Genomic DNA, 72089 nt, shown 5'->3' on the forward strand with positions numbered 1-72089 from the left:
CTGCTGAGCTGCCAACCCTCAGATCGGCAGCCCCTATGGTGGTCTCATGATTAATTATTGCTGGAAAATGCTGCCGGTAGGTCCTAGCATCTAATAAAGCCAGGACAGTGCTAGCTTTTGGTTCTGGTGTGAGAATGCGGTCAAGAGTGGTCTTTGTTGCTGGATTTCGATGAGGAAGGATGGGATGATATTGAAATGGAGCCTGAAGCTGGAATGGACTTTGTTGTAAAATGTAATGGGATCTGAAAGAATTAGTGTTGGAGGCTTCATCCAATTTGTTGAATCTAGCTTGATATCTTGATGGAGACAGGTGTGTCATCATTGCCTCCTAAGTTATTATTCCTAGCTAAGTAATATAATTTGTACCTATTTCAATTATACAATAAACTACATCTTATTATAACTAGCTCTTCTCATTATAACTCATTAGTTGTTAATCGACTATCATTAGTAAGCAAATAGACTTTTATACCCAATGTAGAAAGGGGTTTGGACTGTTGTGGTGCAGGGTAGTGCCCCTACCTCAGGGCTAGATGGTCTGAGTTGAAGTCCCACCTGCCACATGGGAGTGCCATAACACATTCGCACGGGTGATTAAAAATAATGCGAAAGATAATTGGTGGCAATATTCTAACCCAATCACAAGTTGGTGGTTAGTTTCTCAACTTATACAACTGATCCACTGGACAAGTTGCCTGTTTCTGTATATGATGTGAAGGTGCCGGTGTTGGACTGGGGTGGACAAGTTAAAAGTCACACATTACCAGGTTATAGTCCGACAGGTTATTTGGAAGTAATAGCCTTCAGAGCGCTGCTCCTTCACCAGGTTCTGTATATTCTTTATAATGTCACAAGGAAAGCTTCCATTTTATTTCAAATTATATTTTTCAGAAGAGTGAAAATCTATAATATCGTCCACATGGAAATCCACTTGATCAAAGTTGTATTTGATAGTTTGACTCTAACATGTCACAAGAACATAAGAACTAGGAGCAGGAGTAGGCCGTCTGGCCCTTCAAACCTGGTCCACCATTCAATAAGATCTTGGCTGATCTTTTTGTGGCTTCAGCTGCACTTACCCATCCTCCCACCGTAACTTTTAATTCCTTTGCTGTTCAAAAAATTATCTATCTTAGCTTTAAAAACATTTACTGAGGAAGGTTCAACCACTTCACTGGGCAGGGAATTCCATAGATTCACAACCCTCTGGGTGAAGAAGATACTTCTCAATTCTAATTTAGAATTAGATTCGAAATCTGCTCCCTCTAATCTTGAGTCTATGCCCTCTTGTCCTAGTTTCACCTGCCAGTGAAAACATCCTCTCTACTTCTATGTTGTCTATTACCTTCATAATTTTATCTGGTTCAATAAGATCCCCCATCATTCTGCTAAATTCTAATGAATATAATCCCAGTCTACTCAGTCTCTCCTTCTAAGTCAAACCCCTCAACTCCGAAATTAACCTAGTGAACTTCCTCTGCACCCCCTTCAATGCCAGTATATCCTTTCTCAAATAAGGATGCCAAAACTGCACACAGTACTCCAGATGTGGCCTCACCAGCACCCTATACAGCTGCAACATTACCTCACTGCTTTTAAACTCAATCCCTTTAATAATGAAGGACAAAATTCCATTTGTCTTTCTAGTTACCTGCTGGACCTGCAGACCAACCTTCTGTGATTCATGCACAAGGACACCCAGGTCCCTCTGCATAGCAGTGTGCTGCAAATTCTTAACATTCAAATAATGGTCTTTTTTATTGTTATTCCTACCAAAATGGATGATTTCACATTTATTAACATTGTATTACATCTGCCAGACCTTTGCCCATTTACTTAAACTATCTATGTCCATTTGCAAAGTTTCACAGCCCCCTGCATACTTTGCTCTATCTTAGTATCATCCACAAATTTTGACACACTACACGTGGTCCCCAACTTTAAACCATCTATATAAATTGTGAATAATTGCAGTCACAGCACTGATCCCTGAGGCACACCATTTGTCACTGATTGCCAACCAGAATAGCACTCATTTATCCCCACTCTTTGCTTCCAGTCCTCTATCCACGCTACACATTGCCCATTATGCCTTGCATCCTTATCTTATGCAGCAGCCTTTGGTGTGGTTGTGCAAGTCCTTTATGTCCTAGGTTTAGCAGAATAGCTCTAAATGTCATGTCTTGCTTGTCAAAGGTTTAAGTCTGTGTTATTATACTTATATTACCACGGTGAATTTGTACGAGTCTCAAATCAACCCAAAGGATGGAAGTATTCCACAAAGGGCTTCTTCTTCAGTGGAGGGAACTTTGACACACTTTCTCAGTTCTACTTAATGCTCTTTCCTTCAGCTAACAGTAGGACACTATTGATGTAGCTCAGGAGGAGAAGCTAAGCAGGTTCCCAGTCCTATCCAGAGGAGGACGATTTGTGGTCAGTTGACTATGAAGAAGGCCAGCTCATGGCCTATATTATTGTTCGGTGCCCATTAACATCATGATACTAGATCATTGTTATGAATGGAATCATCTTTTGAAGCAGAGGAGCAGTGAGATTTAATAAGAACTGGTAACAAGATGAATTTCTGCATGTGCTGTTAAAATATAAATATGACATGTTTTCTCTCACACGCAGAATGTCATCTGAAATGAAGTTTGGTCTCATTTAACTCCTGCTTTTCACATGAGATGTTGGTCAGAATTTAATTCAATGCTTGCAAAAATCATGTTTTCAGTGCTTTGAAGAATATACACAATGATTTGCGAAACTCACTTAGCAGGGAACGTGAATCTTTTTGTGCTGGTCACAGCAAATGTCTGGATGTCATGAGGTTGCTTTCATTCCAATATGTTCATCACCATTCACCATTTATCTCCTAGGTTTAGCAGTATAGCTCTAAGTGTCGTGTTTTGCTGTGCATTTACATTAATTTATTCCTTATGCTCTAAACTGAATTTGAGAGCATATTAATCATTAGCTCCCAGGGTAGCTTTGGAAGACATGTGTACATAGATGGGCAAGGAGGAGGGTAGCTGGAGACTTTCAGTTATCCACGTAAGGAATTGCTCTGCAATTGTGAAGAAAGTGATATACTTGATTCCATGACTTTTCAGCTATAACTGTATGTTTTATCAATTACATTATGTACAAATCGCTCAACTTTTCATTAGGTCTTGACCAAAGATGTGTAATGTTTTGATGAGTGAAGACCAGGCAGTTCACAAATTTACTGAATTAATCACTGTCACTGCTCAGCATTTGAAGGGTGTCAAAGCAACAATCTGGGCAAGCTTTGTGATGACAGTTTTCATTAAAGTAATGACTTCTCCAACTGACAAGCTGTTGTAGTCCTCGATCAACAATTTGGTGTTCACCAGTGTTTATGTGTGCAAAGTTAACCCTAATGTCAATCTATTGACTAGGAGGTAGTTCAGAAATCTAGTGCTAATCATGATGATTTGATATTATGATTGCTGTCATAAGAGTGCAGCTAGACTGAATCCACAGACGCTAGCACCAAGTCACATGGGCATACAATGCTGACTACTTCCAATGTGTGATTGGGTAAATTGCTACCCCCCATCCATTTTGCTGACTGTATCTATAAGATCTACTTGGTCTAATGTGGTAAGGGACAACCTCTAGGTATTTAGTTAGCAGAGGCCCTTAAATTCAATCAAATGGTTTACTGCATGATAGCCATCAGCTACGAGTTACATTGGTAAGATAGACATTTTACAAAGACTGTGAGGAGACCAAGGGTGATCGGTCCATTCTCTTCGAGATTTTATGATGTTGTGCATTTTCCCCACCCATCTTTATGACAACATCAGATTGAGTGGAACTTACTGCAATCCTCAGAATTAACTCTTTCAGTCTCTTACCTTATATACAGTTGCAGTACATGAAATACATGGCTAAGTTTGTGTTCTATCATGCAGTCAATTCCTGGGACCATCCCTTTTCCTGAAATAGTTTTGGTTTTGACAACTGCAAGGTGACCTTCATGTGTTACATGCCCTCAATAAGTGTAGACTGCAAATATTGTTACTGCAATCCATGAAATTAGATTAGATTAGATTAGATTAGATTACAGTGTGGAAACAGGCCCTTCGGCCCAACAAGTCCACACCGACCCGCCGAAGCGAAACCCACCCATACCCCTACATTTACCCCTTACCTAACACTACAGGCAATTTAGCATGGCCAATTCACCTGACCCTGCACATCTTTGTGATGGTGGGAGGAAACCGGAGCACCCGGAGGAAACCCACGCAGACACGGGGAGAACGTGCAAACTCCACACAGTCAGTCGCCTGAGGCGGGAAATCATATAGAGTGCACTAATTTCAAACATTGTTAGGATCTTCCAGGCTTGAAATCCAGCATCCACACCACCTTTGTTTTGATACTTCCGCAAGTATATGGGTATGATAGCCTAAAGTGGACAAAGTACACAATGCAATTGTCATTAAACTACACATTCCGCGGATTGTTTTTTGAATGTTGCACAAAGAACATACCTCACCAAATCAGCACATTTTTCTCTTTTGTTTCTTCCTCCAGCACATGGCAAAATACAAAGGGTATCCATACAATATTAGTTTCCATGCTGGCAGTTATATAAATATAGGATTAACCTGTATAAGCAATGGACAGAAATAAATGGGAAAAATATGCATGCTTCAACAGCATGATCTTGAACAATAAATATTTTCTCACAGGAGCGTGGGATTTTATAACTGTCATAAACTAGTAAAAACAGTATGGCATTAATGTTTAAGATATTCTTGTAGTTCTTTATGTTTTTTGCCTAAAACAAGTCTATACAAGAGGGTCATGTGGTGCAGTGGTAGTGCACCTACCTTGAGGCCAGAAGTCCGGGTTTAAATCTCAGCTGCTCCAAAGGTGTGTCATAAACAGATTGATTAATAAAAATAACTAAACAAAGGAAAGGAGTGGTCATTTGGACTTGGCCCACATCCCTTTTCACCACTGGTTAACAAAAATCTGCATACCACAGTTTTGAAATGTACAATTGACCTAGACGTTAATCAATTCAATGAATGGTTTTCTAATGCTACAGACATGTCAGCTATGTAAGGAGTGCAATTTCAAATGAACCATACTAAATCACTTCAATTTCCAACACTGAAGAAGAAAAGAATTGAGGATTACAGTGTTTGATGAAGAAGGCTGAGTGGTGCTCCAAACCAGCCTGGACTAGTAGGACTGAACGGTCAGTTCCAAACTGTAAATTCTAAACAATTCTCTGCTCCTTAAAGAATGAAAACAATGCAAACATGTGACTGGAGAGTTTAAATCCAATACTAATCTTCTTTCAGTAAGATAATCATCAGTGTTGTTACCTTGGTGAAGCTTGATTGAAGTTCTTGTTAAGCGGAATTAATTCAAAATGATGGATTGCGTAAATCAAATCCAGTCGATTAATAAACTCCGTCATTGATTAAACCAATTAATGTTTTGTAAATGTGCCCATATACTTTCACATGAAATGCATATCAAAATAGGATTGTTTTGAGTCAAAATAGTTATTTTCTCCAAACATATTTTGCCATTTTCTTAAAGGCTGAAGTATTTGCAACCAAATCCAGCCAGAGGTGCCAAGTGAATGAGCAACCTTGTCTTCCTCCAGAAGTTCCCAATCTCACAGATGCCAGTCTTCAGCCAATTCAATTCACTTCATGTGATATCGAGAAACAGCTAAAGTCATTGGATACTGCAAAGCCTCTAGCTCTGATCAAATTCCAGCAACAGTACTGAGGCCTTGCACTCCAGAATTAGCTGAGTCCCCAGCTAAGCTACTCGAGTGCATCTATAACATTGGCATCTACCCAACAATGTGGAAAATTGCCCAGCATGGTATGTCCACAAAAACAGGGCAAATCTAAGCTGGCTAATTACTGTCCCATCAGTCCACTCTTGATCATCAATAATATGATGGAAGATATCATCGACAATGCTATTGAGTGGCACTCAGTGATATCCCATCCACAGTCATTCAGTTTAGGTTCTCACTTTGGTGGAGTGTGGCATCAAGGTGCCTCAGCCAAACTAGAATCAATGGAAATCTGAGGAAATGTCTTCACTGGTTTGACTCACACTAAGCCCAAAGGAAGATAGTTGTGGTTGTTGGAGGTCAATGATCTCAGTCATTAGATGTTAATGTTGCAGTTCCTCAGGTTAGTGTCCTCAACCCAACCCTCATCAACTGCTTGATTGGTGAACATTTTTCCATCATTTTGTCAAAAGTAGAAATTAACGCTGATGATTGCAAAATGTTCAGAAGCATTCATGGTTCCTCAGATACTGAAGCAATCCATATCCTGCTCCTATTTCTTGTGTTATTGTGTTCTAGGAGTATGGTATTGAGGTAGACCATGATCATGTTGAACAATAAGCAGACTCAATGGGCCTGCTTCTGTTTTTTGTGTTTCCAGAGGTGTCATGGAATATCTCCCCAAGTTCCTATGTGTGCTCATTATAAATCATCTCAACTCAGTCTGTTTGTACAGTTTTAAGAAATAAAATTGAATTCTTGCTGAACTCACTCCTCAAACCACAGAAAACCTGTCCCACTATGTCTTCATAATCACCTCTCTTGGAAGATGGGATCCATTCGACAGAACCGGTTTTGCAAAAAGCATTGCTTTTTACAAATATTATTATTAATTTATAAATACAAAGAAGATTGTGATAACCACAGGTCTATCTCATTCATTGGCATCACTAGTATTGGTTTCTTTTGGATCACGTTTAAGGGTGGTGCATGTAGGGAATGAGCTGGCAGGGGAAGTAGCGTTGATGGATACAATTTATGACATTTATAAGGCATCTGGATGAGTGGATGAATAGAGAAATATGGGCCAAACACAGGCAAATGCGACCAGCTTAGTTTAGGATATTTGGTTAGCATGGACAGTGGGACCGAAGGGTCTGTTTCCATGCTGTGTAACTCTATGATTCTATGATTCTATGTCCAAAAGCAGCAAGATTTGAACAATATTCAGGTTTGGGTTGATAAGTGGCAAGTAACTTCAGCGTCACGGCGGCACGGTGGTTAGCACTGCTGCCTCACCAGGGACCCAGGTTCGATTCCTGCCTTGGGCGACTGTGTGGAGTTTGCATGTTCTCCCCGTATCTGTGTGGGTTTCCTCCGAGTGCTCCGGTTTCCTCCCACAGTCCAAAGATATGCAGGTCAGGTGAACTGGCCATGCCAACTTGCCCATAGTGTCAAGTGCGTTAGTCAGAAGGAAATGAGTCTGGGTGGGTTATTCTTCAGAGGGTCGGTGTGGACTTGTTGGGCCAAATGGCCTGTTTCCATACGGTGGGGAGTCTAATCTAATCTAAAATTCATACCAAACAAATGCCAGACAATGATCCTCTCCAATAGGAGAGAATTTTCTCTTAACATTCATTACCATCATTGAATTCCCTAACATCAAAATCCTGGGGTTACCATTCACCTATATAATTTCTAAAGGTACATCAGGAGGACAGCAACTAGGATTCCTGCAGCGAGCAACTCACCTTCTGTCTTCCTAAAGCCCGTACAACATCTACACACTATTGGCGTAGTGTGAGTGAATCTGCTCCATTTGCGTGGATGAGTGCAGCTGCAACAACACTGAAGAAGATCAACTTTAGTCAAGATAAATCAGCCCGCTTGATTGGCATTCACTCCTTCCACCACTGAATACATTGTCAATAGATGATGCTGGTGACTCTTCATGTTTGTTACGATAAGTCTGAGGAGTTGGACTCAATATTCCCAGGATATTGTTCTAACTGTAGATGGGATTGGGTTATTTGCAGCCATTGCTGCACATTTTAAAGGCAATCTCTCACAAAAGTAGATGGCTGTCATGGCTGACTTCTGCCATGGGAATAACTAAAGCAAGTAAACAACTCCAATTTTCTTTTACATAGTATTTTTCACATTGTGACCCAGAATGCTTCACAGTCATTGCTATGAAACAAAATTTGACACTAAGTTAAATAAGGAAATAGTAAGGCACTATCTTCATGAGGCATTAATTATGAATCGTGCAATCATGCTGAAATCTATTCCTAAATGCCAGGAAAAGTGAAAACAATGAAGAATCACTGCATTTGAAATCCTGGTAGCATTAGTAGTTGATGGTATAAATAGAAGGGGAAGTTTCTTTGAACATAAAGTGCAAAATCGCCTCTGCAGAAAAGGGAGAATGCTTCTGGAAATAAATCAGTTAATTACAACTGATGAATGTGATGAATCAACAGCATTAGCCTTGAGGTCTACGACAGCCTTTACCCTGGTGAAACAGTGGATCCAAAGATGATTATTTTAGATCTGTTAAATATATCTCTTTAGTTATTCAGGGCACTCTTTACAATCATGTTGACATTGTATTGATTTATGGTTATGTTACTTCATCATCTGATCATTCTCTAACTCTTCATTGATGCTAGTTTAATTGAAGTAAGTTTAAACTAGTTTGCCTGGTGACATGGAATCCAAAAACCAATCCAGAAGAGAGTAAAAAGAACAAGAAGTGTGGGACAGGGGATCAATGAGTTAGTACAGAAGACAGAGAAAAGAAAGCATCCAAAATAGGTAGCTAAGTGTTTTTCAGGGATTAGTACCATGTGATTTAATAAAGTCACCATAATACTACTCTCTCATTAGAGGAAGACAACTGGCAGTGGTTTAACCTGAGGATCACCACAACTCATGTGAGGGGAGAGATTGCAAAGGAGAGTCTTTTGTGGTAACATCAACTGGTGCAAGAATTGAACCCACACTGATGCCATCACGCTGAATCATCTGATGCCATCACGCTGGTCCAGCCAACAGAGTTAAACATCTTGTCATAGAGCCATAGAGATGTACAGCATGAAAACAGACCCTTTGGTCCAACCCATCCATGCCAACCAGATATCCCAACCTAATGTAGTCCCATTTGCCAGTACTTGCTCATATCCCTTTAAACCCTTCCTATTCATATATCCATTCAGATGCCTTTTAAATACTGTAATTGTACCAGCCTCAACCACTTCCTCTGGAAGCTCATTCCCTACACACACCACCCTCTGTTTGAAACAGTTGCCCCTTATGTTCCTTTTATATCTTTCCCTTCTCACCCTAAACCTATGTGCTGTAGTTCTGCACTCCTCCCATTCACCCTATTCATGCTCCTCATGATTTTATAAACCTCTATAAGGTCACCTCTCATCCTCTGACACTCCAGGGAAAACAGCCCCAGCCTATTCCTTACTTCAGTTATTGGTAAAGTGTTGGAAAAGGTTATAAGAGATAGGATTTATAATCATCTAGAAAAGAATAATTTGATTAGAGATAGTCAGCACGGTTTTGTGAAGGGTAGGTCATGCCTTACAAACTTAATTGAGTTCTTTGAGAAGGTGACCAAACAGGTAGATGAGAGTAAACCAGTTGATGTGATGTATATGGATTTCAGGAAGGTGTTTGATAAAGTTCCACACAGTAGGCTATTGTACAAAATTCGGAGGAATGGGATTGTGGAAGATATAGCAGTTTGGATCAGTAATTGGCTTACTGAAAGAAGACAGAGGGTGGTAGTTGATGGGAAATGTTCATCCTGGAGTCCAGTTACAAATGGTGTACCACAAGGGTCAGTGTTGGGTCCACTGCTGCTCGTCATTTTTATAAACGACCTGGATGAGGGCTTGGAAGGGTGGGTTAGTAAATTTGCAGATGACACTAAGGTCGGTGGAGTTGTGGATAGTGACGAGGGATGTTGTAGGTTACAAAGAGACATAGATAAGCTGCAGAGCTGGGCTGAGAGGTGGCAAATGGAGTTTAATGCGGACAAGTGTGAGGTGATTCACTTTGGTCGGAGTAACCGGAATGCAAAGTACTGGGCTAATTCGAGTTCCGGAACCATGAGATTATGCTACAGCTGTACAAAACTCTGGTGCGGTCGCACTTGGGGTATTGTGTACAGTTCTGGTCACTGCATTATAAGAAGGATGTGGAAGCTTTGGAAAGGGTGCAAAGGAGATTTACTAGGATGTTGCCTGATATGGAGGGAAGGTCTTACAAGGAAAGGCTGAGGGACTTGAGGCTGGTTTCGTTGGAGAGAAGAAGGTTGAGACGTGATGTAATAGAGACATATAAGATAATCAGAGGGTTAGATAGGGTGGACAGGGAGAGCCTTTTTCCAAGTATGGTGACGGCGAGCATGAGGGGGCATAGCTTTAAATTGAGGGGTGATAGATATAGGACAGATGTCAGAGGTAGTTTCTTTACTCAGAGAGTAGTAAGGGTATGGAATGCTTTGCCTGCAACGGTAGTAGATTCGCCAACTTTAAGTACATTTAAGTCGTCATTGGACAAGCATATGGACGTACATGGAATAGTGTAGGGTAGATGGACTTCAGATTGGTATGATAGGTCGGCGCAACATTGAGGGCTGAAGGGCCTGTACTGCGCTGTAATGTTCTATGTTCTATGTTCTATGTCTCTCTATAGCTTAAATCCTCTAGCCCTGGCCACATCTTTAAAATCTTTTCTGAACCCTTTCAAGTTTCACACCATTCTTCTGATAGGAAGGAGACCAGAATTGCATGCAATATTCCAAAGTGGCCCAACCAATGTCCTGTGCAGCCAAAACATAACTTCCCAACTCCTATACGCAATAAAGGAAAGCATACAAAACACCTTCTTCACTTTCCTATCACCTGCAACTGTACTTTCAAGGAGTTATGAACCTACACTCTAAGGTCTGTTTGTCCATCAACACTCCCCAGGACCTTACCATTAAGTGTATAGGTCCTGCTCTGATTTGTTTTTCCAAAATGCAGCACCTCACATTTATCTAAATTAAACTCCATCTGCCACTCCTCAGCCATTAGCCCATCTGATCAAGATCTTGTTGCACTCCAAGGTAACCTCATCACTTTCCATTACACCTCTAATTTTAGTGTCCTCTTGTGAATAATGTCAATGAGTTATCATTTGAAAGTGTGACAGTGTTGCTGAAACATGGTTTAAAGAGGGAAATGAATGGCAGCTTTACAGATGTTACCAGACCTGCTGAGTTTTTCCAGCAATCTCCTGATTGCCAATAATGGTCTTGGAGAATGTAGTTTCAGTTCCAGGATCAACATTGGATGCCAGGATGCTGATAACTGAGGGTGGGAGAGAGGTTATGTAGAGGAGAGCTGTGGAGTTGTGAGGGGCAACACAGAGCCAAGGGCACAGGGTTGGCTTTCACCAACCACACCCCTCCCTGATGGTGGGTCCTTTGATCAGACACAGAGTGTGTTTGTCAATGAGGGATTCCATCCCTGAACGAGGCCATAAGCAAACCTGACTGGGTTTGTTGGTGGCGTTTGGGATACTAGAAAAAGCCAACTGTACATTAGGAGAATCCCTGAGCCACCAATAAGTTCTAGTGAGCTCGGGAATAATTGACTGTAAGTGTTTCACTAATGTATCTAATTACCTTTCTGCTTCCTGCTGGTAGGATTCTTTCATTTGCACTTTCCCATTGTAACCGGGGATAGTTTTCAGAATCAAAAACAAAAACTGCTGGCAAACCTTAACAGATCAGGCAGTATTTGTGAGGAGAAAGCAGAGTTAAAGTTTCATGTCCAGTGACCCTTCTTCAAAACCAAGGAAATTCTGGTGAAGGATGATGTATGTAGAACCTTGCATCGAATTTTAAACAACACTTGCACATACACTTGAAGTGGTGCAAATTACAGCCCTATGGTCAAAGAAGGAATAAGTTGAGTAGCTCATTTTCAACTGTGATAGATATAATGGGCTGAATGGCCTCCTTTTGCATTGTAAACATTCTCTTCCTCTCCTCTCAGGCAATTCTTCAGGCTAAGGATGGCTTGTTTCTACTCCAAGTTGATTGGTCTGAAGATCACTGATGTCCAATGCATGATCTGCAGATTCTACTACCTCAGACAGGTGGTGCTTGAAGGTTTGGGCAAATGGATTGTTTGGAAATATACGTACTCATTCTTATGCCTTGACTTTGCTTCTATACATTCCCCCTTGAAGTGTTTGCTGTCTTCCCAAATAAACCTTCTCCACTGCTTGATCACAAGCCAATTGATTTCTTCAAGAATGCTTCGAGGACATCCTGAAAACATTTCCAATGTGCTGCTGGGACTTTCCTGAACGCCACCTACAGTAGTCTCTTTGTGTGTGGTGCGAGATGTATGAAATCTAGACTTTCTTATCTTGCTTCAAGAGATAGGGAAGTTTAGCACAGGAAACATGGTGATCCTCGACTATCTGTGAAAAGAACTCTGCACCACTAAGATTTCAGACCAACTGTCAGGCTGCTCTTGAAAAGCAGGGATTCTGAAAGTCCACTCGTGATTGTGATCCTTCTGCTGGAGACATCACAATTGATGGTCAATGGGGTCAATGGCAGAAGGTTGCAAGTGCCACTTAGACCGTTTCCTTCTTGTTTAAAATAGGGTTGCTTTTCAGACTGGAGACCTGTGACCAATGGTGTTCTACAGCAATTGGTCTTGGGATCTCTGTTGTTTTCCATATATATAAATGATTTGGATGAGAATATAAAAGGTATGTTTAATAAGTTTATCAAATGGGTCAATGGGTTGAAATATGGCAAATGGAATTTAATTTGGTTAAATACAAGGTGTTGCATATTGGTGTGATAAACAGCAGCAGAACTTATACAATTAATATTAGAGCCTTGGTTAGTGTTGTATTATAGAGGGACCTGGGGTGTAGATACATAATTCTTTGAAGTTTGCTTCACATAGAGACAGAATGGTTAAAAAGGCATTTAGCAAACTTATAGTCATTGCTCAGACCTTTAAGTATAGGAGTTGAGATGTCATGTTGAGGTTGTGCAGCTCGTTGGTGAGCCCTCTTCTTGAGTACTGTGTGCAGTTCTGGTAGCATAGGAAGGATATCATTAAGCTGGAGAAGGTTTAGAAAAAGATTTACCACAATGTTGGCAGGAATGAAGGGTTTGAATTAGAAGGAGAGGCTGGATAGGCAGGGACATTTTTCACTGGAGCATAGGAAGTTGAGGGTTGACATTATAGAAATTTATAAAATCATGAGCTGTATAGATCGGGTTAAAGATACGTGTACTTTCCCTGGGATGGAGGATTTTGAGATGAGGGGGCATATTTTGAAGGTAGAGAGATTTAAAAAAGGCATGATGGACAGATTTTTTATACAGAAGGTGGTTTGCATGTGGAATGAACTTTCTGAGGAAGTGATGGATGCAGGCACAGTTATAACATTTAAAAGACACTTAGGTAAGTAATGAATAGGAAGGGTTTGAAGGAATATGGACCATAGCAGGCAGTGGGACTAGTTTAGTTTGGGATTATTTTTTAAGTGGACTGGTTGGACTGAAGGGTCTGTTTCTGCACTGTATGACTATGAATCTATAAGACCAAGTGAGGCTTTTTGAAATTTGTCAACACTTAGGTAAGTACATGAATAGGAAGGGTTTGAAGGAATATGGACAGTGGGACTAGTTTAGTTTGGGATTATTTTTGAAGTGGACTGGTTGGACTGAAGGGTCTGTTTCTGCACTGTATGACTATGAATCTATAAGACCAAGTGAGGCTTTTTGAAATTTGTCATTTTTAAGGTCCATAAAGTAGCCTATATGAGGTCACACAAGGCAGTTATCATCATCTTTCTTTTGGCAGGTCAGCTGCCACTGAATTGCTATGTTTCTATGCTGGGTCAGAACCACAAAGCCCCAGAACAAGAAATCTCCAGCTCTAATCTCACCACTGCTCCTCAATTCTACTATTTGTAAATCCATACTGGCAGAGATCACAGAGATCCAACGGTATCCATTCCTTTCAACGTTTTTTGATAAATCCCTACAGAATATCATGGTTATAGCATAAGAATAGGACATTGACTCCAACTGTGTGGGGTTAATATGATTATTTTAACTCCTTAATGCAGTGGAATAACCTTTCTCTTTAATTCACCCAATTCTATAATGTATAATTTTGTTCACTAGTGCTCTAATAGCCTTAGATTTAGTAGGAAATGAAGATGTTGCAGCAAACAAATGGTGTGAAAGAGCACTTTCAGTGCAAATAAACTGACCAGTTCCTGACCTTCTTGAACTGATTGAGATATGTCAGACAGTTTTTGTTTCTCACGTGTCAAGATCCAATTAAATGGTTCATGCACAATAAAGGTCAGACCATCAACAGTCTTACTTGTCTCTATTACGCTAGAAGGTGCTTAATGCTACTTTAATCAGCTCTTGTTAACGTAATATATAGTCCTGCAACTTTGTTAAACACAGATAGGATTACAATTTTAGTGCGGAGGACAAATTACTAACAGAGATGGGAAAAATATTACAGCAGTTAGTTGCTGCATGAATCAGTTTTAGACTGCAAATTATTGATAGAGAATAAATTGTTATCTGACAACTAGCATTCTGGTTTAACAGAAGTATTTGAATTTTTTTTCACCAGTAATGGCTTGGGGCATACGTCACCAGTTGATGTGGTACTCAGCCAAAAATATGATAAAATAGCAGTCCTGTGTTCTGAAATGCTGTTCTGTTTTCTGAAATCTAGTTCAAGGAAAGAAATTTGCTCCTTGCTCTAATCTCAAGTGTATCTTATTTGCCCTTGAAAAAACATGCCTGCTAGCAAAGTTCATAGATAATACTGAAGGCTGAGGACTTCATCACCAGCCATGAGAGAGAATCGGTGCAGTTGGCCTGTAACTTGAACCCAGAGGTCAAAGGAAGTTGCTGATTCAACGCATCTACCACATGCAGAAAAGGATATAATGCAGGAAATAACGCACTGATTTTAATTGAATGGGAAATCATGGGTTTGATGATATACAAATTTCCCAAATGTTGTTTTTCTAGGATGCACTTTAGGAAACTAATGCAGAAATTGTCCTCATGTACCTTACCATTTTTTCCTTCCAAAGCTTTTTCATTGAAACTTAATTTTCTTTCCATGTAATATTACTATTGTCAGACTTTTTTTTCGCTGAAGTCACCCATGAGACTGTTTCTTCCCTGTAGAAACCCCTTCCACTTCTCCGAGTTCAGAGACCTTAAAATCTACCACTTTCATTTGTGCTTTGGATTACGATTACTAACCTCCCAATCTTTGGCTTAGTTTCCTGCTTTCCCCACATCACTCTGAAACACCAGGGGCAATTTTCTGTGTAAGGGCATTATATAAATCTATATTAATTTTTTTTGTTGTCAACTTATTAGGACAGTCTTCTGTTTTGAATTCTGCTTTCAGTAGAGGTCAGAAATCTGGACAGGAGCATAGTTGCAATCTCCTGATATGTGCTGTTAATGAGCTTGGGTTGTGAAATTATTTGATAATTTTCACAAATTCAGTTCAGAAATGCTTCTTGCTGTGTATGGGCCTGAAAAGGTTAAGACTGATGAGTGCTGTAAGCCATGCCGAACATGAGTATGTCAGAGGGACATGGAACATAGAACAATACAGAACAGTACAGGCCCTTCGACCCTCGATGTTGCACCAACCTAGGAAACCAATCTGAAGCCCATCTAACCTACACAATTCCATTATCATCCATATATTAAGACTTTGCCTCCATACCAGGCAACATCCTGGTAAATCTCCTCGGCACCTTTTCCAATACTTCCACGACCTTCCTATAATGCGGCAACCAGAACTGCACACAATACTCCAAGTGTGGCCACACCAGAGTTTTTTGTACAGCTGCAATGTGATCTCATGGCTCCAAAACTCAATCCCTCTACCAATAAAAGTTAATACAATGAATGCCTTCTTAACAACCCTATCAAGCTGGGTGGCAACTTTCAGGGATCTATGCATGCAGACACTGAGATCTCTCTGGTCATTCACACTACCAAGAATCTTACCATTAGTTCAGTACTCAGTATTCCTGTTAAAGTGAATCACCTCACACTTTTCTGCATTAAATTCCATTTGCCACCTCTCAGCCCAGCTCTATGTCCCTCTGAAACCTGCAACATCCTTCCTCACTGTCCACAACTCCACCAATCTTAGAGTCATCCACAAATTTACTAACCCATCCTTCTATGCCCTCATCCAGGTCATTTATAAAAATGACAAACAGCAGTGGACTCTCTGTTATAGGATCTTGTAAGACTGAGGTCCAATATCTGACCTTCCTCGATATCTATCATAGCAAAATAACCTGTAACTAGTTGCTATCATGCAATGAACTATATCTTGTTAACTAAAAGAAACTCTTCTAGTTCGACCAGAAATTTGTTTTCCTCATTAAAGGTAGATTGTCATTTTCTCACATTACCTTCAATCTATTGATCTTTGTCTTAAACATGCTCAATGATTGAATTTCCACCACCCTCTGGGGTAGAGGATTCCAAAGATTCAACACTTTGAATGAAGAAATTCTTTCCATCGCCATCTCAAATGGCTTATCCTTTATTACATCCCCTGGTTCTAGAGTCACCAGTTCAGGGAAACATCCGATCCATATCCACTTTGCCATGTCCTTTAAATATCATATTATTTTCAAAGAGATTACCTCTCACCCTTCAAACTTCTCAGAAATACAGAGCCAATTTCCTCAATCTCTCTTCATAAGACAATTTCATCATCTCAGGGATTAATCTAGTCACCCTCCATTGTGCTCCTTCTACGATAATTAGATTCCTTAGAATCCTTTCTGAGATAAGGAAACCAAGCTTGTTCATAATACTCTAGACATTCAACTACAGCAAGACCTCTTTACTTCTGTACTGAAACTTCCTTGAAATAAATGCCAACATACCATTCGCCTTTCTAATTGTTTGCTGCACCAGTAGGCTACCATTTAGTGACTCATGGATAAAGACACCCAGATTCATTTGGACAGCTACATTTCCCAAATTCTTACCATTTTCTGCCTCTCTAGTTATTTCAACCAAAGTTAATAGTTTATTCACATTATACTCCATCTGCCATGTTCTAGCTCAATCACTGAATTTGTCCAAGTGCTCGGGAAGCCTCCTTAAATCCTTTCAACTTATAGTCTTACCCAGTCACATGTCATAAGCAAATCAGGAAATATTACATTTCGTCCCCACACATCGACATCATTTATATAGAATGTGAACAGGTGTGAACCTACCACCAACCCTAATGATACCCTCACTGCTAGCAGCCTGTCATCTTGAGAATAATTGGTTTATTCCTATTCTCTGCTTTCTGTCTGTTAACAAATTCCCAAACTTACTAGCACATTGCTCCTAATCCATTACATTTTAATTTTGTTTTTGAGCCTCCTGAATGGGACTTTGTCAAAAGCCTTCTGAAAATCTAAATACCCCCATAGATTTTCCTTTGTTTATGCTACAAGTAACATTCTCAAAAAAACTCCAACCTGTTTGTTAAACATTATTTTGCTTTCATAAATCCATGTTGATTCTGACCAATTTAACATTCATTTCTAAATGCCTGGCTTTTGCACTATTTTTAATAGATTCTAACTATTTCCCTGTTCCTCATGTCAAGTTTTCACAACTATGGGTCAGAACCTTCAAGTTCTATGGACTTTTCTAATTTATAATTCCAAAACATATTTTTAAAAGAGGATGGATACAGCCAACAGTGGCTGCAGATGTAAATCAAGTGTCGGTCTGGAGAGACAGCGAGGGAGAGAGAGAACAGAATGTCACATCCACAGTTGTGAATGGTATTGCAAACAAGGGCTCTTTAAAGGTGGTGTGTGGGGAAGAACAAGTCAGAATTTATCGGACTATGAAATATAATGAGAGTTGAGAGTGTGGTGCTGGAAAAGGGTCATTCCTGATGAAGGGCTTATGAATCAAGTGTCGGTCTGGAGAGAGAGCGAGGGAGAGAGAGAACAGAATGTCACATCCACAGTTGTGAATGGTATTGCAAGGTGGTGTGTGGGGAAGGTGGTGTGTGGGGAAGAACAAGTCAGAATTTATCGGACTATGAAATATAATGAGAGTTGAGAGTGTGGTGCTGGAAAAGGGTCATTCCTGATGAAGGGCTTATGCCAGAAATGTCAATTCTCCTGCTCCTCAGATGCTGCCTGACCTGCTGTGCTTTTCCAGCACCACATTCTCAACTCTGACTCTCCAGCATCTGCAATCCTCACTTTCTCCTATGAAATATAACCATCAAAGCATCCCTTATCTCAACAGCTATTCCCATCAATCAGACTCTGTAGTTTCCTATACTCTAAGTGGATGGTGGCAACAAACTTTATCTTGAGCCGAAACACATAGGGCATAGTGACCTGGCACACACATAACAACACATGCCAGTGAAATGAAGTCATAATAGAACGTTATCACTGTTGCAAAGCAGGGAAACGCAGCAAAGTTCAGACAAACAAGAGATGGAACCTCTTGGTGGTTCAGGAAGAAATCTTGACCATGATAACGGGAACACCCCTGCTTTTCTTTGAAACTTGTCTGTCCAGGGAACTTACTTTATAAATGTGATCAGTGACAACACGGTTTATGAGTGAAAAGCTGGCTGTGCCTTCTTGCAATATCTTCAAATCCTTAACGACATTTGCACACAAGCCTGAGCCTTGGGTACCTAGATATCCAATCAAAAATTAGCACCTTCAAGGCACAGTCTTGTGGCACAATTTTTCTCTAAATTATTTGTGTTTTCCACAACAAGCTCATACATCCACCATAGGCACATGACTTGAAAATCTTTTTAATTCACTGATCAAGATTTTACAAAGTCTACTGGTTTTAATAACTGTAGCAGGACATCTAAGTAACATTTGTTCATCTGAATAATAGTCGCGACACTGGAACATGTGCTAAGGATATTAATTCCTTCAGTTTAAATCAATTGTCTTATGTAAAATCAGGATTGGCATTTATTAATGATGTTCAACATTATGCTTTATTGTCAAGATCTAATTTCACGCAGTGAGTCTGAATAATTCTGGCGGATATGATGCAAAGATATAATTACAATTTTCCATTCATACATATTCATCCCTGAAAATGAGTGAAGAGTATAAAAACATTAAATAATACCATTTCTTTAATGTATTATTTTCTGCATTATAACAAAGATATATATATATATATATATCTCACAGTGGTTTTACGTAATTTGTGAAAAAATCAAACATTATCACAACACTTTGGAACATGATTGGTAGTAAGAACTATATAATCTTTTAATAAAGGACATCATTATCCAAGAACTAGAAATTAATTTATAAAATAGAAAAAAGGGAATGTTGTAGTCTAAATTAAAATTTGTATTTACATTTTTATTTTTTATTGGAGGATTTAATTACAACACATTTACAAAATTCATTTTGTTGGCAGTTTTACCCATTAAATTATGAATGTTCAACCTACATTCCTTGAAAGATTAAATGAGCCAATAGATCATGTGTGACTGGTAATATTTTAGAACAATTCTTTATAAACTTTTAACTGATCTTGGACATCCTTCACCCGAACATGGAAAATGAAAACAATTCACTCTGAGGGAGAACTCCTAAACAAATTATATTGGAAACAAGAAAATGAGAAGGTCATGATTAACAGCTGAGTACAAAGGAAATATGCTGAATCAAATATTGTTTCATTTCCTTCGTGATTTTTCTCAGTTCTTCATTTTGCTATCCTTTATTTTCGACACTTTGCTCTGAGCACATCCCACAGTGAAAGAAAAATGCCCTGTGTATAGTATAAAGCCACTTCTGTGGTCAAAGTCCATCCTTTATCATATGGGACCACCTGTATGCCTTTACACTTACAATCGAGCAATCCAACCCCCTGGTGTAAAAATATAGAGATGGACAGCAGAAAGTCTTTGAAGTGGTGCATCACTGCTGTCCTCTGCTGCCCATAAATGCACATTACAGGAAGCCCCACATACTAAAATCGTTTTTAATCAATCTGTACAACATAGAGTCAGAGATGTACAGCATAGAAACAGACTCTTCGGTCCAACCTATCCATGCCGACCAGATATCCCAACCCAATCTAGTCCCACCTGCCAGCACCCGGCCCATATCCCTCCAAATCTTTCCTATTCACATACCCATCCAAATGCCTCTTAAATATTGCAATTGTACCAGCCTCCACCACTTCCTCTGGCAACTCATTCCAAACACGTACCACCCACTGTGTGAAAAAGTTGCCCCTTAGGTGTCTTTTATATCTCTCCCCTCTCACCCTAAACCTATGCCCTCTAGTTCTGGACTCCCCAACTCCAGGAAAAAGATTTTGTCTATTTATCCTATCCATGCCCCTCAATTTTATAAACCTCTATAAGGTCACCCCTCAGCTTCTGACGCTCCAGGGAAAACAGCCCTAGCCTGTTCAGCCTCTCCCTGTAGCGCAGATCCTCCAACCCTGGCAACATCCTTGTAAATCTTTTCTGAACCCTTTCAAGTTTCACAACATCTTTCTGATAGAAAGGAGACCAGAATTGTACGCAGTATTCCAACAGTGGCCTAACCAATGTCCTGTACAGCCGCAACATGACCTCCGAACTCCTCTATTCAATACTTTGACTAATAAAAGAAAGCATACCAAATGCCTTCTTCACTATCCTATTTACCTGCGACTCCACTTTCAAGGAGCTATGAACTTGAACTCCAAGATCTTTGTTCAGCAACACTCCCTCGGACCTTACCATTAAGTGTATAAGACCTGCTAAGATTTGCTTTCCCAAAATGCAGCACCTCAAATTTATCTGAATTAAACTCCATCTGTCACCTCAGCCAATTGGCCCATTTGATCAAGATCCTGTTGCAATTTGAGGTAACCTTCTTCGCTGTCCACTACACCTCCAATTTTGGTGTCATCTGCAAACTTACTAACTGTACTTCTTATGTTCACATCCAAATCATTTATGTAAATGACAAAAAAAAAGAGAACCCAGCACCGATCCTTGTGGCACTCCACTGGTCACAGGTTATGACATATTGCCTGGGTAGTTAGAAATTGAACCCATATCTCTAGTCCAGAGATGAGGCACTACCAGTATGTCACAAGAGCCCAAAAACAAAAAGGATGATAAGTGTTGTTCTATATGCTGACAGACTGAGAGACAATTGAAAATCATTCCCTTCTCATAAATTTACTATGAATACATGGGCCACACACAAGTATTCACTTTTCCACACCTCATGAGGAAAAACATCATTTTGAAATTGACTGCAGTAGAGAGCTTATGGGAGTAAGGTGGTTCTAGTTTTGAATTAGAATGTTATTAAATGATGCCAACTTTGACCTTTAGATTACAAAACTGCATTGAACAGAACCTTTCAGAGCAAGCGATTATTTCAATTATACCAAATTATGAAAATAATAATAATAATAATAATAATAATAATAATATGTTCTTGGCCAGTAGATTTTCTGTGGTGCTATATTTTACCTTAACACATCTTCCAACAGCATTTGAATGTACCTAATGCCTGTTTCTGTTACTTTCCCTAAGATAGTATTCCATTCATTTACACTGTGTAGAAACAAATATTTTAAACCTATTTTAAGTGGAAATTCCTATCCAATTACCCTACTCACCCAACTTAATTTAAAGTAACATTTCATTATTTGTATCATGCAAAATGTCATGTACATTTCATGGATACTGCTCCCAACATGGTGCCTTTTACTACAGGAGCACAGACTGAACTATTGGGGACATGTAGTATATTTGAGTCTCCATCCTCCCTGTTATTTAATATAACAATGCAAAAAATTGAAAGCATGATAAGTTGCCCAGATTTAACTTCCACCTACGGTTGGAGAGCCTCAGCTTCTCAACATTTCTCATATCTCACCCCCTTTACTTTTGGTATCATTCACTAATCACAAATTCCATCATGTGGCCACTCATCCACAATGGCTGCACTGCCACAGTGCATACAAAAGAATGTTGCAGCCAGCATTCCAGGAACTGGTCTTAAGGCCACCACGTGTGTTAGATATTGGATAGAGGAATGCTACAAAAAAAAACTTGACCTTGCACTATGGTCTTGCATTGTCAGGTGAAATCAACTCAGTGGCATAGGGGTATAAGGGACAATCATTCTTACATCCCACAACACCTCATCCACATGAGTACCTAACAATGGAAACAACTGATCATTTCAAGTTTCCTAAATGCCTTGTTATCTTGCACACAAGAAGTGATCCCTCCTCCCTTTGTATTTTCCTGTGTGCTTGAACAGCGCTTCTTCTCAATTTCCAACTCCCCTTTCTAAACATTTGGAAGCTATTTCCTCTTTTGGGAAGTTCAGAATAAGGAGGCAAAAGTTTAAAATTTGAATCGGGCTATTCGTAGTGACATTAGGATGCGCTTAATGCCCGGAGCAGGGACTCCTGGTGTCAGCCCAGGCAGCAGCAGTAGTGGAGCTGGCGATTCCTGGTGATGGGGTGAGTGTCGGTCTAGTGCAGGACCCAGCATCGGCTGCCTGTTGGCGAGGTGGATCCAACAACAAAGAGATGGTGCCTGAAGAATGGCGACTCCTACTCTAGTCAATCTGGCATGAGTGTCCTTGTTCAGCTGACTCAGACCTTGGGGCTCATGGTGGAGGCTGAGGAGCCAAGATGGACTGTTTTTCAGCTTTGCCTTTTCTTCTTTTGACTTGAATGCCACTGGATCACGGTGACAGTTGAAGCTTTTCATTGTATTTTACCATGTTGTTCATTGTAGAGTACAAGTGACAATAAACCAAATCACCAATCCCAAAAGGGAAATTGAAGACTTGAAAACAACCTTAAAGGCAATGGTGTTAAGGCTTACAGTTGCAAAGCAGATAAAACACACTGTAATACAGATCATCCACAATCAAACATAACGGCAGGACAGACTCAAGGGGCTGAACAGTCTCATCCTGTATCTGTATTCCTTCCTTCCAAATGAACAGTCTCATGGTTTATCTGAACATGCTCAAAGCTTTTGACATTTCCTTTAAAGGAATTATTTGTTCAACTCAGTCAATCTTGTTCTTTTAAGCAGCAGAGATTTAGATTGATAGTGTCAGAATGGAGGCTAAGCTGCCAACAAAATAAATATTAGCTGTCCCAGCTGCAAAGGTTTGAGAGCCACACAATGTTCTAGTATCAAATGGGATCAAGAAGTGGTGTTCTCAGATCAGAGGTGTGCAGAAATTCTCACTTGGAATCACAACAAATTCAGATTATCTTAATGGGTATGCAAGGCAGCAAAAAAAGTGCAGATTAACCAGTAAATTGATTGCAAGCAAAAAAACCTAATATAAGTGCTTAAGCTGGAAAAAGTCATCACCGCAAATAGTAAACTCAAATGTCTTGTTCAAAGAATAATTTAACACTGATGCAAATTTAAGGTGAGACACAAACAGAAGCCAGGTGCTATTTATGCAGCTGGGGCATCTATCTAAGGCAGTAAACAGGTGAATATTGTGGCCACATCACTAAAACAGTTTCTCTGAATCTCAAACTCTGGCTCTGGCATTCAAGTGGGAATAACACTTGAGTTACAGTAGATAAAAGAGTTAATATTGATAAAGTAGCAACTAGATGTAATTTGCCAATTTTAGAAACTACTTTTCATCCAGTAATTGAAAACAAACTGCACACGTCACAGAATGCTTTGAGGTACATTTATTTTACAATAAGAAAGCACAGCTTAAGAATAGATATACATGTAAGAAGTTGAAACCATATCTTATCAAAGGGACAATATTTTACAAATCTTCTACCTTACAAGTGTGAAGTGTCTTTTTGCATAATGACCAATTGCTAATGAGTTTAAAAAATTCACAAATATATGTATTTCAAAAATAGTGACACAGCACGCTTTGGTGGTCTCTCAAGTGAATGATTGTCCCTATAACAGCATCTTAGGCTAATCTTGAATACTGTCCCTTATACTTTCTAATAATAGACACTATGTAGCTTTGTAAATACAGCCCCACACATACAGAGAGCAAATAAGCTGAAATTATTTCTGCAGAATCCAGTATCAAAATATATTTGGTCTAAAAGCAACAAGATAATTCACAATCTTTCTCACACTGCAGAATTCTACCCTACTTTGAAAGTTCTGTGACAATTAGATCTGCTTAAACAATTACAAAAATAAATGCTTTATGCAGTCATGACCACCATCACAGATGAGTAGGTAGGGTACCTCCTTCAGTGGTTGGAGCCATAGCCTCAAAAGTAAAACCTTTTCCAATATAAAAACCATATACAACTTTTGTAACAAAACATTTGATCATAACTTGTTGAATGGATTTAATGGCAGATAACTGATCTTGAGCAATCTAATGTGGATTAGAGCTGCATTCTTACCATTTTGGCATGGGCTGCTTAATGCAGATGAGCAACTTGTGAGTTCCCTGAGGACCATGCATCTATCTGCTTCTGAACCGTCTGCTATGGGTAGGACAAAAAGAGATCTCACTGCAATGAGTGTTTATCCAATTGCAACTACACTACTGCTGAAACTTCAGCTAAACGAGATGAAAATCAACATGGTAACAGTTCGAACCCAAAACAGAAAAAAATCCATGCTAAACAAAGATCAGAACCAATTCCTTTTTGATTTAGGTATAATTAATGTTTAACTCTAAAGGACAATCTAAAATTAAAGCTTAATATAAATCCAAAAGCAGAATAAAGCCCAACATTCATTCTTTAGGATTTACAGGCGCTTTCTCCGTATTACAAAGCCCAGAAGGTTATATATTCTTTGCTTTACTTTTTAAAATCATAATTGAATAAAAATAGATGTTAATTTCTAAGTTATAAAATCATAGAATATTTTCACACAGAACATGTACATTTGACACATGTGCCTATGCCAGATGTAATTTATTCACAAGGTTTTAATAATAAACACGTAAAATTAAATGGTTTACTACACTGGTGTGTTTCTTCAGCATATTTTCCTCATCATGTTCCTTCTTCATTCCTTCTTTCGCCTTTGTGATCCTAACCTGCTTTTCCTGTAGCTCAGTTTGCATTTTATTCAAAAACTTAATAGTTGCTCCAAACATACACAGTTTGAAAATAAAATTGGAGAGTTGGGGGATGAGGACTAATTTATTTTCAAATTTTCTTAACTAATCGTAATTAGTTTTACATAAATATTGGAAAGCAAACTAATCTCAAGATAAGACTTTTAGCTCCTTTGCATATACAACTTTATGGAGGCACAGCAGGAAATGAGTGCAGGTCAGTTTTAAAGCATTTTCTTACACGTGACTGTTGGCAATGTATAACATCTGAAAACTTAAAGTACAACCTTACACCTCTGCACAATGAATACTATTTCTTTAAATAATTTAGCATCATGATGCAGGATTCAAGACCATTATTTTATGAGTTCACATTCCAGTTTTGATTGTCACCTGAGAAGGACTTCAGTAGATTTTCAATAGGACTTCTTGATAAAAGCTTCAAGGAGCTGATTCATCAATCTCTGAGGAAGAAGAGAGTTATCAAGGAGCAGAGACTGTTTCAACAGGACCCTTGCTGTCTGACTCTCAATGAGACATAGACAATGATGGCAATGTTGTTTCTTGAATCAGATTGTCTTGCAATTGAAGAAATTGTGGCCAGAAACATGTCCTTAGGATTTAGTCAATGTTGCATCTGTGGGCTAAAAGAAAAGCTCTTTGAAGAACAGCACTAACAGAGCATCCATAACTAACTATTAGAAATTTACTTACATAGTGAGTATCTCTTTAAAAAAAAGTTAATCTTTACAAGGAAATAATGATTTTTCCCAAATTAGGCTGAATTATATTACATTTCTTTAAATTTAATATTTTGCCAAGAGATATGAACCCTTTAGTTTTCCCATGAAACATATCCATTTTATCATTGAGAAATTTTGAAAAAATTATCAGAATGAAACTTCCTGACAATGGTGTCTGGAATTAAAAAGGAAATGTTGCAAAATCATCCTTGGTTTGAAGCGAAAAAGCCAATGTATTCATCAGAGTGTTGAGGAAATGTAATCAGATAGTGCTTGTGAAATGTGTGTCAAGTTTCACTGAAACTATGTATAATATCAGAGATAGAGAAGCCAGAGCAGGAATGAGAAAGATTTTAAAATAGTGAGCTACAGGACATTCAAAATCACACAGGCAATGCAGGCAGAGGTATTTAACTTCATTTGTTGCTGGCTTCTCCAAAGTAGGGATTTTACTTGTCCACAGCTAAATTTCATTAATATTTTCTTATATAAAGTTGCTTCATGGTGACAGCCACTGCTAATCCCTGAACTAATCATCATAGAACAAATTTAATAGTGGAATTCTAATACAGGTATTAGATTCCTTGTTCATCCACAAAGGGGCCCAACAACTAGTTTAAGATAATTTTAAGTCGGAGGCTAAACCAAATGTAAAATATGGAAATCCGAAATTATACAAAAATGATGCTAGAGAAACTCAGCAAGTCTTGCAGCATTTCTCCTTGTTCATGGGATGTGGGCGGAGACCATGGGATCCGGAATCAATGTTGAGGACTCCCTTCCGAACCTATACCACTGTGCTGCCAGTTCTGGTGTATCTATCCTGCAGTGGGACAAGACATACCCATGGATGTTGATGGTTGTGCTTGAGCCACTGTCTGTAAGATATGATTCTGAGAGAAATACTATTTCATGCTGTTGCTTGACTAGTCTGTGGGACAGCTCTCTCAATTTTGGCACAAGCCAGATGTTAGTGAGGACAACTTTGTAGGGGTTGACAGGGCTGCATTTACAATAGTCTTTCCCAATGCTTAGATCAATGCTGAATGGTCCATCCAGCTTCTTTCTTGTTCTTAGACCTTGTCGCTGTTTGATTAAAAAAGCAATGGTTTGATCTGCCATTTATGAGAACATTTAAAAGTCAACCACACTGCTGTGGGTTTGGTGTCACATGTAGCCCAGACCAGGGGATAGTAGGTTTCCTTCTCTAAATGAACATTAATGAAATTGGTAGGTTTTTACAATAATCCACAATTGTTTCACGGTCAGCATTAGACTAGCTTTTAATTCCAGATTTATGAATTGAGTTCACATTTATGGAGCAAGAAAGAAGAGTTAACATTTAGATCCAGTAGGACTTCTTTAGTTTCAAAAACTTAAAGCCTCTATTTTCATAGATGCTGCCAAAACAGCTGAGTTTCTCTTGCACTTTCATTTCATGCACTTTCAGGAAGAAACGTACTGGCCTCTGAAATTGAACCTTACTGTTTTTATATCTGTATTACACTAGAAGATGAAAGAAATCAGAATGCGGAAATGACAATTATATTCTTAACAAAAGTAGTTTCACCTAGGTGGACCAGCAAATAGATTTGAGGGTGTAGTTTCATAAGACACAGATCACGGGTTTTAAGACCTTATGCCTTTCCAGTTTCTCAACCCATTTAATGTAAACACAATTTAACATAAATAACATGTGGGGAGTAATTACACAGAAACAAGCAGAAGATCAAATGGATATTGTTGCTTTTGCTTTTCAGTGGAAATGCTTGCAATAATGTTTTGGAAATGCTTTTCATACGCAAATTGTTCTGTTTGTACCTAAGTGCATTTTTCTAATACCAATATATAATAAATACAGAAAAAAAGACCAGGATCTTCAGTCGCATGCATTTTCTAGGGTGTGACAAAATGCTTGCCAGAAATTGTCTGTCCTTCCAGTATTCCACCTGAAGAAACCAATGGCAACACACTGTTCTTCAGAAAGTAGGTGGAATTTCCACGACAGGGATCAGTGCATAACAAGACCTAAACATCAGCAGATTCAAGCAGCAGACAGTGCAGCAACCCAAATCCATACCATCTGATTGGGAGAGAGCAGCTGCACAGCTTTTATTTCGTTTACAACAATTCTTCTGCGTGAGATTAAAATATTAGGAGATGAGCATTTTGTTTCTTTAGGTCATATTGAACTGGAACCTGGGTCTTTAGGGTTCCAAATAACATTCCTCCCATTTACCATTATCTCTTTCTAGATATGTCAAAAAAAAGCCTGTTGCTGTTCCCTCACTAATGTGCAGACCTTACATTTCTATATCTTTGATGGGACAAGTAACCATTTTTCAACCTTGGTTGTTCTTAGGTGCAGATTAATCATTAAAAATTGAAAATAAATTTGAGGCCAGAGCTAAAATAATCTATCTTTCTGAGTGGAACTGAAATTAGTTGCAACTCAAACCAGTGAGTATTTTACTCTTACTACGTACCTTTCTGAGAAATGCAATAGCAAATCAATCCGAGAACCAAAATCAGCAGCATTGTGACTGCTACACTGACAGCAACGGTCACTGTTTGGAAACTGGAATCTGGAAAATTAGAATGTCATCAATTACTGTGGTTCCTTTGCAACAAAATTAATAAATTCACTATTCTCTTCCTCTGTCTCAATGACCATGGAAGTTACATTCTGTGACAAACAGCATATGAACTTTAGTGCATTTGTATGCAATACAATATTGCTTGGTACCTGAATGCCTCTGTTAATGAATATCGCAGCAGTGCACCTATGACGGTGGGAAGGACTATGTAATGGTAAGAGTATGGCTTACCATGCTGTTCACTCCACTGCCATATTCCCCAAGGCCCCACCACAGGACAATAAGTGCTCCTGTCGGAGTCAGGATTTTAAGAATCAAATTGGGATTCTCTCACATAAATAGTACTCAGATTGAGTCCAGCACTCATATTATGGCAATGTAGGTCTACATTTACTGTTTTCCCATCATCTTAAGGCTAAGAAACATACTGGAAACTACCAATACTTTCTAAGTTGCTTTTCACAACATCATTATCCCTTGTCATGTGCTATTTTAAAAATGCAGTTGTGAATCTTTTCACTAGAAGATACATTGATTACATAGTTGATGTTAACATTACAAAAAGCACCTTACCTTGACCCAGAACTTGAATCCAGTTGCTAGTTTGTCCATTAATTGAGCAGTAATATCTTCCAGGATGGCTTGCAATGTGAGTGAATTGATTCTGTTTTGTACTTTCAGTTGAATTATTTTCTGAATGCACAAAGTACCAGGTGTAGAATCCTGTGGTTTGGTAAGTTATACTGCAATTCAGCGTGACTTGGTAGCCCTGAATTGGGGGATCTGGATTTGAGGTCAATTTAACAGACAAATCTGAAGAGAAATTCAGAACGGAAATCTCTGAATGACCAATGAAATTTGATTTAAGATGTAGAAAACTAATCTGAACATTGAGCAAATTGTAACAGGCTTTCTTGGGGTTTCAAAGCAAACACAATAGCTGCACACAGTATCATAACAGAACCTCTGTGTCCATGTATACACCAGTAAAGCTCTTATGTGTTTTCTAGTGTAGAGATCATATAAATATTGCAGTGTATAGCTAAGGTGTGTGCCAATAGCCCAGGAAGACTCACCTGCAGTTTTCCACAACCTCCCCCATACTTCCATAGTTGACTTTATTTAGTTTGACTTTTATTGTAAAGAGATTGGAGTTCAAGAATAAGAATGTCTTGTTACATTTACATAGGGATCTGGTAAAATCACACTTGGGAGCTCTGTGCGGAGTTTTGGTCCATAAATTCTCAGATGGATATGCCTGCACTAGAGGTGTACATCATAGGTTCACAATATTGGCTCCTGGATGATGTGAATATTGTGCTTATACTCCCTGGAGTTTGGAAGGATGAGAGGTGGCCTCATTAAAACATACATGATTGTGAGGGGGCTTGACACAGAATTTAATTCATGGACTAGGAAAACTAGACAACGGGGAATGGGCACAGTCTCAGGATAAATGGTCAATCATTTAGGTGCAAGATGAGAAGAAATTCTTCATTCAGCCACTTGTAAATCTTTGAAATTTTCTATCCCACAATCTGTGGATGCTCATTCCTTTAGCATATTTACGGTTGAGGATAATCAAATCTTTGACCTCTTGGGGATTTGGTGTTGTATATGGCAGCTAGTACCTGAAAGGGTTAATTTATATCAAGATAACTCAACTCATCAGGATATAAAGGACTCTTCCTTAGGGGAGGAGCTAATCCATTGCATGTTAAGGGTTCAGTTATGTATTTGTTAAGAATGTTTCAGTAGCAGTAAGGTGTACTTATTTTTAAACAAAGCCTGATAATCTCTCAAGAAACTATTAATTCGTTTGGGATAAATAAAACAAAGAACTGTGAATACTGGAGATCTGAAACAAACAAGTGCTGAAGAAACTCAGCAGCTCTGGCAGACCTGTAACCTTTCTTCCACTTCACACCGTTGATAGTGGTATTCCAGGAAAGAGCACTCATCCAGCCAGGGAAAGCAGGAATAGTGACATTCACTCCTTGGACCACTGAGCATTTGGGTAGGACCTGAGTAACTTTGGAAGGAGGAAGGAAGAAGACAGAAACAAAAGAAGTACATTGGAGAGGAAAAGCAGCTGTCAGCAGCACTTTATAAAGTAAGGAGAGCAGCTGGAAGCAACCTTTTGGATCTGCTTCTTTTTTCTTCCTTCCACTTAAGTAAAGGCATGTTGGATGTTTCCTGTTAACCTCTAATATGGCCTGAAGGAATGCCTGAGACATAATGGAATTAGGGAACTGGTGATGGATGTGTTTAGTGGGGACTTTGACTACCAACAAAATTTCTCATTGATAACTGCGATGAAGTTAGAGATAGGTGTGTGAATATGAACATGATAGTTATATATATGGAGCAGAAAATTCTTTTAACATTGGAATGTGTGAAAGGGAGCATGCAGTAATCAACACGATGGTTTATAAACCTTTGGCAGATCAGCCAAGCTATAAATTATTGGGTTGTACATGCTAAGAATTTGTTGCAGGTCGTTAATGTATATGTCCATATCGGTTAGTTTTTGGTATCAATAACAAAGTTCAATCAGTAATAAGTGATCAGCCTCCAGCTTGGGAAGGGGATACAATTAATTCTATTTTCTCAGTGCATTTGAATGCACTTTCTGCAGACAGAATGGCTTTTGTGAAAGCTAAGGTCTCAGAAGGTATTTGGTGAGACTTAAGATAGAAGGTGAAGCCATTGTGAAAAACATTTTCATTCAGGGATATATGGTTAATAATAAGAGAGAGGGCCTTAAAGAATGGAGAGGTACTGGAGAAGGTTATGAGTAAAGACAAGTAGTAATTTTACAGAATGTGACCTTACTGTGCGGTTGCGTTCTCTAAGTGTTGCTTAGTATGGATTATAAATTAGTAAATTCTGAAAAGATGATGCAAAATAACGAGGATGTCTCATAACCAAATGGTGCACAGCTTTTAGTATCAAGCTGCTACTTCTGACAGATCAATTTGGTAGTCAACAAAAGGCCCAAAGGACAACTGTCAGAAGTGGGTACCAAACTCCATCAACAAACACATCGACCTGGACCCAATATACCAACCACTACAGCGGACAGCTGAAACTGACAACCGGAAGCGGCAGGGACAGACCACTATAAACACCGGAGGAAACATCAAAGAAGCGCTTCGCAGGAGGCTCCCAAGCACTGATGATGTCGCCTAGCCAGGGGACGAAACGTTTGCAACAAAAACTTCCAGCTCGGCGAACAGAACCACAGCAACGAGCTACAAATCTTCGCACAAACTTTGTGGGTACCAAAGTCAAAGATTTACCAGAAGGGGGCTAACTAATGGAGTTCAATAAGTAGAGCGAGGAAGCCACCGGAAAATATCAAAGTTGAATGAATGTACAGGATGAGGGGCGGGGGATCAGGCCCATCGATTGGAAACATGAAGTACAAAGAAACAAGGCAGGAAAGCACGTGTACACTCAAATAGTGGGTCTGGGAGTGAACATGCCATGCAAAAGAAATCACAAACTGTTGAAAGAAATCTTATTAATAATTGGGGAAGATCAAAGAGTAGCAGTCCTGAAAGGGATAGGACGCAAGATAAAATAGTTTAACAAGGTTAAGAAATATAGAACAAACCAGGAGAAGAGACCTGTGTCATAGGGAAGACTTAGTGGCCATGAATAAATGAGAAAGCAAGTCAAAAGAAAATACCAAATAACCGAAGCCTCAAATTTGGAGAGAACTTGGGTGTTCGCTGCGATGCCAGATAGAGAATAAACCAGCACTACGGCAGGGCTGGATATGCATGGAACAATCTGTCCCCTGATGGAACTCACAAGATTAAAGCAAGGAGAGGATCAACTTTTCCACACAGAGGGTAGTGCATAAACAGAATGAACTGTCAGAAGCAATGGTTGATGCAAGTACAATTACAACACCTAAAAGACAGGTGGATAGGTATATGAATAGGAAAATCTTTGAGGAGAAAGTGAGGTCTGTGGATGCTGGAGATCAGAGCTGAAAATGTGTTGCTGGAAAAGCGCAGCAGGTCAGGCAGCATCCAGGGAACAGGAGAATCGACGCTTCGGGCATAAGCCCTTCCTGAAGAAGGGCTTATGCCCGAAACGTCGATTCTCCTGTTCCCTGGATGCTGCCTGACCTGCTGCGCTTTTCCAGCAACACATTTTCAGCATATGAATAGGAAAGGCTTAGAGGGATATGGACTAAATGCAAATTTTGGGAAAATTGGTCAGCGTGGACAAATTGAACCAAGGGTCTATTTCCATGCTGTATGATTCCAGTGACACAAGCTTTTTATGAAAACAGGACCAAGGTATATACAGTAGATTCACTGATGACAGTAAATTAAATTGTTAAAGTTGTCTTGGCTTCATTAAAAATAAATGCTTGGAAGGCTGGATCGACTGGTATTAAAGCTGCTTTCCTGCAGGAAGATTGCCTCAAGAAGGGTTTCTTCACCAAAAGAAAGACCAAATGCAATGTGGACACTCTGGAGGCTAAATAAATACATATGGGGCTTAAATGATGATTAGGAGAATCGACGTTTCGGGTATAAGCCCTTCTTCAGAAGGGTTTATGCCCGAAACGTCGATTCTCCTGCTCCTTGGATGCTACCTGACTTGCTGCGCTTTTCCAGCAACACATTTTTCAGCTCTGATCTCCAGCATCTGCAGTCCTCACTTTCCCCTCTTAAATGATGATTCTAGAGTTTGGTAATTCTTAGTGTGATGATACTATGGCTTTAAGAGGTGTATTTTGTCCTTTATTTTTAAAATGGAGAAAGATTGAGTCAGAGGCAACGAGCAGTTTGCTTGAAGCCAATAAAGTAAACAGCTTGTGAGGCCTTCGGGCTTTTTTTAAACCATTGAAACAATAGAAGCAGCCTGAATGGGTGTGGTCAAGCTCCCACAGCATCAGGATTTTTATGTTTAGCTTTCTGCGTCTTGAAGCTGGATGTGGAAGTTTTTATTCCTACTCTGTTACATCTAAAAGCTGGGGTTTTCTTCCTGCTGCTAGAATTGCATGTGAGGCAATCTACTTTGCTGAATTTGTCTTTGTCAAGGATGTGTTCATTGGATATATATTTTGTTAAGCATTTCAATAGAGTTACAGTTAAACTAATTCTTTTATTTTGTCTGTATTTTTGCACTCCAGTTAAAATAAAGGATATTTTGTTTAAAACGTCATGTAGCTTGACCAATCGAATGGTGTCTGGAATGCAACATCTTATACTTACCTATAAAATAAGGAAAATTTAGGGTCTAGGCTATCTTAATATATTTTGAAGGGGTTTGATCTGGCCAGTGAGGTCTTAATAAAATTGGGATGACTTACTTAAAAGCAGATCCCATGTCTTCTAATGAGGGACACTGAGACGTGTTTAAGATATACAAAGATGATTTTCTGTGGGGTGGGAGAGTGAATTTTAAACCATTGTCATTAATAGACTTAAAACAGAATTCAACACTGAAAGTCAGGCTTCGTGGCTTTTAAGGAAAGAAGAAGGGCTTATGCCCGAAACGTTGATTCTCCTGCTCCTTGGTTGCTGCCTGACCTGCTGCGCTTTTCCAGCAACACATTTTTCAGCTCTGATCTCCAGCATCTGCAGTCCTCACTTTCTCCTAGTTGATTTTAACCTACTGCGAATCCTCTTGCAAGGATGCCTTCCTTGAAGAAACTCTCTTCCTCTCCTGCTCCTTGAATGCTGACTGACCTGCTGCGCTTTTCCAGCAACACATTTTTCAGCATTGGTTCTCAAATACAGAATTGTTTAGAAATGTTCTTGCGAGAAAGGAGGATAAACATCATCCTTTAGCTTTGGAAACTAAAAAGATCAGCAGATAGTTAAGATACCTTAGCCGCAGGAACTCCTGCTCCCAGTGAAATGGTAGATACAGCATTTTTCTTAGTGAAAATTTTGGAAGAAATTTAAAAAATGGAATCAGCAGCAATACCCCTGAGTGAGACAGAAGTCACTGTGGGGTGACACGTGCTCAACAAAATGTGAGAATGTGAAAACACTTTAGGATCAATGTTGTATGCTGGAGACTGGAGAAATCTGATTTTAAATTGATGAATATCAAGTCAGCTGATTGTCCCTTTCTATGTAAAATAATCTCAAAGAAACAGCTGTATACACTGGAAAGGATACTTGAAACTTTAATGTGCTAAGATAAACATATAATATTTGTACTTCTGTATATCTTGTTTGTGTTTGCTTTATTATTACATATATATTGATTTATTTAAAAATAAAAAGGCAAATCTGCTATCATTTGTTATGGTCTGAAGGAATACTGAGATTTAATGGCATGAGAGAACATGAGGGTTAATTGTGGGTTGAGCAGTGTTGTAGAATGGAGGGATCTAGGGGTTCAAGTACATAACGCTTTGAAGTTTGCATCACATATAGATAAGGTGGGTAATGTGGCATGTAGCATGCTTGCCTTCATTGCTCAGACCTTTGAATATAGGAGTGTTGGGACATGTTATTGAATTTGTACAGAATGGTGATGAGGCCTCTTCTTGATTACTGTGTCCAGTTCTGGTTACCTTGTTATAGGAAGGATATTATTAACCTGGAGAAAGTTCAGAAGAGATTTACCAGGATGTTGCTGGGATTGGAGGGTTTGAATTATAAGGAGCGGCTGAGTAACTGGGATATTTTTCACTGGAGCATAGGATGTGCCGTGATTGCATGGAATCTTGTAAATCACCTTCCTTATAGAGGTTTATGAAATCATGAGGGATATCGATAAGGTAATGGCAGGTGTCTTTTCCCTAGGGCGGGGGATTTCAAGACTTGGGGCCATATTTTTAATGAGGAAGGAGAAAGCTTTAAAAAAGACATGAGGCAATTTTTGGAATGAACCTCGAGAGGAAATGGTGGATGTGGCTGCAGTTACAATGTTTAAAAGACGTTGAGTTAAGTACATGAATAGGAAATATTTAGCTGGATATGGGCCAAGCGCAGGCAGGTGGGACTAGTTTAGTTTGGGATTATGATTTGTATGGAATGGTTGGACCAAGGGTATGTTACCATGCTGTACGACTCTACGATACTATGACGCTAAGTTGTTTATATAAACATAGGAGAAAGTGAGGACTACAGATGCTGGAGAATCAGAGTTGAAAAGTGTGGCACTGAAAAAGCACAGCAGGTCAGGCAACATCTGAAGAGCAGGAGAGTCGACATTTTGCGCATAAGCCCATCAGCAATGTCAATGTAGGTAATTAGTAATCAGTGGGTTGTGAGCTTTAAGGTGTGTGGCAACCTGAAATAAAGCTCTAATTAAAAGTGTAGACATGACCCTGTTTAAATACAGTTCTCTTCTTCAAGATTTCCGTTACGATTTGTAGCTCGGGTGCCGGTTGTTGTAGTTATGGGTATGTTCGCTGGGCTGGGAAGTTGAATTGCAGACATTTCTTTCCTTGTCTAGGTGACATTTTCTGTGCTTTGGAGTCTCCTGTGAAGCACTGCTGTACTGTGTCTTCTGGAATTTATTTGGTTCCATTCCTGCTGTTTCTGGTTGCCAGTTCCAGTAAGTCATTGCAATGGCCGGTATATTGGGTCTAGGTCTATGCGCTTGTTGATGGAGTCCATGGATGAATGTCATGCTTCTAGAAATTCTCTGGCTGTCCTCTGTTGAGCTTGTTCTATGATTGTTGTGTTGTCCCAGTTGAATTGGTGGTCCTTGTCATCTGTGTGTGTGGCTACTAGGGACAGTTGGTCATGGCATTTAGTGGCTAGTTGGTGTTCATGGTTGCAGATTAATAGTTATCTGCCGGCTTGCCCTATATAGTGTTTTGTGCAGCCTTTGCATGGCATCCTGCAAATCACATTAGTCTTAGGTCTTTTGTCCCGTTGAGTTGTTGTCTGAGCGTGGCTGTCGTGAATCTGAGTGACCGGAGAAGTGTGGCTGTCAGTTCTGAGACGTTTGTTTATGCAAAGTAGCGTGGCTGGTGCAGAAGGTCGTGGTATGTCATGGTCGCGTTGTTTGTCTGTTAGGCATCTGCAGATGAAGTTGTGGGGCTATCCGTTCTTGGTGAATAAGCTGGAGAGGTGCTCTTCTTCTTCCCTTCGTACGCCGGGAGTGCTGCAGAGTGTCATAACCCTTTTGACCAGGGTCCTACTGCCTTCGTGTGTGTGTGTGTGTGTGTGTGTGTGTGTGTGTCGGGTGGTTGCTGTTGTAGTTCAGGACCTGGTTGGCATGGGTGACTTTCCTGTACACTGTTGTGGTGCAGTTACCATTCGGTGTTCTTTCTACTATCACATCCAGGAATGAGAGTTTGTTGCTGGTTTCCTCCTCTCTTATAAATATGATCCCTATGAGTACAATGTTGATAATCCCCACGACAATGATCATACACCAAGCTAAACGGAGGGCAGCCAGAGAATTTCTAGAAGTATGGCGCTCATCCACAGATTCCATCAACAAGCACATAGACCTAGATCCAATATACTGGCCACTACAGAGAACAACTGGAAGCAACAGGAATGGAACCAAATAAATTCCAGAAGATACAGTACAGCCGTACTTCACAGGAGGCTCCAAATCACTGAAGATGTCACCTAGTCAAGGGACAAAACGTTTGCAAACCAACTTCCCAACTTAGCAAACATATCCCCAACTATGACAACAGTTCTCTTTTCATGCAGAACATTTCCCACTGCACATTTAATGTAAGTAATTGTTTTGGCATGTAATAACATTACATTCAGCATTATTTGAACGGTAAGCTTCTTTGGATGATGTCACTGTTTATAAGCTAGCAAATACATCAGGTAAAGTATGAGGCTCCCCTTTCAAAATAACTGGAAAATAAAACAAGCTATAACACAATAAATTAGATTATAACATTCATTTTTTTCATACCTACATCCAGTCCATTGCTGTATTTTGGTTCAAATCCATTCGTAGCTTTGCATTTGAAGGTTCCCAGTTTGTCAGTGTAACTTTCTAATACAATAAATTGACCTTCTCTATGGCTTTCTGCATAGTAGTCGTTCACAAAGCTTGTATTTTTATACAATGTGTACACTATTGGTAGGGTTCCTTCATGCGATAAACATCTAATAGTTAGGTACATGCCATCCTTATTCACAAAGTTTACATCTGCCAAGATATCAGGATTCGATGCTGGAACTTGAAAAAGAAAATGAGGAGCATGAATAACACACTTAAATGAAAGTTTACCTTCCTTTAAAAAAATACATTTCACATATTTTAAGTGACCAGCCCTGAACAGAGCCAAGAACTTAATGCAGTGAACAGTCCTACTGGTGTCAAAAACCATGCTCAGCTTTTTCAGAACTGAGATGGTTCCAAATGAATGCAGAAAAGGATGCATCGATGTGCCACCATCGCATCTGAATTTGTTATAAATAGCAGGAGTGATAAATAAAATCATCTCTCAAAGCAGTTGTTAAGCTTTTGTGTTATAATTGCATGTGGAGTAGTGACTGAAAATTATGCACAGAATTTTGAGCAAGCCAGACAATTGACTAAAGAGAACAGGACTGATGAAACATCATTAACCTGAAACATTAGCTCTGTTGCTCAGGTACTACCCTGACTGTTGCATATCACTGGCATTCTCTCGATTTTATTTTCAGTTTCCAGTATGTCACAGTACTTTATTTTTGAAATGTGCTAATATTTGTATAATAAATTTTGGTCATATAGTCAAATTATCATAGTGTGGTCATGGTGGTTTATGATTGAAAAGTATGAAGTACCACAGTTGACACTTTGTAAGAATGAGGTTATCCAAAGGCCTGGGGGTAATTGTAACATTCACCTCCTAGCAGTAGTGAGTCAGCTGTGTAATATTGTCAGCATCATTGCTTTTTCTATTGATTTTCACAGAAATATGGCAGCATGTTTAATAGGCAGTCAATCTTCCACTCAGCACGAGTTAAAATCAACTTAAGATACGGTTCTCATATTTTCTTAAATGTAACTTACTATCTTTGAGGCACCTGCTGTCACTCTTGCTTCATTCATTAATTTTTTATCACTATCGCCTTCAAAATCTCATTACAGCATTCTTCCAATGAGCCCCACGAGGGCAAATTAAAGTGGTGCATAGTTCACTTGTATCATCACAAAATAAATGAATAACAAAATATAAAAAACTTACCTTTAACAATTACTTCTGTGGAATTGCTGGCAATACTGAATGTTGTCATATTGAATTGGTTATTTGCTTTACATTGATAGTCACCAGCATCTTTGAGGTCAACATGATCAATAACTAGACTGGATTGGTTTATTTTGACTGAAGAGTTTGATAATAGTTCCTGTTTATTAAAGTACCATTGGTAGGTCACTCCAGAGCCTTGTTTTACTAAACAGTTTAGAGTCAGTTTGTCATGTACTTTTAGGACAGGTGGATCTGGTACTGAAGTTATACTAACTCCCAACACTGGAGCTAAAAAAAAATGAAGATTAAATTTAGTTTTACGTTCTTGTATGTATTAGTCCTTATCCAAAAGTAGTCACAATTAGAAATCAAGTCATGAAGATGATCTGGTGCAGTTCTTCAATGGCTCTTTGCCATAGAAGAACTACACCAACTGCAGATTTTATTTGTAAAGCACCTCTTAACATAAAGAAAACATCCTGGAACCCTTCCCAAAGTGTGAAGAAAGAAACAGACTCTGAGTCAGTGATGAGAACTTAGGAGGGGGTGGTGAAACACTTGGTCAACTGGGGGAGATTTAAGGGAATTCTTGTATAGGACACAATGTTAGAGAGACAGAAATTTGTAGGGAAAGAATTAAGAGGATGCAGGCTAAGTAGGTGAGAGTGCAGTTGTCAGTGCTGCAGTGAGCTTGTGATGGAATGAATGAGAGACTAGAATCAGATAAACAGTGACTCCAAGGAGTCATAAAGAGTTGGAGGAGATCACTGAGATTGAGAAACGTTTAAACACAAGGATCAGAATCTTAATTTAGAAGCTTTTGGGGAATCTTATATAGATAATAAATGGCAACAGGACTTAGCATAGGAAAGGATATGAGCAGCAGAATTTGGACAAGTTGATTTATAAGGGGCAAAGATAAGAGGTCAGCCAGTGCAGATATAGAATGGTTGAGTCCAGTGGTAACAAAGGTATGGATGCAGGCAAAGTTATAGTAGAACAGGCAGGTTGGAAACACATCAAGACCAATCAGATTACAGGAGCTGAGATCAGCTTTGTTCAGCCTATAGTAGGGACCAAGAAGGGGGATGGAATCAATGGCTTCAATCTCCCCAATGTTCAGCTGGAGGCCTTAGGTTACAGCTATGGATGTCAAACAAGCTGTAATTCTTTATGGATAAGTAAAAACTGAGGTGCAGATTTTCACCGAGTTGTAACACCTTGGCAGACTATTAAAAATGGGAGGTGAGACCAGACAGAGAATTCCAAACACAATTTCTAGTAGATTCCATTTTTGCTGACAAAGTAGTGGGTGGAGCATGAAACATACAAGCAAAAAAAATCTCTTGGACCATTTGAAATTGTTGATGAATTCAACCCCTCCCTGTTTCGTCCTATTCAAGCAGCCTTAAATGAAGTGTGGGTGCCTCAGTTTTAAGGATAAAGTGTAAACAATTGAAAAAAGCACACTTAAGGTTTCTTTAGGTGCTATGGTCTGAAGTGACTTAAATTCCCCAGCCTTTTAAAATTTAAACATTTCATTAAACGTATATCAGCAGCCTCTTGTGAATATGCTTAGCTGTGGAAACCAGAAAGTAAAACAAAACTTATGGTCTACCAAACCAGATTTCATTTTGCAATCTGACTTTCCAGTAATACCATCAGCTGGGATTGTAATGCTTTCAATAAAGGTATCAGGTTTAATAACATTTTATCTCCATTTCTCCTTGCATCCCTCATTGTATTCCATTTGGACCCTGGCATTTTGTGGATATAAATTCATTTACCCCTATAACGTACCTAATGTAGAATAAACAACTTAAACACCGAAATGGAATTTCTTTTAAGTTTGATATTTATTTGTTATAAACCAGAGCAATGCAAACACAGTCCTGCATGAGATGTGAAATTACACCATTCCAATGTGAATGCAATCAAAACAAGTGATCAAACTCATTGGAATGTTGAAATTGCTCCTAATAATCAGGCAGCCTTGGGCAAGGTACAAGCATTAGAGTCCAAAACAAATTCAAAGTAAGGGGCAGAAAACAGAAATGGAGAGAAACACATTTTCGCAATTCATGGAGTTATTATTTGAACAAGTTTAATTTAGCCATGTCTGGTCTGAGCAAGGAGCGGTAAAGTGGCAATGCTGATGTGAGCAGTGGACCAGGGAGCTGTGAGAGAGGAAAGGAAACTGGCTGTGGATTTAATGAAAAATCTCCATTCCTGTTCATTAATCTAGTCGGTAATTTATTTTGGGTTTCAGATTACTTTTTGAAGTATGCTTTATTTGGCTATTATTCGAAGAGATTTGCCCAGTGGGATAGTTAATGTTTAAAATTTGCACATGATTCAGGGAAATTAATGTTTGGTTGTATGGACTAAATATTAATCCCACCACCCCCTTCTCTCCTCCACAGGAAAGGTTCCACCCTGTTACATTTCAATGATACCTAGTACAATAATGTTGATGCTGTTACTGTATTTTGTTTGCATGGCATCATCACTTTCAACTTTGCATTTGTAAGTCCCTCCATCAGTCTGACTGTGAAATGATACTGAGAAGTTAGCTGGTTCAGATGTTGATACATTCTGTACTTGAACGAGTGTTTTGCCTCGGTACAAACTATACAGAATTGAAAGCTTTTCACTCGACGCAATGCAGGAAATTGTTTCCGTTTCATTTAATTTAACTTTTTCCGGACCTTGGAGAGTTGGATTTGATAATTGGCCTAAGAAAAGAATACAGATAAAAATTAGTCCTTTTAGCTTAATGTGAAGAAGTTGAATCACGCAATATACCAAATCTATTAATCACATTCTGCTTGGGTCATAACAGTTACAGGAAGGGTAATATGGAAGTGTACACACGAATCTTATTTTTACTAATTTTTAAGTTTCCTTTCCTTTATAGTGCCCTCTTTTACCACTAAGCATTTCCAAGAATATTGTCAGCTCTCTGGTATCATACCTACAAATTACTATTAGTTGGGCCAAGTCTGAAATGTACAATACTGGGAACTTGTCTTTTGGGATGTTTACTATTCAATTGTTCTGTGTTTCGTTATGTGTTTCTGTTTTGTGTGGTGATAGACAAAACTGGGTGTGGTTACAGAAAGATAGGGAAACTAAATTAAAAGCTATAAGCACGAGAGAGCATTGGAAGTAAACCCCTGTTCAGACATAGGAACCATGTATTTCTGCATACAACACAGGCAGTAACATGGGGAGTAGTTTAAATTTACCAGCTCCAGCACCCATCCTATCTTCACTGGGAGATCAGCTCATGTGGAGGGATTACTGGATTTCTAGGCTCATGACCTACTGCCAGGATAGACAGTCCAGCTGTAGCAGTGACACACAAGGTGGCAAGAACTATACATTGCTCAGAGCAGAAGACTGGTGAGCAGCTTCCAGAAGACATAGCCATACCTGATAAGGTGGTAAGTATTCTAGAACAAAATCCTTCAGCTCAAAGAAAATGTAATGATACAATGTATGTTTATCTAGAAATGCCCGAGCCCATCAGTCAATTACTTTCAAAAATGCATATTTTAAAAAGGCATGTATTAGCTCACAACGACTTGCCCATCTGGAATTGATGCCGAAAGCAACACTTTGTAGAAGTGTGGAATTCATTGAAGAACAGGACTTCATTCATTTGACAAGTGGATGAATCTCTTCTAGAGGGTGAGGTACAGTATGTGTGTGCCATTGTGGATTGTTCAGCGCCATGTCAGTTTAGAGACACAGCCATACAGTATAGGCAAGGCCCTTTAGCCTAACGAGTCTATATCAATCCACCTACACTAATCCCACTTTTCCGGTGCTTCACCCTTAGCTTTGAATGTTATGACATTTGAATTACACATTCACATACTTTTTACAATTTGTGAGGTTTCCCTCGACTGCCCTCCCAGGCCGTGTACTCCAGATTTCCGCCACCCTCTGAAATTGTCCCACCTCCTATCCATTTTGCTGGCTTTATCCTGAATGTATAATGGGCTTCCAGCAGAATTCCAACCAACAGCAAAGTCTAGAGCCAATGAGGCACCAGCAGAAGTGTTGAAAGATGTTAAAGAGGCAGAAGAGCTCTAACAGAGATCAAACAAAATCCCAAAGAATATTGAGACCAAGGCTTTTAGCTGGGCAGACATGAGGGAAATCCTTCACTATCTATAACTTTCTAGAAAGGAGTGCTGACAGTAGTCCTGGCAGAGCTGAAGTGGTGGGAATGCTGGAGGAAATCCTGTTATAGGCAATAAGGCGACAGTAGTTCCTGCTGCATGAATTATGACACACTCTGTCTGATTTTAGGCACAATTGCATTGGAAATTTCCCTACATGATGGGTATATGATCTGAATTGGAATCTTAGAGTTACAGAGTTATACAGCATGGAAGCAGAGTCTTTGGACCAACTCATCCATGCCAACAGATATCCTAAACTGACCTAGTCCCATTTGCCAGCATTTGGCCCAAATCCCTTTCAATCCTTCCTTTTCATGTACTCATCCAGATGCCTCTTAAATGCTGTAATTTACCAGACTCCACAAACTCCACTGGCAGCTCATTCCATACACGCACTACCCTCTGAGTGAAAAAGTTGCCTCTCAGGTCCCTTTCAAATTCTTCCCCTCTCACTTTAAAAGTATGTCCTCTAGTTTTAGAATCCCATACCCTGGGAAAAAGATCTTGGCTGTTTACTCTATCCATGCTCCTCATGATTTTATAAACCTCTTTAAAAGGTCACCCCTCAGGCTCCAGCTCCAGGGAAAAGAGCCACAGTCCATTTAGCCTCTCCTCATAGCTCAATTCCTCCAATCCCAGCAACATCCTTATAAATCTTTCCTGAACCCTTTCAAATTTAACAGCACCTTTCCTAAAGCAGGGAAACCTGAAATGAAGTCAGTATTCTAAAGATGGCCTGACCAATTTAAAATTATAGAGTCATATAATAATACAGCACGGAAGCAGGCCCTTCAGCCTAACGTGTCCATGCCAACCAGTTTTCCTAAACCGAACTAGTCCCATTTGCCTGTGTTTCGCCCTGATCTCTCCTTCCTATTCATGTACCCATCCAGGTGCATTTTAAATGTTGTAATTGTATCCATCTCTACCACTTCCTCTGGTAACGTGTTCCATTTATGCACCGCCGTGTGTGAAAATGTTGCCCCTCCGGTCACTAATTTTCCCCCTCACCTTAAACCTATGCCCTAGTTTTGGAATCCTCTACTCTAAGGAAAATATGTTGACAATTCACTTTATCTATGCCCCTCATGATTTTCTCAACCTCTATAAAGGTCACCTCTTAATGTCCTATGCTCCAGGGGAAGAAGTGTCCCAGCCTATCCAGTCTCTCCTTATAACTCAAACCTTCCAGTAGTTCTAGCTAATTTTTAGATTAATTAACCATGCTATTTCATTGACATGAAAAGAGAGGAACACTTTTTGTAATTTTGTGCAGTGGTTATGGTGCATGAATTGTTGCATTATTATCTGGTTCTGATTTTACATGAGTTACAAATGTTGCATGTTTCTTTCACTAATAGTGTTTGGTTTATCGAAGAAGCTTCAATATCAAAGTTAGCTTGAATGCTGTCCATTTGCCTGTGGGACCTGGAGTTATGCAAACAGAGGAAATTAATTTTTTTTTGAAGCTTGGCAAGTGTTTCAATTTTTGATGAGATTGCATTTGCAGAATAAAATTATCTGCTATCTGGTGCGAGAAGCTACTGACAATAGATTTTACAGCTCTGTTTCCTGCAAAACAATCAGAGAGAGGACACCTTCTTCCCATTAGATAACATAGTTTTCACTACACTTCCATCCAAGGATATGGCTGCACACGTAGGGAAGCGGTTCAGGAAATCGGAATTTAGATTACCAGACTTATTTTTAACTACTGCAGGAAACTGCTAACAATGTGGTATTCTCTTTCTGTTAGGTGAGTAGCTTAATGAAAAACATGGTGTAAGAAATTTACATTTAAAGACTCGTAAGGCCACGTTAAACAATTATCAAGCTGTGCTAAACTTGGCTGGGTTGTTCTTGAATACTTGGGAATAAACACATTTGACATTTTCACAGATTAATATTTGCACTTCGTTAATAATGGTTAACCAAATTTACAAATATGTAGAGGAACTATAAATTTCTTATAAAGTTATATACTAAGGTTAAAAACCATCAAGGAGTTCGGCTCTTAGTGGTGCTGGCTTCCATGCTGAACTTTAAACCACATACACCAAACAGAGACAAACCTATTGCAAATTATAAACAATGATTTTCTTCAACAGGAGTGACCAGCCACTGCAGCAGCTAAACACAAAGGAAATAACATAAGGAATTCAACAACAATATCTAACTGAAACTATCCTGGGAGGATCCACTGGGATCAGAACACTGGAAGTGAGTACAAATATCATGGATTCAGAGGGATTTCTGTCAGATTGGAAATTCGAGATCATTGCTTTTATTTACATTGCTTCTAATTGCGTAACATAGTGGGAGACATGCATCTTGATCTTAAAAAGATCTTAGGAAGTGTATTTACAATTATATTTGGGTAATTCATCCAATGTTGTTTGAAATTGTTAATCAGACTCTCCAAGCCATAATGCTTAAATTGTTTCCTCAAACTGGCTGTCTAATATCAAGAACTGGATAACCCAAAACATTTTTCAGTTAAATAATTGGAAGACCGAAACCATCATTTTTATTCCCTTCTCCAAACTTCTTTACCTTGTAGTGATTCCATCTCTCTCCCTGGCAACAGTCTGATGATAAATCAATTGTATTTGTATGTTGGTGTCATACTTAATTTCAAGAGGAGTTCCAAATACACATTTCCAGCTTTAAGACCAACAATTTTCATTTGTGTAACAAAGCCGAAATTAGTCCATCTCAAATCACCTGCTGCTGAAACATTCATTCGTGCCTTTGTTATCACTAGACCTGACTATTCCAGTGCAGTGGTTAATCTCCCATACTTTACTGTCGCTAAACGTGAGATCACCAGAAACTGTGTCACATAAATCTTAATTTGCACTAAGCCCCATTCACATCTTCAGTCCCTGTATCTGACCAACATTTGTTCACAGTCTCGCAATGTCTTGATTTCAAAGTTCTGATCCTTTTCACAGATCCATTCAAACTCTGTGGTTTCCCTAAACTCCACACTCTTCCAAGCTATCTGTGCTCCTTTAACTCTGGCAACCTTCAGCAACCCAATTTTCATCCACCATTCGTGGCTGCAGCAGCAGTTGCTCATTCCTAAACTTCATCATTTCCTCCCTACACTTCTCTACATCATTTTCTTTCCTTAAGGCATCCTTAAAATTCTGCCCCTTTACCAACTTTTAATCACCTCATCTGCTTCAGTGTTATTCAGTTTTCAAATGCACCCATGAAGCACTTTTGAACAATTTATTATGTTAAAGGTCCTGTATAAATATAAACTGTTGTTGTTTTTGAACAGCACAGAATTTCCCAAAATCTATTGTCAATTTAATGTAGTCAGGTGAGGGGCTCAGGAATAATAATAAGCATTTTGAGTTTTAACCTCAAACTCTTCTGTTAATCTGTCAATGAGTTATTACATCTCACAGGAAGCCCATTTATTAAACTTTTTCTTCAATTTCATTTGAAAATCTTTATCAGCCATTTTGAAATTCTTGTTCTTTATTTCTCACAATGTAATCTACCTTTTTTGACCTTAATAGCACTCACATTCACATTCATTATGTTGCTAATATATTATAATTACCTTAATAGTTTGTTATTTACTACTTCACACTTGGATTCACACAATAATTTTAAATTACACTGAGATGTTCTTGTTTAATGTTACTGATGTCACTTTGATGCACATATTGGGAAGTTTCACACCCCTATGATTAAAAATAAATGGTCAGAGAATCATGGATAAGTGTGGAATTTTCCAACATACGCTCCTATTGCAGAAAGTGCTAGAATGGCTGAAACAGAAAGCTGTGATCATTGTATCTTGGTCTCCCACATTTTTGTTTACTTTTTTTAGATTTCATTACTCCTCTCAAACTTCTCTGCCTTTTTCCCTATTATTTTCATTTTCAGAACTGCAGCCATTAATCTAATTAATCATCGTCGGGCTATTTCTTCTTCTAGGGATGACAGTGCTAGACACATTCAATTATCATTGTGTTCTGCAAAGATCTTTACAGCTCCTGACGTCTGTGGACAACACATACTATGGTGCTTTTTAATTCATCACTGGAAGTGAAAAGATAGCCAGTATTTTGCTCTTATCTGCTCTCCACAATGCTGTCTAAGAGCTGAGATGACGTCTATAGTGATTTAATTAAGTTGGCTACCTTCGTCAGCACATTTGTACTAAGCCGAAAAAAAAGCTTCACTTTAATTATGAATAAATAATTTAGTGCTTTACAATTTTTTATGCTGGGACCCCATATGGAGGCAGGAAAATTGTGACAACCACTCAATAAAAACAATGAGTATAGATCACAAGGGCTGGGAAAGCAGGGGGCTTTTAGAACAGGAGCACTTGTTTTTATAATCTGTTATAACTAAGGCCATTGAGAACTCAGGGCTCAGGAACCCAATATTTCAGCATCTAACCCCACTTCGGTTCCCAGTCCCATCTTTGGAAAGCCCCGATCTAAGTGTAAATCCTACAGAGGGTAGAATTTAAATTCAATTTACAAATATGGAATTAAGAATTTAATGTTACCATGAAAACATTGTTTATTATTGTAAAAACCCATCTGGTTCACTAATGCCCTTTAAGGGCAATCTACTGTCCTTACCTGGTCTGGGCCTAAATGTGGCTCCAGACCCACAACAATATGCTGGTTCTTAACTTCTGGGCAATTAGAGATGGGCAATAAATGGGCCCAACTAGTGATGTCAACATCCCAGAAAGGAACAAATATAAAATGAACGGAATTAAGAAATTCTTTTTACTGGAGTCTTAGTTTTAACAAGCTCCTACTTGTGGTGTTCTTGAGCCTCACACTAGCTTTAGGCTCAGTTCAACAAGCATTATGGTTGAAGTCTTTTGAATTCGCCTGACTTTATGGACACAACACCTCCTGTATGTTTATTTATGAGATAAACCACGAGTCACGTGATGGGCGAAAGAGACTCCTTATGCACCACAACCCACTCTGTGAACAATGTCTCTCATCAAATATATATATATATATATATATATATATATATATAATTCGAACAATTATGGCAATAAACTTAAACAGAGAAATTTCAATTGTATAATTACAGGGCGCTTTACAAACAACGCTGAATGTAACAGCAGTACTCACCGGCGACTTTCTGGCATGTAGCATACTGAGTCAAAGCTGTAAAATTAGAATATTGTTTTTTATACATTTGTGGCGTTTGCACTAATATTTGTTTCTCAGTGTGGATTAAACACAACAAACCTGAAGAGGTTACAGTTAGGTGCAGAAAACGATTTATCTGCATCTCACGTAAAAGACAACGGCAATATTCAGCTGTTAAACGACCGAATAACATTGGGAGAAGAGGTTTCTGGCAACCATCAATTCTCCTCAGCAGTACATTTTGTGAGAACCGTTTAAATATTTATCATTCCAAACATTGTATGTATTCCTTTCAAAATGCTCTGGTCGTTTATTTCCTAAATTTCTGCCTTATATCTGGGTCCTGGACTAGAATGAACTTGCTCTGGAGTAAGGACGCAGATGGAACACCCGAATTATCTCAGAGCTAAGCTAGATCCCGTTCAGTGTAACTCGCACTTGCAAAAGATCTTCGCTTAAAGAATCGTGCTTTTTTTCCGTTTGCAATCCTAGGCATCGTCCGTTGACCCTGAACTGTTAGTAAACCATATGAACTTGTCACCTCTGGTGTGACCACAGGTTCTAAGTGCTGCAGATATTTGATAGAACTTTAACACACACTCGTAAATCGTTGCTGACTTGCCGTTGTCATAAAATTGAGGGTAAAGAATTGAAGGGCGAAGCTCCCACAGGAACCTTTTGAGTTTTTGTAACACATGGGAAGTACTTAATGTTAACTAATACGGCCTGAAATGTAACAGCTCTGTTAATGAACTCTTCCAAAGTTCTTCTATTACAGAAAACTTGGAGTGCTAAGATTTTTCAGAGTAAAGCAATTTAATTTGAATATATCCTTTGGAAATCAACATGGTGTTTTCACAAAGTACAACTACAATAAAACTCTGTGATGTTCAAACTTAACTGCTTTCTCGCCCCTTAGAAAACGGAAAACAGTAAACCTGTAACTTACCGAGCAAAAATAACAAATCGGAATAGATTCCCATCATCTGGAGCAAGTTATCCTTTTTTTCCGTGTTGTCATTCGCTGTTGATCAATGAGCATTAAATGTATAGAGTGAAGTCAAACTCCTTCACCTGCTCTTGAGAAACACAACAGTAACAATGGAACAAGTTTCCCCCTTCTCTGTTAGGCTGCTTGATGGCAGAGTGACTCACATCCCTGGCTGGGAGGTTCCAGTACACTCTCTGACCTATGATAATTGCACGAGAGTGATAAAAAAAAGTGGAAGTGAGAATGGACGGGGCTATCCTGCAAAAATGATTGACAAATGATTGTAAACACATTCACCGGTGTAGGAATACATGACTGGGGAGGAGGGAATTCTAGGGAATGCTAGGCCTGATAGAGGAGAACAAAATGTTTAAAGGTTTTAAAAAAGGCATGGTTCCCAGTAATTGAGGTATATTCCTTTAAAAAGCAAAGGGAGGGCAACCCATTCAAGACATCCCTAAAGATAAAGAAATCAAAATTTAAAAAAAGAAAACGTGGTCTTCACAGAATTGCATAAGGAGGCCATTCAGCCCATTGTGCCCTGTATGGATTCTATTATCTTGTGCCAATCTCCTACCTTTCCCCATATCGCTGCTTACAATTTGTAACACATTAATCATTCTTGAATGTTTCAGTTGAATCTGCCCCCACCACATTTCCAGGCAATGCATTCCACTCCCTAATGACTGGCTGAGGGAAAGAAGCTTTTTTTTCTCACAGCAGCCTTGCCTCCTTTAAGATGGATGTCAGGTGGAAATCACAGCCTCAAACCAAGGGGAGTGCAGAAGGTACAGAGGGGAGGTGAAAAAGCAAAGAGGGTTTATACAAAAATATTGACAACCAGCATAAAGAAGAAATATTTCTACAGACATATCAATAGTAAAATGACTAAGGCCAATTAGCAATAGGAAAAGGAATTCACACCTGGTGGTAAGAGGTGGCTAAGGTGCTACGTGAAAACTTTGCATCTGTTTTTACCAAGGAGGGGGATGCAATCCAGGGCATTGTGACAGAGGAAAGATGGCTGAGTAACAGGAAACAGAGAGTAGTGTCAATTTTTAGGCCAGAGTAAGATTTGTCATGGTTCCCAGAGGTTAATATTGGGACCCTTGCTTTACTTGATATATATTAATGATCTTGATCTTAGTGTGCAGGAGATAATTTCAAAGTTTGTGAATGACTTGAAACTTGGAAGCATTGTAAACTGTGAGGAAAACAATGTAGAACTTGAAAAGGACATAGTAGACAGGTGGATGGAATGGGCAAATAGGTGGCAAATTGAAGATCAATATGGAGAAGTGAGAGGTGATGCATTTTGGTGGAAAGAACATGAGCGAACAATATAAAATCTGAATTATAATACTTAAGGGGGTGCAGGAGCAGAGAGACCTGGGTGTATTTGTGCACAGAACACTGAAGATGTCAGGACAGGTTGAGACAGCAGTCAATAAAACATATAGCATCCTGTAATTTATTCTCAGGGACATAGCTTTTAAGAACAAGAAGAAAGTTAAAACCAGGTTATAGTCCAACAGGCTTATTTGGAAGCACTAGCTTTTGAGGCGCTGCTTCTTCATCAGGTGGTTGTGGAGTAGGACCAGAAGACACAGAACTTTGAGCAAAAGGGTTACAGTGTCACGGAGTTGTAATGATATATTAAACAAACTTAGATTAAGTCTTGCATCTTTAAGGATGGGATATGCTAGTTTTGGAGCAGACAATGACACATCCCTCCCAGATCGTCTCAACGCCTTCTGTGCTCACTTTCAGCAGAATGTTGGCAGAGAGGTAACACCTATTCTGACAAGTTCTGATGAATCTATCCCACCAGTCACTGCATCAGAGGTCAGATCAGTCTTCCTTCATGTGAATTTAAGAAAAGCGATGGGACCAGACAGAGTACCAGGCCGTGCACTCAGAGCATGTGCAATCAACTGGCAGAGGCCTTCTCGGACATTTCAATCTCTCCCTGCAGCAGGCCACTGTCCCTGCCTGTTTCAAAAGGGCCAACATCATCCCTGTACCTAAGAAGGCTCATACAGCATGTCTCAATGACTACCGCCCAGTGGCCCTAACTTCAGTGGTCATGAAGTGCTTTGAAAGGCTGGTCATGACATTAATCAACTCCAGCCTCCCCATTACTCTTGACCCACTCCAATTTGCCTATCGGACCAATGGATCCATGTCAGATGTCATATTACTTGCCCTTCACTCCTCCCTGGAACATCTTGACATCCAGAACAGCTATGTAACAATTCTACTCATTGAGTATAGTTCAGCCTTCAACACTATTATTCCTTCAAGACTGATTACTAAACTTAGTGATCTCAGACTAAGCTTCACTCTCTGCAACTAGATCCTCAGTTTCCTAACCACAAACCACAATCAGTGAAGATTGGGGACAATATTTCATCCTCACGAACACTCAACACTGGAGCCCACCCAGAGGTGCGTACTCAGCCCCCTACTGTACTCACTGTATACTCTTGACTATGTTGCCAAATACCAGACTAGTGCCATTTACAAGTTCTCTGATGACACCACCATAGTTGGTCGAATCTCAGAGAGCAACGAAACAGACTACAGATGGGAGATGGAAGAACTGGAAAAATGGTGCACTGAGAACAACCTAGGTCTTAATGGTGGCAAAACCAAGGAACTCATTATTGGCTTTCAGCAGGATGTTACTTATGCCCCCCCCCCCCCTACACATCAACAGCACAGAGGTGGAATGAGTGGAGAGTGTCAAGCTCCTGGGAGTGGTCATCCACAACAAGCTCTCTTAGACTCTTAATGAGGATGTATTGGTTGCAAAAGCCCAACAATGTCTCTTCTTCCTCAGGCAGCTGAGGAAATTTGGCATGATGGTGAATACTCTTGCCAACTTTTATAGGTGTGTCATCGAGAGCATCCTGTCTGGATATATCACTACCTGGTATGGCAACTGTATCATTCAAGGTCGGAGACAGTTACAGAGAGTGGTGAACTCGGCCCGGACAATCACAAAGGCCAACCTCTCATCAATAGAATCCATTTACCAGGCCCGCTGTCAAGGAAAGGCCGCCAGCATTCTCAAAGATCTATCCCACCCTGGCAATGATTTTCTACAACCTCTACCATCAGGGAGAAGGTACAGAAGCCTGAATACACGCACTAGCCAGTTTCAAAACAGTTTCTACCCCACTGTTGTTAGAATACTGAATGGACTCGCAAACTCTTAACATTTGCCTGTACCTGTGTTTTTGTTCTTGCCACTGTTTACTTATCTACTTATCTATGCTACTTAATTATATGATCTGTCTGTATTGCTCACAAGACAAAGCTTTTCATTGTGCCTTGGTACACATGACACTTAACTCAATTCAATTCAATTCAATGTAAGTTTGAGAACTCCTTTTAAGTTACATTCACAAGATGACATCAGTTTATCTAAGAATAGGTGTTATCTTAGCTCAGAGAGAAAGTGAGGGCTGCAGATGCTGGAGATCAGAGCTGAAAAAGCGCAGCAGGTCAGGCAGCATCCAACGAACAGGAGAATCGACGTTTCGGGCATAAGCCCTTCTTCAGGAAGGGTTATCTTAGTTCAGACAATGTATTAAAGCTGTGAACTTAAAGTCTGTCCCAATGTTGAGTCAGCTTTATTTCTAAAGGGGGACTTACAGAATATTACATGGATTTATGCAGTTTTTGAGCAAAATATAATGGAACTCTGTAAATACAGACCCACCCCATAAATTTATATATGTGCGTGTTCAGAGTGGGTGTGTGTATGTGAGTGTGTGCACATGGGTGTGAGTGCATGTGAAAGAGTGTGTGTAAGCTCGGTCAAGTATGTGTGTGAGTGTGATGGGATATAAGCCTGTGGGAGGGTGCATGCATGGGTGTGAGTGCGGGGGGGGGTGCATGTGTGCGCGCTTGGGAGAGAGCATGAGAAAGGGTCAGCGTGAGTGTGAGGGAATGTGAAGGAGCGTGTGTGTGAGAGAGAGAGATTGAATGGGTAAGTGCGAGAATCTGAGTGTGTGTGAGAGTGAGAGAGGGAGTGTATAGTGCAGTGGAGTCACCTGTAGTGTGACATGAACCCAAGGTCCTAGTTGAGGCCATTCCCATGGGAACCAAACTTGGCTATCAGCTTCTGTTCGGCCACTTAGTGTTGTTGCTTGTTCTGAAGTCCGCCTTGGAGGATGGTCACCCGAAGTTCCAAGGCCAAATGTCCCAGACAGCTGAAGTGTTCTCCAACTGGGAAGGAACACTACTGTCTGGTTATCATTGCACAGTGTCCATTCATCTGTTGTTGTAGCGTCTGCTCAGTCTTGACAATGTACCAAGACTCAGGGCATCCTTGCCTGCAGCGTATGAGATGGACAATGTTGGCAGAGTCACATGAGTACCTGCCGCATACATGGCAGAGCAAGGAGGGTATGCTGAACTTAGACAAGGCAATATTTTTTCCTCAGCTGGAGTATTGTGTACCTTCTGGATGCCAAACTCTAGAGAGGACGTAAAGGCATTAGAAACAGTGCAGACATTTACAAAGATGGTTCCAGTGATGAGAGACATCATTTATGAGGATAGATTGGAGAAGTAGGGGATCATTTTTCTTGGAGGGAAGAAAGTAAAAAGGAGACCTAATAGAGGTTTACAAAATCACAGGAGGCATAGCGACGGTAAATAAGGAGAAACATCTCCAGCTCATAAAAGGATCAAGAATGAGAAGGTGTAGATTTAAAGGATTTCCAAATGTAACAAATGTATTGTGAGAAAAAGCTTTTAATGCGTTGCCTGGAAATGGCAGTCACAAAGCCAGTTGAGGCATTCAAGAGGGCATTGGATGGTTATTTGAATAGAAACAATGTACAAGATTATGGGAAAATAAAGGCAGATGAATTGCACTAAGTCATAATGCTCATTGGAGAAATGGTGCAGAGATGATGGGCTGAATGTCCTCAGCACAGCAAGATATCTCGGTGCTTAGCACTGCTGTCTCACAGCACCAGGGACCAGGGTTTGGTTCCAGCTTTGGGTGACTGTGTGGAGTTTGCATATTCTCCTGGTGTCTGCGTGGGTTTTCCCTGAGTGTTTTGGTTTCCTGCCACAGTCAAAAGATGTGACACTTAGGTGGATTGACCATGTTAAATTGTCCATAGTGTCCAGGGATGTGTACGTTAGATGGTTTTGCTATGGTGGATGCAGGGTTACAAGGATGGGGTAGGGGGCCGGTTCTAGGTGGGATGCTCTTCGGAGGGTTGGTGTGGACTCAATGGACCAAGTGGCCTGCTTCCACATTGTGGGGATTCTAATCATTCTTCCGCGTGAAAATAAATCTGTGCTTAGCTTGTTTAGCAAAGTCACTACTTTAAAAATAAATCTGAGTGAAACTGCAAGACATCTTCAAGGGAAATAACACACAGCACTTCTTGGATTTTTGTCTCAGTTTTGCAAACTATAAACTTAAATCAGTCACATGATACAAGAAATCCTTATTACCACTTCAACTCTCTGGAGGCAGGGAGGAAACCAACTTCAGCTGGAAGTGCTGTGGCTGATTATTGTTCGTATCTGCACACATTATGCTCTTGGGAAGGTAAGGGCCTCATGGTTTTGTCGCTAGATGAGTAATCTGGCGACCAAGGTAATATTCTGGGAATTTGAGATTCAAATCTAATCATGGCAGATTATGGAATTAGAATTTAATGAAAAAGATATGGAATTAAAAATCTAATGGTAACCATGAAACCATTGTCAATTGCCACAAAGATCTATCTGGTTCCTTAATTCCTACTTAGGGAAGGAAGCGGTTGTTGTTACCTGTTCTGGCCTACATGTGACTCCAGACACACAGCAATGCCATTAACACCTAACTGGCTCTGACTTAGCCAAACACACCACTTAGCCATACCAATCAATAGAAAATCTCAAAAAAGAGCATCTGGCATGGATTAAGACACCACAAATTGCATTTGGAAATCCAGCCTTGTCTACCCTGCAAAGCTCAACTTGCTAACACCTGAGGTCTTGTGTAAAGATTGGGAGAGCTGTCTCAGAGACGATAGCCATACTCATGGAATTATAACATAGAAACAATGCCCAAGATAAAACCATCACCTTCCCTGGGTCCGTCCAGTTTCTCCAGATGGATCGTCCCAGCACCAGGTCAAAGATGGACAGTTGATTGCCATGTATCACTTGCTCATTCACCCTTCCCCCGCCCCACCCACAATCACGCACAAACCTCTATGTCCCCACACCCTCTTGGCTGATGAATCAGGACACCTACAGAGCTAGTGACTGAAGTGTCAGTGGGGAAGCATTTTGCGGCAAGTGATCATAATTCTTTTAGTTTTAACATAGTTATGGAAAAGGATAGAGCCGATCCAAAAGTTAAAATTCAAAATTGGATTGTAAGACAAGAACTTCCAAAAGTTGATTGAGGGAGGCCAATGGCAGGTAAAGGGAGGATGGGGAAGTGAGAGGCCTTTAAAAATAAGACAACGAGAATTCACAGACTGTCTGTTCCTGTTAGTGTTAAGGGCAAGACTGGTGGGTATGGGATGAAAGGGAAGAATCTCCCATACATACAAACACACACGTAATTTTGTAGAATAGACATGAAATAGTTGACTGAGAATGTTTAAGCAAGGCTTATTCAGATAGAGCAATGTGGTCTACTGACCATGTTGAAATGGCTGATACCTCTGAGATATTTCAGTCAGACTGCAGGACCTTGCACCCTGACCATTAGATAGCTGGTTGACAAGATTAGATAGGAATGATAGGACAGGAATAGCTCACAAAATGGATAGTTGATTAAATGCTCAAACTCTGATTAAATGATTGAACTAAAATGAGAGCAAATGAGAGTACGCCGGCGAGTTACCAAACTAGAAAAAGGGTGGAGACAAGCAGCTGATGATTGTGAGATAAATTGTTTATTTCTGTGTATAAAAATCTGTAACTCGTGCTCATGAATCAGAATGAGTCTGGTATTCCTGCACATCTCCCTGGAACTCCGCTCGCTGCATTTACTAGTAACTGCTTGTAACTTGAATGAACTCCTCTGCCTCTAAGTTGTTACTGCCTTCGTGAAGATTGCTCTCACAAGGGAATGTGGATGACTAGAGAAATTGAGGTCAAAAGAAAGAAGGAGGCTTACATCAGGTACTGAGGGCTGGGATCGATTGAATCCCTAGAGGAGTATTAGGGCAGTAAGAGTACATTTAAGAAGGAAATTGGGAGGGCACAAAGGGAACATAAGGTATCTTTGGCAGATAAGGTTAAGGAGAATCCAAAGAGATTTGATAAGTACATTGACGGCAAAAGAGCAACTAGGGAGAGAATAAGGCTCCTTAAAGTTCAATGTGGCCTTCTATGTATTTAGCCACAGGAGATGGGTGAGAAACTAAACAAATATTTTTCTCCTGTGTTTACTGTGGAGAAGGACTTGGAACTAGGGTACATGAGGAAATTAGAGTCAAGATGAGAATGGGGCTGGAAAGCACAGCAGGTCAGACAGTATCCAAGGAGCAGGAGAATCACCGTTTCAGGCAAAAGCCATTCCTGATGAAGGGCTTTTGCCTGAAACATCAATTTTCCTGCTCCTCAGATGCTGCCTGACCTGCTGTGCTTTTCCAGCCCCATTCTAATCTTGACTCTAATCTCCAGCATCTGCAGTACCCACCTCCGCCTACATGGGGAAATAGCTTGAAAAGAGTCCGTATTAAGCAAAGGAGGAGCTGAAGCTCTTACAACATATAAAGGTGGATAAACCCCAGGATCCGATCAGGTGTATTCCAGAATTCTGCGGAAAGCTAGGGAAGAGATTACAGAGGCCCTTATTGAGATAGTTGTATCATCAACAGCCACAGATGAGGTGCCAGAAGACTGGAGGTTGGCTAACATGGTACCATTATTTAATAACGGCTGTATGGAAGAGCCAGGGAGCTATAGATCAATGGGCCTACATTAGTGGGTAGGTAAGGGACAGAATTTACATGCATCTGAAAAAGCAAGGACTGGGATAGTCAACATGGCTTTGTGCATGGGAAATTATGTCTCACTAACTTGATTGAATTTTTTGAGGAGGTGACAAAGAAGATTGAGGAAGGTAGAGCAGTAGACGTGATCTATATGTACTTCAGCATTGAACAAGGTTCTGCATGGTAGACTGCTTACTAAAGTTAAATCACATGGGATCCAGCAAATTGAATACAAAATTGGCTTGAAAGTAGGAAACAGAGGGAGGTGGTAAAGGGTTGTTCTTTCGGACTGGAGGCCTATGACCAATGGTATCCCATAAGGATTGAAGCTGGGTCCACTGCTTTTTGTCATTTGTATAAATTATTTGAATGTGATTGGAGGAGGTGTGGTGAATAAGTTTGCAGATGACAACAAAAATAGATGGTGTAGTGGACAGTGAAGAAGATTATCTTAGAATACGATGGGACCTTGAACAGTTTGGGTCAATGGGCCAAGAAGTGGCAGATGGAGTTTAATTTAGATAAATGCGAGGTTTTGTATTTTGGAAAGGCAAACCAGGGCAGGACTTATACACTTAATGATAGGATCCTGGGGAGTGTTGCTGAACAAAAAGACCTAGGGGTGCAGGTGCATAGCTCCTTGAAAGTGGAGTCGCAGATATACAAGGTGGTGAAGAAGGCATTGGCACACTTGCCTTCATTGGTCAGAACATTTGAATATAGTAGTTGGGATGTCCTGTTGCGGCTGTGAGGGCACTTTTAGGATACTACATACAACTCTGGTCACCATACTATAGGAAGAGGTTGTTAAACTTGAGAGGGTGTAGAAAAGAGTTACAAGAATGTTGTCGGGACTGGAGGATTTGAGTTATAGGGAGAGGATGAATAGGCTGGGGCTGTTTTTCCCTGGAGCGTTGGAGGCTGGAGGGTGATCTTATAGAGGTTTATAAAATCATAAAGGACGTTTATAGGATGATTAGCCAAAGTCTTTTTCCTAGGTGGGGGAATCCAAAACTAGAGGAAAGAAAGTGAGAAGGAAAGAATTAAAAAGGACATGAGGAATAACTTTTTCTTGCAGAGAGTGATGTGTGTACGGATGAGCTGCCAGAGGAAGTGGTGGAGGCCGGTACAATTACAACATTTAAAAGACACCTGGATGTGTATGTGAATAAGAACAGTTAATAGGGTTATGGGACAAATATTGAAAAATGGGTTAGGTCAGATTGGGATGTCTGCTTGGTGTGGACAAGTTGAATCGAGGGGTCTGTTCCTGCGTGTATAACTCTATGATTCTATGTTGAATAGCATGTGGAGAAAGTACTGAGGGTGACAAGGGAGCAAAAATGTACTTCAATAACCATCACCAGGAATAGCTTGGCAGCACCACTATTGATATTGCTGATTAAGTTCTAAAGGACACTGAATCTGTGGCAGGGGGTGAAGGAGAAAGGAAGGGAGAAAAGCATACTTAGCCTTCTCCTCACCAATCTGCTGGCTGCAGATGCATCTATCCATGACAGTATTAGTAAAATGACCACTGCACAGTCCTCATGGAGATGTCCCTTCTTCACATTGCTTTTACTTGGCATTATGTTGAGTGGCACTATCATGGAATAGACTTCAAACAATACTCAAAGTTTGTGAGAAGATTTGTAGCTCGGGTGCTCGTTGTTGTGGTTCTGTTGGCTGAGCTGGGAATTTGTGTTGCAGACGTTTCGTCCCCTGTCTAGGTGACATCCTCAGTGCTTGGGAGCCTCCTGTGAAGCGCTTCTGTGATATTTCCTCCAGCATTTATAGTGGTTTGTCTTTGCCGCTTCCGGTTGTCAGTCCCAGCTGTCCGTTGCAGTGGTCGGTATATTGGGTTCAGGTCGTTGTACTTATTGATTGAATCTGTGGATGAGTGCCATGCCTCTAAGAATTCCCTGGCTGTTCTCTGTTTGGCTTGTCCTATAATAGTAGTGTTGTCCCAGTCGAACTCATGTTACTTGTCATTAACCTGGACCCAATATACCGACCACTGCAGCGGACAGCTGGAACTGACAACCGGAAGGGGCGGAGACAAACCATTATAAATGCCGGAGGAAATATCACAGAAGCACTTCACAGGAGGCTCCCAAGCACTGAGGATGTCACCTAGACAGGGGACGAAACGTCTGCAACACAAATTCCCAGTTCAAACAATACTTCTAGCAAATCAAGACTGGGCATCTATAATGGATTGTAGGTTGAAGAACCATACTCCAACACAATCTGCAACTTCATGGACCAGCATACCCACTACTCGACCATTACCAGAACCACCTCCATGACAATTAGGATGTGCAATAAATGCTGGGCTAGTCAGCGATGTCCACATCCTATGAATGAATGAAAAAGGCATTCTGTTTGCTCTTGTCTGCCAATGCAGAATATTTGTGCAAAATTTTAAACATTAAATTCACAAACAATTCGAAAATATATTAATATTTTATCATGAAAAAGTGCCTCGTGTTAGTTTCAATTTATGGAGGAACTGCAGAGCCATCACTGGCAGAGGAGTGTAAGTACACTGTGACAAGTTTATTGCTGATAATTTCCATTACAAACATGGACATAGGAATTTGTAATGGAAATCTATTAATAAGGACATAGCGTATGAGCTTAAAATAGAGAAAGCAAGTTTGCAGGCCCTATTTGATTCAGCCCAGCCTGTAACGCTCCTTCATCTGAAGACTGCACTTGGCCTTGACTCTGTGCAAATCCACGGCAAAATGATTAGTCTGTGTAAAATACTATTCCATTGTGTAGCTCTAATCTATCTGTTATATAGGAATGCATGTATATATGTTTAATGCTGCAGAATTATGTTGTAGTACAAGGTCTCATTTAATTCTGTTACAGTGGTAACTAGCCTTCTACAACATAAATATTTATCAGGCACCACATCATCCTACTATCAATGTAGTGTTTATTCTTAGAAGGAATGACAGCTAATCTCAAATGGAAGTGAGCATGGAGACATTGGTCGTTCTGAGGTCATGTGTATCTGCCTGTGGTCACTGGCCAAAAGGGTTTGGCTAAGTAATTGGCACAGAATGCCAGCCTCCAAAATAACATCATTGGGGGAAGTGAGAAGTGAGTATGGGAGACAGAGAGAGAGAGAGGTAGAGAGAGGATTCAGGGGAACAAGCTACCACCTTCTTGGCACACAACTAGGCATTGCCTTACATCAGAGACTGCTTCCACTGAAGACTACACCAAAGACTGTGAAACAACAGGGATGAGTACTTCACCAATCCAAAACTGTAGGAGATTAATGCTTCTGTTTCTCCATTCTACAGAACAGCTTTGGGATCGGTGGGGAGTGGAAAGGTGTCTGTGAAATGGTGATGGGAAGAAGTTAGAAAGGTACTTCTGTGAAAGGAGGATGACAAGATATATACCTGAAATGAATAGTTAGGAAGAGAATACTGTTGAAAAAATTGTTAACATAGCAAGATTCTATGTTTTATAAATAAGATACAAAAACAAAGAGTATTACTAAAATATCTCATTGGTTAGTCCACAGCTCATTTATCACACCTTGTTTTACATATCTAACTTTAGGAAAGGTATTCCTTCTCTAATCAATGGAAACAGTTTCTCCCTAATTATCAAAAATGCTCAACATTTTGAAGACTCTATCAAATTTCCCCTTAGCTGTCTATGCTCTAAAGTGAAGAACCCCAACTTATTTAACCTCTCCACATGGACTGAATTCTGTATAAATCTAGTAAATCTCCTCCATGTCCTCTCTGAAACTTTGACACTTTCCCAAAAATGTTGTCTCCAGAATTAACATAATACTTCAGCTGAGGCCTGACATAATTCATAAAAGTTTAGCACAGCTCCCCTGATTTTACGGAGTATTCCTCTACTTATAAAGCTAACGATCATGTGCTTTCTAATTATAGTCTTCTAAATTTGTTCTGCCACCTTCAAAGATTAGTTAAAGTAAATCGAGATCTCTCTGGTCCTCCACCCCTTATAAAATTGCCTTCCCTACTCCTTCCTTCCAAAACACATTCCTTAATAGGAACTTGAATTAAATTTCATATGCCATGCATGTGCCTATTTCACCACTTTATGTTCATTGATCAATCTAATTACAATTAAACAATAATGCTGTAGAATGCCAATTTCAATTTACATCTATTTATTTGGGTCATTAATATTTTTAGTGAACTGACATCAGTCTAAAATAGGTGTCAATACATTAAACAATAAGTAATTATGGCTGTGCTGCCTTAGGTTTTGTAGAGAATTACAGAAAATGCTATAATTGATCACAGTTTTGGCTTATTAGAAGAGACTTACAGCCTTTGTCAGTGATTTTGATGTGGGGCCCAAATATAATATTTCAAAGTTTTCTGGTGACATAAGACTGACTAAGTGAGAATGAGTTTTGAGGAAAATGCAAAGAGCTTCTCGAGGATTAGGTTGGCTACATAAGTGAACGAGAATACGGCAGATGGAATAAAGAATGGAAAAATGCAACATTATCCATTTTGGTAGAAAAAGCAAAAACGCAGAGTTTTTTTTAAGTAGTGAGGTATCGAAAAGTGTTGATGTTCAAAGTGAGTTGGGGTGTCCAAAATTATTTTAATCAAAGAAAAGAATGAAAAAGGGTGGCAAAGACATGATCTAGTTATTTTAAAATGCTGAGGTGAATACTGTGAATGTAGTTACAGGTTGTTCTGCTTTAACGAGTTGTTTCATTAAAACAAATTCTTTGTGATGCAATTAATGAATGGGAGACATTGCTTCTTCTAAAGGGCCAACTTTTAAAGTCTGTATTGGTTATAACGCGATTCCGCCCCCCATTAGTTTAAATGGTGCAGCTATTACATGATTTTCTTATATTACGAGATTGCACAAGAACAGGACTATTGTGTTATAGAAGAACCAACTGTACTGGACTTGGAAGGTGATCAAAGAATAGGAGGGATCACAAGCTCCAGTTTAAGCTTTGCATGCAAAGAAAGCTTGAAGACTAATGGCTATGGGAACAGATTCCCAGCAAAAGCAACTGATGCTCCATTCCTCATCTATCTTTTCTCCCATCTTCATTTCAGACAGTTGGGCATGGAATTCCATTGGTTGCTGATGGAAAAAAATACTGCAGTGCTTTACCATTGACTTCTGTGGGTTGGCTGAACAGGAGGCCCATTCATTCTTACCAGCTTCCAATAAGTATAATGGAAAGATTTAGACTGATATCCAAACTGTTTGGCCAGGTTAAAAACCCACCTTCCACAGCCAACAAGCCCTGACTTGGGACTTGAACCTGGAACTTCTGGCCTGGAAGTAGGCAATTGCACCACACCAGGAGACTTCCCGCTCTGCTCATTGACAGATTGGACAAAACTCTGACTGGAAATGAGATAAAAATGAAACGTAAGGTTTGTAGCTCAGGTTGAGGTTTAGGTTGTAGGTTTGCTCGCTGAGCTGTAGGTTTGATATCCAGACATTTCATTACCTGGCTAGGTAACATCATCAGTGGCGACCTCCAAGTGAAGCGAAGCTGTTGTCTCCTGCTTTCTATTTATATCTTTCTCCTGGATGAGGTTCCTGGGGTTTGTGGTGATGTCATTTCCTGTTTGTTTTCTGAGGGGTTGATAGATGGCATCTAGATCTATGTGTTTGTTTATGGCGTTTTGATTGGAGTGCCAGGCCTCTAGGAATTCTCTGGCATGAGTTTGCTTAGCCTGTCCCAGGATAGATGTGTTGTCCCAGTCGAAATGGTGGGTTTTTTTCATCCGTGTGTAGGGCTATGAGGGAGAGAGGGTGTGTCTTTTTGTGGCTAGCTGGTGTTCATGTATCCTGGTGGCTAACTTTCTTCATGTTCGTCCTACATAGTGTTTATGGCAGTCCTTGCATGGAATTTTATAGATGACCTTGGTTTTGTCCATGGGTTGTACTGGGTCTTCTAAGTTTGTTAGTTTTTGTTTGAGAGTGTTTGGTGGGTTTGTGTGCTACTAGGATTCCGAGGGGTCTCAGTAGTCTGGCTGTCATTTCTGAAACTTCTTTGATATATGGTAAGGTGGTTGGGGTTTCTGGCTGTGTTTTGTCTGCTTGTCGTGGTTTGTTCTTGAGGAATCTGCGCACTGTGTTTTTTGAGTATCCGTTCTTCTTGAATACGTGGTATAGGTGGTTCTTCTGTTTTTCGAAGTTCGTCTGTGCTGCAATGTGTAGTGGCTCATTGGAATTGTGTTCTGATACAGCTTTGTTTGTGTGTGTTGGGATGGTTCCTGGTGTAGTTGAGTATTTGGTCAGTGTTTGTCGGTTTTCTGTATACGCAGGTTTGTAATTCTCCCTTGTCCTTTCTTTCTACTGTGACGTCCAGAAATGCGAGTTTGTTGGAAATGCAAGGAAGAAACTGACAACACTCCAACCACAACGCCATAAACGAACAGGAAATGACATCATCACAAACCCCAGGAACCCCATCCAGGAAAACATATAAATAGAAAGCAGAAGACAACAGCTTCGCTTCATTTGGAGGTCGCCACTGATGATGTTACCTAGCCAGGTAATGAAATGTCTGGATATCAAACCTACAGCTCAGCGAGCAAACCTACACCCTATAAAAATGAAAGGACTAAGTGAATGCTTAATCAATCAAATACTTCACAGACTGTCAGGAATTAAGTTACTCTCATCTGAATTTCTAGCCTCAGACCTGTGCTTTTAGCCTTAAATGGCTGGTCCAGTTCAGTTTCTGGTCAATGATAATACCAATGAAAGTCACCTGGAGATATCTACTTTTTTCTCTTATTGGAGATAGTCATTGGTCGGTAGTTGTGTGACATAAATTTTACATGCTACTTATCCCAAACCTAATATTGGCATGTCTTGCTGCATATGGACATGGACTTGTTCAAAATCTTAGGAGCCACAAGTGGTACAGAACATTGTGCAGTTATCAACAGCATCACCACTTCTGACCTTTTCTTATGGGAGAGTGGGTCAATTATCAAACAGCTGACAATCACTCCAACCTTCATTGATGATAGAGACTTTTCAGAGTTTCCTCCAATTAATTGTGTAATTGTACACATCTATTATCAACTGGATTTCTGCAAAAGATTTAATATTTATTGTGGGATAATTTGTTGTTGTTGTTAACCAGGTTGGTAACTGAGTTTTGCCTGGTGCTGCTTTTAGCATGGTGTCCTGTGCCTCTCATTGAATCAGACTTAGTCCCCGGCTTGACAATAATGCTAGTTAGAGGGGGAAATATGCACTTCCATGAGGTAATGGATTGTGGTTGAATACAATTTTTCTATCCTGATGGTCCCTATGGATGCACATTTCCAGGTGCTAGGTGTATCCCGACGCTATCCTATTTAGTACAGTAGTGTCACACAAGATAGAGGGTGTTCTCAGTGCGAAAACAGGACTTCTCACCCAGCTGTACTACTTAGTGGTCACACTTATCAACATGGTCATGAACAGATGCATGGATGATAGGTAGATTGATGAGGACAAGGTCAAGTAGGATTTTTTCTTGTTTTTGATCATTCAACACTTGCTATAGGTCCAGTCTAGCAAACATGCTATATAGGAATTAACAAGTTTGATACTACCAGGCCACTTGCTGACAGGATTTGAGGCTCCCCCCATAGTCTTTATATTCTCCGCCTTACAACCAACAGTGTTTGCAATAAGTGGTAAGAAAGCTCTGATTCATCACCTGAAGGAAGATGATATATGGTAACTGGAGAGATTTCATTGTCTCCCATGCCCTAAGAGGATCCTGTATGTTCCATCCACCCCTCATTTGTCAGCAACAGTTTTGTTCTGAGAACATATTTACCATTTCAGGTGTGACTAATAACATGCTGCAATGACAAAAGACACACACTGCATGAATTCCTTACAAGTTTTTAAAAATAGTATTTAATATGTTTAATTCCCAATCTAATTAAAATAATAAAAACACACTTGCATTCAAGAGTTTATGAACACTTGTAATTTATGAAGTGGGAGGATAGATTAAACTTTAAAAAAAAAAGTCCTCTAAGGTCAGTTCTACACAGATCCCAAGGTTGATGCGTTAATGGTTTCAAACTGGGCTTGATAGGTTTCCAGATTCTGCAGCAAGAGGTTTAGTTGTTGATAAGAGTTTCTTTTCCTTTGAAATTGGGAATTACTGTGCTAATTGCCAAACACAGGCAAGGTTCAAGCTTGTAGGATGGACGATGAAAGCAGAGAGCATAGCCACTCAATCCTACTTCTTCTGATCTGTTCAGACTTGCCAGGAGAAAACAAATTTCTTAAAATACAAAAGAGGGTTAGTTCACTGTGCACATGATCTCTCATCAACTGACCAGTTATCCAAACACAATCATAACAATTTGTTTCTAGATTTATAATTTAGTCAGATTTGATAACGGCTGCAGAGTTCTTTTCTCAGTCAGAGTGCAAAGTGGTTGCACACGATGGCTTGCTTCATGCCCAATTGGACCTACAGGTTCGCTGGATGTTTTGTAAATGGATTAAATATGAGCAATTTACATTCCTCCAGAATGATTATCTTTGATGAACAATTCTAAACAATTTATCGCCATTACATGGTTTTGTAACTTGCCAAGTACAGCCAGGCGAAGTTCAGCTATCCTAGAATCTGGTGTTTTCAATACTAAAACAATGCAATTCACTCTTATAATTTCAAAGTGGTTTCAGCCCCATAAATATAGTCATAGAGATGTACAGCACGGAAACAGAACCTCTGGTGCAACTCATTCATGCCAACCAGTTATTCTAACCTAATCTAGACCCATTTGCCAGCACGTGGCCCATATCCCTCTAAACCTTTGCTATTGATATACCCACTCAGATTCCATTTAAATGCTGTAATTGTACCAGCCTCCAACACTTTCTCTGGTGGCTCATTCCATACACACACCAGCCTCTGTGTGGAAAAGTTGCCCATTACATCCTTTTTATATCTTTCCCCTCTCATTGTAAACCTATGCCCTCTAGTTCTGGACTCCCCGACCCCAGGGAAGAGACTTTGTCTATTTATCCTACCCATGCCCCTCATTATTTTATAAACCTCTATAAGGTCATCCATCAGCCTCCAAAGCCCAGGAAAAACAGCCTCAACCTATTCAATAAAACAATTTTTGGCCATTATAAAAAATAGACTTTTATCAATAATGAGGGCCCTTTAGGCCATTCCTTCCTGAATGAATACAACAATGCCATTACACTATGAGGGTCTGCTCTGCCAGCAATAAAAGCCATAGCCAGTGGTGATGATGAAGGAATATGGGCATTTGGCCAATGGGTATGTTTTAGCGAGTATGCCCGTATAAAGCCATTTGGCTGATCTGCAAGACTGCTCTCCCAAACATTTAGCAAAAGCTCAGATGTTAGGAAGGAGAAATTGACAAGATTAACTGTAAATGGTGTATCTTTGTCATTTCCAATGGCTAGGTTATTTTGTTTTGATACTGCATTTTCTTTAGCAGTTTGATACAAATGAGTTGCCTTTCTGGTCATTTTAGAAGATGGTTAAAGAATCCATTGCATTTTTATAGGTCTACAGTCAAACTGGGTAAAAATGTCAAATTTCCTCCTGTAGGATATTAGTGAACTAGACTTTTATCTTAAAAACAATCCAGTAGTTTCATGGTTATTAATGGGGCAGCACGGTAGCTAAGCAGGCAGCACTGCTGCCTCACAGCGTCAGAGACTTGGGTTCAAATCCCACCTTGGGTGACTGTCTGTTTGGTGTTTGCACATTCTTCCTCGTGTCTGCGTTGGTCTCCTCCAAAATCCAAAAATGTTCAGGACAGGTGAATTGGCCATGCTAAATTGCCCATAGTGTTAGGTGCATTAGTCAGGGGTAAATATAAGTTAGGGAATGGGTTTGGGTGGGTTACTCTTCAGAGGGTCAGTGAGAGCTTGTTGGGCCGAAGGGCCTGTTTCCATACTGTAGGGAATCTAATCTCATCAGACTAACATTTGATTGCAATTATTAATTGAATGTAAATTTCTAAGTGGACAAGGTGAGATATGAACTCATCTCCACAGTATTCGTCTAGTACAAGGTTGGACTTTCTCTGTTGGCATTAACAATTGAAGGCTAAATGGTAGAGCTGTGCAGAAAATTTCTTTCGATTTCTGGAGGAGATCATCAAGCTGCATCTTTAAAAGAGGTTACCCTCAGAAAGTCAAATAAGTCGAATCCATTAGAGCCAATGGTGTAAGGTTCATGAAAACTGCAAACTTAATGAATCAAATAGTAGTTTCTCAGTCAAGATAGGTAGATAGATTGACAGACAAGTTTCCTACAGTATGGAAACAGGCCCTTTGACCTGTTTATTCTGCCTGAAGTTTCTTCCTTACAGTACAAAATTTTTAGTTTAACATTACACATCTAAAGGGAGAACACTTTCCTACAAAATACTTGCCTTCTCTAGATAGATATAAATAATTTATTTCCTGTCACAATGTTGTCTATGGTTCTATATCCTGATCTTATACTGACACACAGGTCAATATTTATGGTCATCTTTAATGCTCCAGTCAATAATTAGTTATATTGATTAGTTAATTAGAATAATCTAAAGCAGGATCCCTGTTAGGAACTCTGTCAATAATCAATCTTGTCAGAGCGCACAATGTGAACAAATCCCTATCTAGGGAGCCATTAATCAAAACTACTACCACATCAATATGCAGAGAGGTGTAAATATCATTATCAGATTCCACAGCTTGAGTAGATTCTTTGTTGGTGATAACATAACAAAATAACAAGAAAAATGCGGGCTCTCCATTTAAGACTGTTTATTTAAAAAATAATTACAGCTCTGTTGTAATACAATTGACAAGTTATATCAAATAAAGTGCAATCACAGAGGGGTTGTTCTGTACTAGTGACTCAATGCCCATTAATTTTCCAGTAATATGAAGACAAATTCTGGCTTCTGAAATGTGAAATGTCATTATATAATTTCATTATGTAAAGTTCTGTTTATGTTTCATTGGCACACACAGCACTCCAAAATGTAATTCCTTGACTATCACATGACCAGTAACACAGGTAGAGAACAACCCAGGTATTAAATTTACAACCACATTTTTGAACCTCACCTTTTCATGTTTAAAAGTATAAGCTGATGTTTCTAGAAAGCTGAACAATTTCAAGTTTAAATCACATAACATTACAAAACATGAAGAATATTTGAAAGAAAGCATGTGTTCAGGATTGTTAAAAATACTACTATAAGTCTAAGCCCTGTGCTCACAAATCAAAAAAGTTTTTTTTTAATCTTTACCCTGAAAAGTCATCACTGGGCTTAATTAACTCAACATTATTAGATGTAAGACTGATTTTAGTGATTGCAGAATGTTTTAGCTTGAGGGAAAAAAAACCCAGACTCAAATCAGAAAAAAAAGCAGCATCTTTTAAACAAAATATACATTTTCTCTCCTCACATGCTGCCATGAATCTGCCCCTTAATCTGATACTGACAGTCAATACATTCACCTACTGTCAAGATATCAACATTAAAACCACTGCCTTATTTCACATTTCCAGTATTTTGCTTTTCTTTTACCATTTAATCCCTTTCAGAAGACTAACTCTCAATTCATTCATTACCTGTCAAGATATCAACACACAAGCAGTTTTACAACAAAAAACAAAGAAAATACCCGTTTTGTAGTTGTCTTACATGGTTTGATGTTAAAACAGTTTTAAGTTGTATTAAAAACGAGCCATAAGATTCAGCACTGTCCGATGGCTAAAAAATTGATCCTGAAACAACACTTTATTCATTCTTTGATCTAGAAGGCTGAGGAGGAAAAGGTCCTTTGGAAATAGACTTAATGACATCTGTTCTCCAGGCATAAACGCATTGTACTCTATCACAGAATGCCAATCGAGACCACACCGCCTCTCCAAACACCACCCAGACCCATCTCCTACCCTATTCCCTGTAAAGCCTGCAATTCCATTGGCTAATTCACCTAGACCAAACACCCTGGACACTATGGGTAATCTAGCATGGCCAATCCACCTTAGCTGCACAACTTTGAACTGTGGGAGGAAACTCACGCAGACCCACGAGAATGTGCAAACTCCACACAGTCACCCGAGGGTGGGATTGAACCCAGGTCCCTGCCACTGTGAGACAGCAGTACTAATCACTGAGCCACCGTGCCACCCTAGGATATATACATGACATCTACAACAACTGTCTTCCCTCAGCATTCTCATCTCACTATAATACAGATAAATTATTTCACCTAAGACCCTGTCTTTGCACATTCAAAACTGTGCTCTAATTATCAACAGATTAGATACTGGTAGAATTTTAAAAACATTTATACAAGGACTATACACTATCAGCATCCCCCAACCCACCCTCTGAGGAAGTTATTTATATTTAGTATTATTTTTAAAATTCTACTCGTTAAGAATTAGAGCTCTGCATGTTGAATAAGTACAATCCATCTTGTTTGAAGCCAATGTGATTTGGGTACATTAGGAAACAGAACAGAGAAAATCAAGGATTATATTGGGGTGGAGCCATCTCTCCTGCTAAGTAGCAATTAAGTGTGTGGGTAATAGTGAGATCATTTCAAGATCAATCCATCGGTTAGTCTAGCTTGCAGTATTATAATAAACTGTAAAACAACATATTAAAAGGTCTCCGACAAGCAAGAGTAGTAAATCTAGAAAAGCATCCAATTTAGAAAGATCCCTGGTATTGAAGAGATGGTTGGAAAATTCTTCAAGAAGTAGTCAAAATATGTAGTAAGTAAACAAAGACATACAAATGGTATTGTAAATTGAAATACCTCCTAGTGCAAAATATATTCAAAAGCTTTATTTTCTGTGGCTTCTCTAACTTTTTCAAAATTTCAGTTAGGAGCATAAGACGTTTGGAGCACCATCAGAGCTACAGACAGGTTTGCTGCTTTATCTGCTTGATGCCATTACTGAAGATGGAAAGTGGCTGACAAATGCACTGTTCTGCCGACAAAGTGAAAATTACTTTAAAAATTGAAATTTGGTACAAGGAAACGCTGTATCAGTAGACAGCTACCATTTTGGTGTTTGATTGCAAGATTTGATGTCAATGACAAGAATCTGTTTTACACTGGCTCTTGGGTGAGGTCCACTGGTTTACAAATTCACTGGTTACTAACGTAGATGCAATGCTTCTATTGAACTTTGAACAAAGGCAATTTTTAACTGCAGAGTGAATGGAAAACTGTTGTTAACTGCTTATTTCATTGTCTTGTGCTCTCATTGCAGGAAAGTAGGGAAGAGTGAATTTATTAATGTATACCCATAACACATGCCTTGAACTTAAACCTCTCTGCAAATGGATGATGAAAGATCGATTACTTTAACAGACACAATGCTTTACTTCCTATATTGCAATAAATATGGGGTGCTTCAGGAAAATGCTACTTTCTTCACTGATAATCAGTGGACCTAAATCATATTTGGTTGTCTGTCAATGCCTTTTGGCCAAAGACAATTAACCATTCCTCAATGTAAATGCTACTAAAGCTGCTTATCAGAGGAATATTTTTGCTGTATTCAATAGCCAAATCTCAAGTATCACATTAATTTCTACCAATTTGCTCATGTTTTCAATGCTTGAAACTTAGGAGCCCAGTCAACAGTGTAGTGCATCAAGACCTTTCATTACTTGACAAATTCAAATCACAGGCCAGCGGGGAAAAGATGACATTCCGGATCAACCTAATATGCAATAAGGAACTTTTAGTCATGCAGGCAGCACACAGCCTCCTGAATCAGCATTACACAGTATTGGCATCAGGGTTTGCAGAAATCCTCCAGTTGCTCTGCTCCCTCCCCAAAGTAACAGAGTTTGCATGGGGAAGGATGGAAAGATAAAAATCAGAAAAATGTAAACAATGACAATCAGCATTCCCAATTTAGATTTTTTTCTTCCTTCTGCCTTTTGCACAACCTTTTCCATACCAACCACCAGAGACAGTAGAAGCCACCCCTTCTGGACTGTCCTTGGTTAGTAATTTACGACTATGACTGTCTTCTTCCTCTGGTCTCAGCTGAGTAGCTAGACTGAAAATAGGATCTTTGGACCTTGAAGAAAATCAGGCATTGCAGTAAAAATCATTGAGAAATTAATGGACAAAGATTTGTAATATATTCTCAGCAGCTACAATTCACCAACAAGATTATAAAATCTGTTCCTCAATAATTCAACAAGTAAAGACAGCAGGCAAATGGATTATAATGCTCAAGTCAATGTTAACCTTCCAGTCTGTGTTGTTTAGGTGACCTCAAGCAAGGGAGATTGTTCCCACAAGCAATCAAATTTACCCTTTCTGCTTGAATTCCCTTTCCATAAAAGAGCATGGATGAGGGTTTCAATCAAAAAAAATGTGGCTGATGCAAAAGAGATGAAGCAGATATGACAAAACTCAATCATAGAGATATTGAAAAGAGTCTGCTTCAACCTGAGACAGTGGCTGGGAAGGGTATGGAAATACAAAAAATATTGATAGACCCGAAGGCTGTCAGTGTTCATGTGCAAGATTACCCATGCCATTGGAAGATATCACCAAGGAGCACAATTCAAGGATGACGACATGGAAGCCAAAAATAAAGCCTTGTGAATTCTACTGTGGGGATGGAACCTATTGCTAGTTGAAGTCTACTTACAACTGACTAGGTAGGTGTTGCACCAATTAAGTGTAGTTTCACTGGGCTTGATGGAGTGTAATGGAGTTAAAGGTTTTGGAGGAGAATGGCTTGTTGATTGTCAAAGGGTATAAAGAAATGACTCACTGGAGACGTGGCCAATGCAGATTGGGAAAATAAGACATGGAGTTATAAGGAAGATGGTCATGGATGAGGCTGAAGAATTTTGGGAAAAAAAGTTAGGTTGGAAATGCAAAATTTGTTTCCAAAGGCACATGTATTGTGTGTAGGCTTTCAATTGCTACTAAAGGTAATGATGTTGATTTTGAAAGAATGAAGGTCAATAGGACATGAGAAACGGGATGGATGGATGTATGAGACTGATAGATGCATAAACAGTGAGCTAGGGTACAGGCTAGAAATTAGTATAGGTCATCAGCAACATAATGCACTCAAGAGAACAAGAAGTTAACTCTGCAGAAAGGGAAGACAGGAAATAGCAAAGAAACTAGAGAAAGATAGTGAGGGGAACGTTTGGCTTGAGGAGCGAAATGATAGATGTGGTACAGGCAGTTGAACAGCTGGTCTTAAACTTCTTCGTGAGATTCTCAC

General features: G+C 39.6%; 2 protein-coding genes across 7 annotated transcripts in view; both read right to left on the minus strand.

The window, feature by feature from the left end:
* Positions 1–24400: 24400 nt before the first annotated feature.
* On the minus strand, positions 24401–48950 carry LOC122562189 (Fc receptor-like protein 5). 6 transcript variants are annotated; one of them, XM_043714845.1, is made up of 8 exons: positions 48783–48950; positions 47813–47848; positions 41196–41222; positions 38485–38775; positions 37218–37487; positions 28911–29150; positions 28227–28325; positions 24401–25641 (listed from the first exon to the last, which is right to left on the minus strand). In XM_043714845.1, the coding sequence occupies exons 1-8, from the start codon at positions 48817–48819 to the stop codon at positions 25619–25621; spliced, it is 1023 nt and encodes a 340-aa protein (XP_043570780.1). In that variant the 5' UTR covers positions 48820–48950; the 3' UTR covers positions 24401–25618. The 6 variants fall into 6 exon arrangements, with proteins under 6 accessions (XP_043570780.1, XP_043570778.1, XP_043570777.1 ...); XM_043714843.1 differs by having other exon boundaries at positions 40971–41222; XM_043714842.1 differs by having other exon boundaries at positions 40944–41222.
* Positions 48951–67600: 18650 nt separating this feature from the next.
* Positions 67601–72089, minus strand: part of sirt7 (sirtuin 7) — a 39543-nt gene continuing 35054 nt past the window's right edge. The window contains exon 10 of the mRNA XM_043714849.1: positions 67601–70916. Coding sequence (XP_043570784.1) covers positions 70748–70916 — 169 coding nt within the window. The 3' untranslated portion in view covers positions 67601–70747. The remainder of the gene's footprint in view (positions 70917–72089) is intronic.

Source organism: Chiloscyllium plagiosum, chromosome 24 (assembly GCF_004010195.1).
Source record: "Chiloscyllium plagiosum isolate BGI_BamShark_2017 chromosome 24, ASM401019v2, whole genome shotgun sequence".
NCBI lineage: Eukaryota > Metazoa > Chordata > Chondrichthyes > Orectolobiformes > Hemiscylliidae > Chiloscyllium > Chiloscyllium plagiosum.

Bases quoted from the DNA above. Each gene is read 5' to 3' on its own strand.
- LOC122562189 (XM_043714842.1), bottom strand. From the start codon at position 48,819: ATGATGGGAATCTATTCCGATTTGTTATTTTTGCTCG. The intron at 41,223-47,812 runs GTGAGTACTGCT...TTCTTTTCTTAG, and splicing joins TACATGCCAGAAAGTCGCCG to GCCAATTATCAAATCCAACT. The intron at 29,151-37,217 runs GTATGAAAAAAA...ATTTCTCTTCAG, and splicing joins CAGCAATGGACTGGATGTAG to ATTTGTCTGTTAAATTGACC.